General features: G+C 35.8%; 2 protein-coding genes and 1 pseudogene across 8 annotated transcripts; 2 read left to right on the top strand and 1 right to left on the bottom strand.

Moving 5' to 3' along the window:
• The first annotated feature begins 3,940 nt into the window (after nucleotides 1–3,940).
• On the top strand, nucleotides 3,941–27,339 carry Rbm12b (RNA binding motif protein 12B). Of its 6 annotated transcripts, none has more exons than XR_013088949.1 (4): nucleotides 3,941–4,105; nucleotides 4,285–4,352; nucleotides 19,291–19,399; nucleotides 23,288–27,339. XR_013088949.1 is itself a non-coding variant. In XM_076836290.1 (4 exons), the coding sequence occupies exon 4, from the start codon at nucleotides 8,006–8,008 to the stop codon at nucleotides 10,850–10,852; it is 2,847 nt and encodes a 948-aa protein (XP_076692405.1). In that variant the 5' UTR covers nucleotides 3,954–4,105; nucleotides 4,285–4,352; nucleotides 7,356–7,405; nucleotides 7,978–8,005; the 3' UTR covers nucleotides 10,853–12,327. The 6 variants fall into 6 exon arrangements, 3 of the variants coding, with proteins under 3 accessions (XP_076692405.1, XP_076692406.1, XP_076692407.1); XM_076836290.1 differs by lacking the exons at nucleotides 19,291–19,399; nucleotides 23,288–27,339 and adding exons at nucleotides 7,356–7,405; nucleotides 7,978–12,327 and having other exon boundaries at nucleotides 3,954–4,105; XM_076836291.1 differs by lacking the exons at nucleotides 19,291–19,399; nucleotides 23,288–27,339 and adding exons at nucleotides 7,356–7,405; nucleotides 7,978–12,327 and having other exon boundaries at nucleotides 3,954–4,123.
• On the bottom strand, nucleotides 13,916–35,332 carry Cibar1 (CBY1 interacting BAR domain containing 1). 2 transcript variants are annotated; one of them, XM_076836294.1, is made up of 9 exons: nucleotides 35,195–35,235; nucleotides 34,403–34,637; nucleotides 32,175–32,243; nucleotides 31,387–31,488; nucleotides 28,789–28,794; nucleotides 27,018–27,122; nucleotides 21,693–21,806; nucleotides 16,602–16,721; nucleotides 13,916–15,195 (listed from the first exon to the last, which is right to left on the bottom strand). In XM_076836294.1, exons 1-9 carry the CDS (start codon nucleotides 35,218–35,220, stop codon nucleotides 15,100–15,102), a joined length of 873 nt encoding a protein of 290 aa, XP_076692409.1. In that variant the 5' UTR covers nucleotides 35,221–35,235; the 3' UTR covers nucleotides 13,916–15,099. The 2 variants fall into 2 exon arrangements, with proteins under 2 accessions (XP_076692409.1, XP_076692408.1); XM_076836293.1 differs by lacking the exon at nucleotides 28,789–28,794 and having other exon boundaries at nucleotides 35,195–35,332.
• Nucleotides 35,333–43,717: 8,385 nt separating this feature from the next.
• On the top strand, nucleotides 43,718–44,732 carry LOC143381948 (glyceraldehyde-3-phosphate dehydrogenase pseudogene; annotated as a pseudogene).
• The last annotated feature ends 16,216 nt before the right edge of the window (nucleotides 44,733–60,948 follow it).

Raw genomic sequence — 60,948 nt, 5'->3', positions numbered from 1 at the left:
AGTATACAGTATACTGTTCTAACAGTATAAATGTGCTGCACAAAGGTGAAGAATGAGGAAAATAGAGAAAGGATCTTTGGATTTGGCAATACCATGATTATTAATTATCTTTTGGGGTTCAGTTTAATTATAGCAGTTGAAGTAGAAGAAAACCATAGAGCAGTAGTGAGAAAGAGCAGAAACCAGATAAAAATTGTCTTGAGAGATTTGGCATTGAAATGAAAACACAAGAAGGCAGTGAGCAAAATAGTTTCAAAACAATTTTTAAGGACAAAGGCAATATGTAAGTGGGGAGGAAATAATTGGAAAAAGAGAGTTTTAAAGTAATTTGAGAAATAAGTGATTTTCTCTGGAGAAAAAAGGGTTCAAGAACTAGGATAGAAGAATGGGAGGAGGGGGAATCATTCTTAGAGTCAGAAAGAAAAGAGGATGAATGAAACACCAGGGTAAATAGCAGAGAAGTCAAGTAAGATCTGTTTTCTGTGTAATGAACATGGGTAAAATAGGAAATATTCTGAAGATATAGTGGGTAATTGGGAGGCAACTCACTTGGAGATGGAAAATCCCAAATGGATCCTTAACTGAACTAAATTAAACTGAACTAGGAGATGCAAGAGCAGCAGCATATGCAAGCTTGATTCTTCTTGAAGGAGTTCTAGATTGCTGCTATGATCATCTGAAGATATCAGATTCTGCCATTGATAATCCAGGGAGTTTCTTGAAGCCTTTGGTTTAGGACTAGGAAAGAGAGTCTATGTGAGAACTTAGTGGTTTATCTTTGGTGGGGAGTTCAATAAGTTTTGAGACATTATTGAGCTCTTCTGTGAGATAGACAATTGTCAGAAAGAAGGGCACTTTCCATCTGGGCCCTCAAAGTATAAAAGAGAAGTAGATATGGATAACTGCCCTTATTGAGATTGTAGATGTGAACATCAGTGTAAAGAGAAAATATTATGGGCAAGACAGGCAGAAGGATCAGCAGGAAAGACTCAGAGGTGTAAGAGGGCGGGCACACTGGGGAGTGACAGTATTCTTGAGGTTTAAGTTTGTAATGGTTAATTTGAATTATCAACTTGATTGGATTAAGAGATGCAGGTGATTAAGAAGCTTCTGGGTGTGTCAGTGAGGGTGTGTCTAGGAATGATTGGCATGTGGCATAGCCAACTGAAATGGAGACCCTCTGTAAGTATGGGCCACACAGTCCAATAGAATAATGGCTTGGATGGAATAAAAGTTGGAAGAATGAGGAAGCAGCAGCAAATGCAAGCTTGGTTTTCTTGAACGGGTTCTTGATTGCTGCTATTATCATCTGAAGATATCTGACTCTGCCATTGATTCTCCAGGGAGTTTTCTGAAGGCTGTGAGTTCTGACTAGGGTAGCACGCTGATCCCACTTGTTTTGGGGCTTCAGCCTCTTCAACTGTGCAGCTACTGATTCTCCAGCTCTCTACCCTGCAGACAGCCATCGTAGACTATCCAGCTAATAAATCCCCTTTTTATAATTATACTTCCTGTGATTCTATTCCTCTAGAGAACCCTGACTAATACAATGTAATGTATGGTCAGTGATAGAAGACGAGGTTGGAAATGTAGAAAGGAATAAAAATGAAGGCTTATGAATGCCACATTTGTTCACCATGGTTTCAAGCTTAGGATTTCAAGCTAAGTAATACAAGACCAGATTTATACTTTAGAATGCATCCTAGAGAAAAAGTGTAGAGAAATTTCTAAGTAACTCTGAGACCAAGTGAAGCAAGGCTGTTTGTGTGGCTGTTGAAGAGCCATGAAAGGTAGCTGAAAACTATGATACCAGAATCATTCAGAGGAGGGCAGGTGATGCTGCAATGGTGGCAAAATATCTGGGGAGGCTGAAAAGCTGTTTAGGCAGAACCACAGAATTGTCATAGCTCAGTGTGATCACTGTTTCAGGGTCTACCATTGTGCAGTTCCAGAAACTTTCTCTCTCCTCCCCCAAATGATTAAGATTTTGACATTGATACATTAAAGTTATAAAATACCCTGTCAAAAAAAAATCAGCTGAAGGTAATTTGGATATATACCCTGCTTATACCCAAATTACCTTCAGCTGATTTTTTTTTTTTTTTTTACAATAGTGAAATCATCTGAGAAAGGCAGGAGGCACACTAGAAAAGACAGGGATTCACTAGTAACCTCTTTGGAGAAAATGTTTGTGAATAGAAAGGATGGTCATTCCAGAACAATGCCTTTATAAGCCTATTCAGAGGAGAGTCTGGTCTGAATATACTTTTCCAGGTAAGTCCTATAGTAGGTCTCATTAAATGATAGCTATTACTTTTGTTTTAATGGGCAAGAATACATATGAATATATGTATTTAATTTTTAAGATTAGGTAGCTACTGATGTTCTATTTTTATGCTTAGCAAACAATTCTCTAATAATTTGACTTCATATAGAAAGCATATTCAGACAAAGGTGCTGGTCAGTCTGAGTTGATGTCAAGTGTTGTTCTTGTAAATGGATATTGATAATATTGCTCATGTTTGTTTTAAGGGACTCTCCTTCAGGATTCAGAATCCTCTCCTAATATAGAGTAATGGTTCCTGAAAACAAACCACCAAGGATTAATTCCTGGATTTACCTTGTACTATCTTTGTGACCTTGAGCAAGCTATGTAATCCTCTATGCCTCAGTTTCCTTTATCTGTAAAATAAAAAATAATAGATACTATCTCTGAAAGTAATTTTAAAATTAAAAGAAGACAATTCACATGGCCTGGCATTAATAAATATTATATTAAATATTATAAATATTATAACCCTCAATAAATATTAGCTTTTAAGGTCAGGCTCCTGAGTCTAAAAGGCCAGAACCAAATCCTGAATTAACAAGGTATAAGATATCTAGTCAATGAGCCTACCTTCCCAAGGTGACATCTTGTGCTTCTCTATGGAGATGCACAAGATCACTTTGGCATTTGACACAAGACACTGGTAATTGTAATAGTTTCAGGTGTCATTGACACTTCTCACAATCTTAAGAGGTAGGTACTATTATCATTACCATTTTAAATGAAGAAACTGAGGCAGAGAGGCTGATTTGCTCAAGTGAGTAAAAGATGGCTCTCACTTAAACCATATTTCATTCACTTAAATTGCTTCTTCTTTCCAAGTCATTATTAAGTTTAAGAATGGGTTATCTGCAGCAAGAGAGATTCAAAACTATTTGTTGTTCTCTATCTGTAACAATGTCTTTAAAATGTAGTTTCTGCTTTCATGGCGAATTTTGATCCACCCATACATGCATTTTGTAGTTATACAACAAGGTGGATTGCTTTATTTACAAACAATAAAATAAAAACAAACCCAAGGTTGTTCACTAGCTATTAAGTGCCAGCCATCAATAGAACATGTCTATAACTGAATTTTTCATTTCTCAATTTTCAGGACTGGTTCATCTATTTTTATTTCAAAAATCCAGATGATGGGATCAACAAATTTATAAAGGTACTTCACTAGGTTATTAATACCTATAATATTGAGTAAGCATGCATTTTTTTTAAACCTCTAGGTGTGAATTATACCTGGCAAACGTTGAAGGCAGTGAAATAAGTTATTCTGTGGCTTTTTAGAAGAGCATTTCAAAAGGCTTTCAAAAGTTAACACAGCAACTACAGCACTGGAAGACAAATAAATCAGGAACTTCTCTCCCTTGCGTCTTTTTTCGTAGCTCCTGGAAAATTCAAACGTTTGATCTCCATTTCCACAGTAACCTACTGCAGTTTACTCCTAATTTTGTCTCAATTTTGCTTTCTCCAGGTCTAGGGTCTCTGGTTGGCTAGAAGCTGGGCAAGCGCAGAAGCTCCACAAGCCCAGGGCACCTCCTCCCTGCCCCTAACAACGGGAAGCCGGTGAGCAAGGCGCAGGCGCCGGCGCAGCCCAGGCGCCGGGGTAGGGGGTTACGCCTGGCGAGCGCATGGGCAGACAAACTGTACGTCCGTTTGTCCGGACGGGAGGGGAGAGTGGGCGCCATCTTGTTCGGGCTCACTGAGGGTTCTGCCTGTTCAGTGGAGGCTGCTGCGAAGAGTGCCCCAGCCCCTGGCCTGTGTGTCCGAGTCGGAGCAGTGGTGTGTGTTTACTGCCAAGTGCGAAGCAGTCACCCGTGGGGCGTCGGGGTGGGCAGGGTTGGCGACCGAGCGGGAGGAACAGGGAAAGGCGGGGCCGGCGGCCGCGCCAGGATCTAGCGTAGCCTGTGCCGTTAGGACACCCTCTTCTAGCTAAACACCGACTCTCCCTCTCCCGTCAGCCTCCATGTGGCGGTGTGTGTGCGCTTCCCAGTGATCTTGACACTGAAGATCGCGAAGGATCTCATAGGTATTTTTTTCTTTGCTATGTCATCGTAGTCAGTGGTGGCAGGGAAGCTCTGAAGGCCCTGCTCATTAGGCTTGAGGGGCCAAAGCGTTTTAGTTAGATTTGAGGGCAGTTCACCCAGTGGTGAGTTAGGGTGGAATGTTCGCCCTTGGGACGGCGTAAAGGAAAGGCACGGAGGTTGGGCGGTCCTGGTTAATTGGAAGGCTGATTTTGGCTGAAGGTCTTGGCGACAGCATCGGATCCCACGTAGCAACTTTGGCCTGGCGTAAAAGAAGGAAGCTCTGACCCCTGGGAGTGTGGACAAAGGCTTTGGGCTATAGAATCGATGCCTTCGGATGATTGCCGTTTGACGATGATGGATATTATGGGAATTCCTGTGCCATGTGGATTCAACTTCATTTACAGTTCCTCCTGGGGACCATGGCCTTTGGTTTTTATTTTAACTATCTGCATTACAAAAGGCAGGTCATCAGAAAAAATAATTATGGAATGGGTAGATTATTTTTTCCTGAAGTTCATATTTAGAATTTGAATATGCTTCATCATGACTTTGGGTTTTAAGAAGTAGTAACAGGCAAAGTAAAAGAATTTTCTTTCCCTCACCATGTCTGGAAGATGACTTTTTATTTGCCAGTTAAAATCAAACGGATCTGACATAATACCTCTTAAATTCAGTCGCCCCTCCTGTTTTCCTTTCAGTCTTGATTAAAAGATGCACATTTTATATTATTTAGCTAAAATGGTGATTAAGTGGGATGTAGCACTGGATCAAATAAGCAATTATTTAAATGCGCTTGCCCTCAAATGAGCTTTTAGGGGTTCATTTCCTTTTCATAGAAGTTCTAAAAAAATCACTGTGTCCTTAACACAAAAATACTTTTGCATTCATAATTAGGAAAATTTTAGGAGCAGGATAATTTGTGTGTTTTGCTTTTTGTGTATTGTGTTGATAGAATTTTCTGGAGAATTTGCTTAAGAAAACAGCATATTGGAACTACATGAAAACAACTGATTTTGAAAGCTGGTCTTTTATAGGTTGTCTTCTAGATTTGTTACTGTAGAGGGATTACCTAGTATCTCATTACCCTAGTATCTCAGGGACAAGGAAGTTTAATTATTAGTTTTATTTAACAGTGGCAAATTAGAATAAACTTTTTAAATAGTTTGCTTGAATTGGAATTCTTGGGATTGGTGCTCATGAAACTACTTAGCTAAGATTGTTTTAGTTAAGATATTTAGGTAAGATAGCAAATTAGGATATATTATTAGAGATTTCTTGAATTTGACTCTGTTCCTTGTAGTGTCTCTAATTTGTTTGCTTGCAAATGAATTTATGTTCTCAGGGTAAATCCCTTGTAAATTAAAAAGAAGAAAGCTGGGCACAGAGAAAATGATGCTTATTTAATGATTCTTTGTAAAATTAAAAAAATAAAAAGTAGCTAAGCCAGTTAATATAAGGAGTCTTGAAATATTAACATGGACAAGTTTTCCAGAAGCCATTTATAGATTTTGTTGAAGTGTTGCTGTGGATATTAGTTTGTTGAAGAAACTAGGCTTATACTGGAAAAAAAAAAAAAAAGTTGTATTATGCAGATAATTTATAGTAAACCTCACCAATATTTTTCAGACATAGCTTGTGCCAGGTAGTTTGTTGATATCTTTGCTCAGTTTATAGTTTAAAAAGTTTAATCTGTGGATCCTTTTTAAAGGAAAACCATCTTTCAGTTCTCAAGGAATGTCTTTAGATTCCACTTTGTGGACAATGGTGCTTAAGTAATGGTATTCAAGTGGTACTTAAGTAATGTGTGAAGCCAACATGTATTTACATATTAAAGACATGTTGGTTACAGTGATTAATTTGGCAGGTCTTAAATATTTTTTGTAAGACTTCATCAAATATTGTTAGCTTGGATATGCATTAAATAATTAGATGCAAGTTTTCTACAAAAATGCTAAATTGGATTTTTCACTTGTTAATATTGGTAATCCCAATATTCTAAATATTTATACATTGTTGTCAGGGTTTCCTTAATAGAGTACAGGATAATGATTCAGGGTTTCCTTAATAGAGTACAGGATAATGATTCAAAGTGGACTGATATTGCTGTGATAAGATTTTATATTAATCAACATTCAGATGAGTTTTAATAGTTATTGTTCTAGGATTATTGTATAAGGAGTTTTTTTTTTTTAATTTTAGGGGTATTTTCTTCGATTATGGGATCATGAAATTTGGTTCTATGTTTGGAACATGAAGAACTTAAAATTGTATCCAGATAGTTACTTTCATTGGTTTTGATTTATTGCTTTAAAAATTGGGTTTTTGAATTTCAGGCTTTGTGTTGTATTATTTGGTATTCATTGTATCATTTTGAATGGTCCATTAATTTGATTTGGTTTTAACCTTTTGAGGTAGAAGAGAATGGCAAGAGAGTTGGACATAAATATGAACTAGAAGCTTGGATTTTCATTGGGGGAAGTTATAGAAGGTCTTTTGTTGGAATGTGTGTTGTTTTTAAATTGATATTTGGATAACAGGGTTTTGTTGGTTGTTGTTTTAAGTGGATGTAAGTAAGCCACAAGAAAGGAGTGGGGGTGTAGCTTGGTGGTAGCGTGACCCTGGGTTTGATCCCCAGTATGGGGGAAGAGTGAATGTAAACCTTCTATACATCAAAATGCATAGACCTTAATTCATCAAGCTTTGATAAATGAACATACCCATGTAACCATCACTGAACTTAAAATATTTAACATTCCCTCATTCTGCTTCCAATCAAGGAGTAGTATAACTTTCAGCACATTTTTATGTTTAATAATTTGTAGATGTCTGTCTACACTTGGGTTTTGCACTTTTTGCAGAGGGATAATTAATTTTGCCTTAGAATGCCCATAATTGCAGTTCCTTGTTTCACTTTTGATAGGTAATTCTGAAATGGATATCCTAATCGGGCACTGAGATCAATTACAGGGTTCAAAGATTAATTGTATTTCATTTTCTTTCCACAGTTAAGTTGCTTTTACAGAATTAACAGGTCTCCAAGAAATAAAAAGAACAGGTAAGACACCCAGAGTTTAAGGCTTTCACACAGGCTTGACAGAAATCATATAAAATAGAATAGTACATCTTGGTACCAGTGGCTTCTGTTTTATGTCTAACCAGCAAAGCACAGTGTTAGGCAACATAATATCATGAGAAGACATTTATATACTGACCATGGATGGCTTTTCTAAATATATAAAACGAATTTTGGTTGGTAAAATACTTTTAATCTCTCTTACATTTAGGAAACATGTTTCAGAATGAGTCTGAAAATAGTTTGGTCTTGTTGTGAAGTAGAATTTGGTAGACTTACAAAGGAAGATTTGATATTTTCGATGTTCCTATTGTATAGGATGGGTGATATGTTTCTTCAGGATAGTTGGTTTATTTGTATGTTTAGATGGATGGGAGAAAATTTATTCTTTGTTTTCTTTAAGAATTAGCTAAGATCAATATTTTTGTGAACTTGTATCTTGCTTTCATTTATAAATGCTGAAGGAAATGGGAACCAGGTAATTATTAAGTTTAGTTTAGGCTAAGGTACTTAAAAAATAAGACTTGCTATTATGTGTACCTTTTTGTCTGCAGGTCATTATTGCTGTGGTTTGAGCTCAGCATGGCTGTAGTCATCCGTTTACTGGGGCTTCCTTTTATTGCGGGGCCTGTGGATATTCGTCACTTCTTCACGGGATTGACTATTCCTGATGGAGGAGTGCATATAATTGGAGGGGAAGTTGGGGAGGCTTTTATTATTTTTGCAACAGATGAAGATGCAAGACGTGCCATAAGTCGATCAGGAGGGTTTATCAAGGACTCATCTGTAGAGCTCTTTCTTAGTAGCAAGGCAGAAATGCAGAAGACTATAGAAATGAAAAGAACTGATCGTGTAGGAAGAGGGCGACCAGGATCTGGGGCATCAGGGGTTGGCAGCCTATCAAATTTTATTGAGGCTATGAAGGAAGAAGAAAGTAATTCTGGATATGGCTCTTCAATGAATCAAGATGCTGGGTTTCATACTAATGGTACAGGACTTGATGATTTAAGGCCAAGAAAGACAAGGCCATTGAAGGCCGAGAATCCTTATTTATTTCTGCGAGGTTTGCCTTACTTAGTAAATGAAGATGATGTACGTGTCTTTTTCTCTGGTTTGTGTGTGGATGGAGTAATTTTCTTAAAACATCATGATGGCCGAAATAATGGTGATGCCATAGTAAAATTTGCTTCGTGTATCGATGCTTCAGGAGGTCTTAAGTGCCATAGAAGTTTTATGGGTTCAAGATTTATAGAAGTAATGCAAGGCTCAGAACAACAATGGATTGAGTTTGGTGGTAATGCAATTAAGGAGGATGAAGTCGCTATAAGATCTGAAGAACATTCTCCGAGAGGAATTAATGATAGACATTTTCGAAAACGATCTCATTCAAAATCTCCCAGAAGAACACGTTCTCGCTCCCCTCTTGGATTTTATGTTCACTTAAAAAATCTGTCACTAAGTATTAACAAAAGAGATTTAAGAAATTTCTTTAGAGACACTGATCTGACTAATGAACAGATTAAATTTTTATATAAAGATGAAAGAAGAACACGATATGCCTTTGTGATGTTCAAGACTCTGAAAGACTATAATACTGCTCTTGGTTTACATAAGACTGTTTTACAGTATCGTCCAGTTCTTATTGATCCAGTTTCTAGAAAACAAATGCTGAAGTTCATTGAATGTTATGAAAAGAAGAGACCAGAGAAAGAGAGGCCAGGACATGTTTCACAAAAATATTCTCAAGAAAGCTATTCTGGCCAGAAACTGTGTATATATATAAGGAATTTCCCATTTGATGTTACAAAAGTTGAAGTGCAAAAGTTCTTTGCAGACTTTTCTCTTTCAGAGGATGATATTTACTTGCTTTTTGATGACAAAGGAGTTGGTTTGGGAGAAGCACTAGTAAAATTTAAATCAGAAGAACAGGCTATTAAAGCTGAACGTTTAAACCGAAGAAGATTCTTAGGGACAGAGGTATTGTTAAGACTTATATCTGAGGCACAAATGCAGGAGTTTGGTGTAAATTTTTCCTTGATGTCCAGTGAGAGAATACAAGGCCGTTCAGAGTCACGTGATAGAGATGACCATTCCCATTTATTTGATCCAAAAGACCCACCGATTTACTCAGTGGGCCCTTCTGAAAACTTTAGGTATCAGCTAGAGGACTTGAGGCAACTAGATAACTTCAAGCATCCCCAGGGATATTTCCGACAGCCTGATAGGCGCCCTCCAGAAGACTTCAGGCACTCTCCGGAAGACTTCAGATTCCCTCCGGAGGACTTCAGACACTCCCCAGAGGGCTTTAGGCACCCTCGGGAGGAGCACTTCAGGCGGCCTCGGGAGGACGAGTGGAGACGACCTCTTGAGGAAGACTGGAGGTGGCCACCGGAGGAGGACTTCAGACAGCCCCACGAGGAGGACTTCAGGCGGCCACCAGAGGAGGATTTCAGGCGCCCTTGGGAAGAGGATTTCAGGTGCCCCCCAGAGGAGGACTTCAGGCACCCTAGGGAGGAGGACTTCAGGCAGCCCCCTGAGGAGGACTTTAGGAGACCCCCTGAGGAGGATTTCAGGCATTCCCCTGAGGAGGACTTCAGGCGGTCACCCCTGGAGCACTTCAGGCGACCACCCCAGGAGCACTTCAGGCGCCCACTCCAGGAGCACTTCAGGCGCCCACCCCAGGAGCACTTCAGGCGACCACCCCAGGAGCACTTCAGGCGCCCACCCCAGGAGCACTTCAGGCGCCCACCCCCGGAGCACTTCAGGCGGCCACCCCCAGAGCACTTCAGGCGACCACCCCCAGAGCATTTCAGGCGCTCCCGAGAGGAAGATTTCAGACATATGCCAGATGAAGACTTTAGGGGCCCTCCAAATGAGGACTTCAGACACCCTCCTGATGAGGACTTCAGGAGTCCCCAGGAAGATTTTAGATCCCCTTCTGATGAGGATTTCAGGCAGCTCCCGGAGGAAGACCTCAGGGAAGTTCCAGAGGAGGATCCTAGACTTCCTGACAATTTCAGACCTCCTGGTGAGGATTTTAGGAGCCCACCTGATGATTTTAGAAGTCATCGCCCTTTTGTGAATTTTGGTCGCCCAGAAGGTGGCAAATTTGATTTTGGAAAGCGTAATATGGGAGGTTTTCCTGAAGGGAGATTTATGCCTGATCAGAAGTTAAACTGTGGTTCAGGTAGAGTAACTCCTGTTAAGATAATGAATCTTCCATTTAAAGCTAATGTTAATGAAATTTTAGACTTTTTCCACGGTTATAGAATCATACCTGATTCAGTTTCAATACAGTATAATGAGCAAGGATTGCCTACAGGGGAAGCCATTGTAGCTATGATAAACTATAATGAAGCCATGGCTGCTATTAAAGATCTAAATGATAGGCCAGTTGGCCCCCGCAAAGTTAAGCTAATTTTGCTTTAGAGAGCATTTCTAATCCCACAGTATTGATGCAGTAAAATGCATATTTTTAAAAATGTTTATTTTTAGTTATATGGTGAAACAGTTTAATTTTGACCTGTGCATAGAAAAACTGTAAATAGTTGAATGTGAATCTGCTTCTTTTGCTTGCAAATTGCCATTTATTTTTTTTCTAACTTAAAATTATATATGCTTTTTTTTTTCTTTGCTAGAGCAGTGTTTAATTTTTGTTGATGTTATGGGTAAACCTCAGACTTATATGGAGTTGTAGTTGGGAGAAATAAATTTTATATTCACTTTTATTTCATTCTGTAGTCAGCATATATTACTGAAACTGTAATAAGGAAATGGTCAGTGACTAATTTTTCAGGTTTGGCATTTTCATCACTACCTGCCTGCAGAATTCATGCCCTCTGGTCTGAGATATTGCTGTGTTAAGGTTTCCTGTTAATTATAAATAGTTAAAAATGAACAGACTGTGAAATTGAAATTTATTTGTGTAAAAAGCTTAGGGGATTCTTAAAAGTTTCCATGTTCATAACTTTGCAAAGTTTTTTAAAAATAAAAGAAATTACAACTGAAGAGACTTAACTAATTAACTTATTTGTATAAAAGTATTGCAGTGGGTATTATGGTTTTTCAACAGCTCTATTAAACTACATTTTTGATGGGAGGGACCAAACATTTTGAAATATGTATAGTTCAGTGGTTTCTGCAACTTCTTATTAATCAGATTGATAAAATTAACATGAAATAGTCAAAAGACAATAAAAATAAGGTACCAGGGGCACTCTCGGGTCTTTGCTGGGAAGAATTTGATAAATGGATATAATTTTTCTAGAAGTTACTGATGATTTACATAACTTGTTTATTTTTAGGTTCTCATATTTTAGCTTCAAACCTTGTATCTAAAGACTGACTTCATGTGAGTTGTAAGATTGAATTTTTACTTTGATATTTAACATTTAGTGCAGACATTTTTGCAAATACTGGATTTCATTTTCTTTACCCATAGCAATTCCCATGGCTGACATTTATGGATCACTTTCTATGTGTTAGGCATGATAAGTGTTTTATATGCATGATCTCAGTATTCCCTAAAAGGTACAGGATTTATTATTTACCTCTGTGATAATATTATTTTTTATCCCAAATAAGATAATGAAGTTTTGAGAGTTAAGCAACTTGCCTGAAGTCACAGTAAGCCATGGAGCCAATTACCCCAAACAGACCACTTACTCAAGAGTATGTTCTTTAGTATTTTCACTGCCTCACTTTGTTAAGTGGTATTTTTAATTTCAGGAAGACCATGCTGGAAATATTTTCAAGAGTAAATGCTATTTTCTTACCTTCTTTGTCAGTTTAAAGAATGATAAAACTAGTGTGCTCAGACATTGTTAAACAAGGAGAAAGTAGCTTTAAGAGTTTTTTTTTTTTTTTTATATTTGTAGGGTTTCTCTTGGGATACTCACATTATATATAGGCTTCTAATTCAAAATTTTTCATTTCATCCAACATGATTTGACTGCTTGGTCTTTCATAGTTTGTATAAAATTTAAAGTTAATTTTCTTCAATTCTTTGATGCAGGGATTTTTCCACATTGAGTAAAGAAAAGAATAAAATTGAAAATTTTATGGTAGTTTAATTATTAATTATAGGATACTGCAGAAGTAGACTACTTTTTCAGTTACTAATAATACATATCTTGGGTTAATTTTCATTGATATAAAGAAATTCAACAGAAGCCTACTTAAATTTCTATGGTTAATAGTGAAACTACTCAGTTTGGTTTTCAAAAAGCACCTCTGTGTGGCTCTTTAAACTAGTAAGTAAGCTTATAGATAGAATCATAAAACTGGAATATCTAAACCAAGCACAATTAACAAAATAGAAATAATATTTTAAATTGCTTAATGATTATAGATGGTTTATTTTTATTAAACCTTCTTGAGTAATGAATGGAAGACTTGAATCCACTCTCAGCATTAAGCTAAGTAAGATAAAGCTTAAAGTGAAAAATCACCTAATATGTGATTGTTTTTCAAACTGGGCTGGGATGGGATGGTAGAGGTAGATGAGAGGCTAGCTATGGTAAATAACAAGTTTGTATTTTAATTTTGAAATTAAATGATGTGAATATTTTATTCTGTAACATTTTAGGGCTTAATATTTTTCAACATTATTAAAAGTTAATTATAGATAGCTGGCTTCTACTGGTTGGGAGCCATTTTTGCCTGTCTCTTTCCCACTCAGCTTTCAGTGATATGTTGATGACTGAAATTGGCCTTGGAAGCAGTTATTTATACCAGATTGGTAAATGTAGCAAATCAGGGCATTCTCCTCCCTTTGTCGTGCAGCACATCAGAATTTCAGACAGTGTGTTACATCCTTTGTAACTGTCATTTCAAAACCAGTTTTCCTTTCTGTCCTGCCCAGAGATGTATTAAGTACATTGGAAATAGCATATTAATTCTCTGTCATGGCACCCAGTGTCTGAAAGTTTAATATTTTGTCTAGAAGGTATCTGAAAAATATTAAACTATGTTTAGAAAGTAAACTTAATCCCATAATCAAGAGATAGGTAGAAATATATTCCCAAATATGATTTTTATCATTGTTAAGAGCACTAGAGTTTTGAAGACTTGTTGCCTCTATCTATGCCTCTGTCTATGCATTAAATAGTGGACTGCGTTAGATACTGCATTTATATTTATGATCTGTAATTGTATATGATTGATCAGGATGATCATCACTGAAGTGATGAAGACCTTGATCAGGATGATCATCACTGAAGTGATGAAGACCTACAGGCTAAATAACTTGGGTTGGTTGCTTGCAGCAGGGAAGCTAAGAAAGGTTTTTACACTCTTAAATGTGGCTATATCTTAACTGGTTATATAAGTAACTGTATAAAACCTTAGTTTGTGTTTCTTGGACCACAAAATGTGAAATATTTATCATCTGGCCCTTTAAGAGTAAGTATGCCAAACTAAGTTTAAACAATGAAACTTAATTTTACACTGATGAAGGTATTTTCATTGACAGTATATGTTTTATTCCAGAAGTATTTGTTGATTGATTCATTAATTAGGTACAAAAACATTTTAGCTATACAGATGAGGCGCCTGTTGCTTAAGAGAAGTTACTTCTTAGTAAGCAGCAAGTAAAATACTGTAACCCTGGTTTTTTCCTTTGAATCACAACACCAAATTTAGTAACAATATCAACTTAGTGTTTTGAGAATTTTCTAAAAAACATTGAAATAATTTTATTACTAGTCTTAAGAAGTCGTACTTTGTTAAAAACAGAACCATGAATAACAAGTCAAAAAGCTTTCTAGAAACTCTTATTTTTCTGTTGTGAATAACTGCTTTTTTCCAGTTACACTGAATGATTTTATAAATTTCATAATTTTTATAATATCTGATGTGGATCCAGAAAATAATTCCTTCCTAAAATAAATAAAAGCAGTACATATACTAAAAGGTTCTGATTAAATTTTTTATATTTTTAGGAATAAGAATGACTTTATGACCTTTCATTAACTAGATGATAGCGACAAAATTTTAGAGTTTTTTAGTGATTCATGGTGTTCCAAGATAAGGCAACATTCCAAAAAGTTACTTTTTTTTTCCAAATTATAGTACCACATATAATTGTTTGATATGATAGCACTTTTGTTTAAGACTAAAATATAAGCTTTATGGACACTTGTAAAACCTATTGTCATAATGCCTCAGTACCTTTATTGTATTTGATCACACTCTTGTTGAAAACTGTAAATTTACATATCAAATGACACATAGGTTTTAATAAAGGTAAAAGAGAAAAAAAAGCTTTTTATTTAAGGCTTTATGAAGTAGAATTTGTAATCATACCTTTTCTGGTGTTGAAAACGGAGTCTTAAAAAGAAGCCATGAAGAACTGTTAAAATCTTTTTTTTCTTTTTATCGTTGCAACTTCAACTAGGTATAGTGAATTAATCTGAAATGTTTTGAAATACATAATCTTTTTTTTTTACTGGAACTTGTATTAAATCACATAACACTAGGGTAGAATGTTGAAATGACTAGGGTATATCATTTTTTAAAACCTTCATTTTTGGTGAGCATAAATTTCTTTAATTATTTTTCCATTTTAGTAGGATTTCATTTTGAGGTGAAACCCATCAACTGAATATAAAGTTTTACAGTTTAGTAATCCAGAACTTTTTCAAGTCATTTAAGATGAAAATGGAAATAAGGTTTACTTAAAATTGATTTTCTTCTTCTGTAACATCTAAGTCGTCATCATCTTCATCATCATCATCTGCTTGTTGATCCTTTCTTAGCCGACAGGTAGCTATCTGTTAAAAATTAACATTTGTTAAAAATTAACATTTTAAAAATAAAGATACTTATTAAAATATTTTTACAAGGGTACATAGAAATTTATCATATATATGAAATTAACCATTTAATTCTGGTTAGATAGCTACCAGTAAGTAGTAACAAAATATGGGTTGCAAAAACAGCATTAGTAAATCATCAAAAGGATGGCAAAAATGAAAATTTCAACTAGGCATGTCACAGAAATACTGATATAAAAACAGTGGGACTTAAATGGAATGAATTGAAAAATGAAAATTTCAACTAGGCATGTCACAGAAATACTGATATAAAAACAGTGGGACTTAAATGGAATGAATTGAGAATCTGAATTCACCAGCTAATTCGCATGTGCTTAACCCTTTCTAAGGGTGATTATAACTCCTAGTGGACACTTCTGGTTGTTTCAACTGTTAATATTTTTTGTGCATCTTGTGGGTAGAGGCTAGGGATGCTGTTTAATATCTTTACAATGACAGGATAGTATAACCTTTCTCCTAAGTTACGTGGTCCCAAGTCAATAGAGCTAATGTTGAAAATCCTAGGATAATGTACTATACAAACATAAGTTAACTTAGGTAATATTTAACTAATTTCAAATAGTCAAAACTTTATATGTAATATAATGACTAAGTTTATGGAATATATGTGCAAAGCACACAATGCTGAGATAGTAAAATATAATTTGGTTGAGGGAAGAAATACGTAACTATAAAGCAGAAGAGAATTGAATGAAAATAGAAGGTATTTAGTCAGATTTCTATTTTCATCTACAAGTTGTACTTGGAAAATATTTTGTTCAGTTTTAAATTGTGAAGGCTAGATACAGAAAGGTCAGAGACTATAGTTTGGCATGCTATCCTCAGTACAGTTACTCTTGGCTTTCTGGATGTTAGAAGAAAAAAAGAAAACTGGCTCTTTTTTTTCTCTAAAGAGCTGTATTGCTGGAGTCATGAAAATGTTCAGTGTAATTCATTTTGTAATTCATTTTTTGGGTAAATCTAAATGACAGCGAGATTTAAACTGAATTTACAATCTATGCTCTTCATATACCAGACAACAAATCTAGATTAGCATTCTTCTGTCTTTTCATCTCTGCTCTCAGAGTTCTGTTTCAGAGAATAATGTGTGACTATAGAAGATAAGAAATAATAGAGTGTAGTTTTCTGTCCTTTACAAAACAGAAAATAGCTCCTGATGGAGTAAAGTATATGACTGAATGGAAAACATTTTCTTTTTTTTTTCTTGTTATTACATAGTTCTTGATATATCATATTTCACACTTTGATTCAAGTGGGTTATGAACTCTTTACTTACGGAAAACATTTTAAATACAGAAAAGCTCCAAAGGCAGAAACTTGGATTTAAATGGTTTTTAGCTTACCTGTCCTGTTCCAGATACACACTTAGTAGACAGTGATCTCTGCAGAGGTGATTTTGAATTTGCTCTTACAATATCTAAACGAGATGAATAATCTTGTGGATACAGAGAATTTCGGAAAACCTATTGCAAAGATAAAACAGTATTTTTATAAAGGAGATAATAAATGAAAATCTAGACAGTCAAGTTAATCAAGATTTTTTAAAGCATACCCTTCATGGAGAAAATTTGAATTCTTACGAGTTTAAGACGATAGTCTTATCCACTGGATCTGATATAGGCAATAATTAATTATGAAACAAAAACTTGAGTGCTTTTACCAGGAAATTGCAAAAGTTCTGGTCTTCAAAGAGTATGCAAGCTAGTAAGGCAGTTGTAGCTCATACCTTTGATTCTTTTTGCTCTGCCTTTTCTTGACTCACCACTTTAACTTCATTGCAGCATTGCTATGGAAAATCACATAAGAGTAAACTGGAGCCACTATTAATTCATGGATTCTAGTCTCATTAGGATCTGGAATGCCATGACCTGTCAGTTTTTATTCCCTTAAGAGTATTTTCAAATCTCAACACTATACTAAACTTAAGATCCTATCTCTGTTTTTTTCTTTCCCCATAGCTCTAACATACAGACTAACAAGTGTGAATTTCTTCAACTTCCCTTTTTCTTCAAACTCTTCAATGTATCCTTATTTTAAAAAGCAAGCATCCTGATCCTTTCCAATGTGTATTTTTTCTTTAGAACTTTAAATGTACAAACAAAAATTTTGTTCATTTTTCAAAGGTTTCCTCTAGAAAATGAGCTCCAGATATATATTTTTTTAAACTTCAAGGTACAGTGTTACTTCTTAAATTTTTCTAAAATATTCTACTTCATCTCCATTTTTTAGCAAACTACAATTGGGCTTTCACTTTCCACAAAAATCCCTTACCAAAATCACCAAAATCTTTGTCTTTGTCTTCCCTGTTCAATCCTGAAACTTTTCTTTTCCATGGCATTAGAAACCTCTTTTATTGTGCTAGCTGGCTAGATTTTTGAAAGCTAGATTTATTCATATCTCCTTTCTATTGCTTATGCCCTTTCCCTTAGGCTACTCTTGTTTCTCTGAAAGAACTTATCTCACCTTCAATTAGTTCTCTGTGTACTCCACATACTCTCTTTTGATGACCACATTTCATTCTCCCAAATTTGTTTTAGACTAGCACTGTCAAATAGAATTTTCTGATTTGATGGAAATATTTGATGTTCTGTGCTGTCCTAAAAGATGGCTACTGGTCATATGTGGCTACTAAGCACCTGATAGGTTTATGTGGCTGAGGAGCTGAATTTACACTTTAACTTATATAACCTTAAATAAGCTATATATACCTAGTAGCTTATTATATTGGGCAGTGCAGCTCTAGACTTAATTTTATTGTGAAAGGCATTAGCCTTTCTATATATCTATATTACCTAGTAGACCAAGCTATAAGCCTTTCTCCCTAAATTTGTTACCTGAGGTACTTTTAATTTTACAGACTATAGAATTTTCTTTATAGCTTACTTAGATTTGCCTGAAGACCAAAAGTATATTATTTCTCTATTTTTTTAATATTTATTTTTTTAGTTGATGTTGGACACAATATCTTTATGTATATGTGGTGTTGATGATCGAACCCAGAGCCTCGCACGTGCTAGACAAACATTCTACGCTGAGCCACAACCCCAGCCCCATATTATTTCTCTATTAAAAAACATTTTGTGGTGGTTGACTCTGGTAGTACTAGAGACCAAATACTTTAGGTGACATCCAAGGCTTAATAAACTTACCTACCATTCATCACTTGTAGTCTACATACTTATATGGAGAACATATATAATGTTATACTGTGCCTTTGCAATTCCTCAGCTTGGGATCCCGGCAAACTCATTAATCTTTCAAGAGCCAAGTCAAATGCTCTTTTGCTTTCCCCTGTTTTCTGGTCAGTAGCTCCTACTGTTCTTATTCTCAAGAATATGTCCGTTTTTAATGGATTAAGTATCTGTTGCCACAACTACTGCAGGAAACGATGTTTTCTTTTTGCAAGTCCTCCCAATAGATAATTTATGAACTTAAACCCCCATTTTGTGGGGAAAAGGATACCCAAATCAAGTGATTTCTGTACACATTCCTTTAAACCTTTGCCACAACTACTGTAGGAAACGCTGTTTTCTTTTTGCAAGTCCTCCCAATAGATAGTTTAATTCACTTTTGCCTAAAGAATGATTTAATATGAACTTAAACCCCATTTTGTGGGGAGACAAAAAGGAAACCCAAATCAAGTGATTTCTGTACACATTCCTTTAAACCTTTAAGAACTGCAAGACACAAAAGGAAACTTAGAAGACAAAACTTGTATTTTAGGGCAATTCTGGGATACTAATTAGGTTAGCAGGTTTCTAAGGACTAAATTCTATTTTGATGCCAGACAGAACACTGGTGTCCAGGTATGATGTAAAAACTGGATGACTTATTAATATTTTATTTGAACATTTTTAACATCTCTAGCAAAGATTGAAATAAGCAGAAAATGGAAAACATGGAACTTTTAGGATAAGCTTAAAACAGTTAAATACTACAATTAATCTCTTGCAAAACAACAAATCTGCTGTTGAACAGATCAACAGAAAGATTAATTTACTGGCAATAATGCATTTTCCAACATGATCCAAGATCTCTTCTAGGTGTGGATCTCAAGATCTGAAATGATTACATAGAAGTGATTTTTGAAGGGGAAAACATTTGAAGGGGCCCAACATTACTTATGTGAAGAACAAATAAGGTAAGATAGTTTGAATGTAATCAGAGTGCCTAACTGCAAAAAGTTGACTGATGCTGAAATATCATCTCAGTGGTTTTCAGAGAACATGGACTACATGGAAGAACAGTGAATTATTTCTCTGTCCCTCCCTGTGCATTTTCTGTATTTCCAAGAATCCTTGTATTTATAGGATCCTTATCCTCTTGGGACCTACTTACTGCTTTTGGTTTATTGAAGAAGTGCTTTCCCCTGTACTGTGAACTATTTAAAATACACTGCTCTATATTCACAGCAGCTTGCCCCAGGACTTTTTTGTCAGTCATCCTCCTTATCTCTCAAGTCTTTGATTCTGGAGACTATTTGGAATGCTATTATCATCTACAGCATTTTTTTTTAAATGGAATTTTAAAACTTAAACAAAACAGCTACACAGTATTTTTTTGTTTTGTTTTAATGTTTGAACTTCCTGGTATATTTTAAATTCCTGCTTTGATCAGTTAGACCATTTTTCACAATGTTAAATCCTCAGCACTTAGAATGATGCTCAATAAACACAGGTGCTCAATAAACTGGGAGAGGGATCTTGGAAGCTTAGCCCTGGTTACCTCCAGGTTTTGCCTCTTTCACCTTCTCCCCATATTGATTTTACTTTATTTATGTGCTTTTTGATGTAATAAATCATATCTGTGAGTACCACTAAAAACACATCTACCACATACCCTGGGACCTTTAGTTTTCATGGATCTGTCTCCCATAGACTGATTGAGAGGGAAAAGTCTTAGGGAACAAAGGACTTGAAGGAACTTTAGAATCAGTTCACAAGTGGAATATGAAAGGTATTAGAAAAAGACTGAAAGTGTAGGGGATCATTTTTAACCTGCCCCTTAGTACAGTGTTGTTTCTTGCAGGAAATGATTCATGTGATTTACCCAAAATCATACTTCTGGTAGTATGGTGTAGAGGATTAAAACAGCTTTGTAATCAGACCTCTGAATTTGACCCCCAGCTCTGCTACTTAACAAGCTATGGGATCTCTGGGAAGTTTAACTTCATTGTGATTTGGTTTTCTCATCCATAGAAATGAAGATAGGAAGATTAAAATAATTAGCATAGCCAAAATGTATAAATCAGCCCAAAGTAATCACTATAGAAACATTTGATATTTTATAAATGACAGATAAAAACTTAATAATGTTTTTGAAAACAACATGAAAAGGAGTGAAAAAACATTTAGTATTTAAAGCAGGTTACACTTATGAGGTCATCTGTTAACAAATGATATATATATAACTATGATCACATATGTATAACTGACATAAAATCAGAAACATACTAAACATGCATCTTTCTTCATTTTAGTTATGCTGCACCCTGATTTTATTAGTTTCCTGGAAACAGTTGAGTAACCAGACAAGAAGGCTTAGAGGATATTTTTATGGATAGTTAAGAATATTTTAAAAAGATGGGGAGGGAGGGTAGTCTACAAAATCTGTAAATGGGAGACACTCCCAAATCAGCCATTTATTAATACAGAATTCTGGTTATATCTTTTTTTTTTTTTCACTTCTACATTAGAAAAGAGATATGTACAAGTGTAACTTGAATATTTTCTCTCATTTAGCAAAAACACTTTCAAGCCATTTTTTTCTCCTTTGGAAAGATAAGGTAGGGCATTTTCTCTTTGGGTGTGCTTACTGAAGTCCAGGTTTTGACACTTACTGATTGGCCTATGTTAATTATTAATTGGACAGTCAGAATTATTTGTATTTAAGTAAAACTTCTGTCCGCAAGCCTGCATAAAACCTAAATTTATTTCATGGCTTAGTAATTTACACAAAGCCAATTGGAATTCAGATCTTGGTATTTATTAGCGAAGTGGTCACAGATAATGAACTTAAAGCCTCTAAGCCTGCTTCTGTAGTTGTAAAATAAGACTAAACAGCAACTATCTCATAGGTTTGTGAGAGGATTGAATAAGAAAATAAATGAAAAGCTTTGGGTATCATGTATGGCATAAACATTCAAAATGTTGCTCAAATCAATGTTAAGTATTTATATCACCAGAAAAAATTCACAATTTTTATTTCATGTAATAGTTTGATGTAGATTATGTTTTCCTATAAATTGTCTTGGAACCTTACTATGGTTAATTTGAAAAGTTAAAAAATAAATAAATGAAAAAGTCATGTGTTTGGGACTGCACATAATAATCACCTTGTAGTGTTCTAATTTTTAAGATATCTTTACTTATACAAACTAATATTCTCTCTGAAACATTTTCATATTAACAGAACCATATTAGACATAGTCCTACCTCTAGATCTTCATCCTCATCAATCTTTTGTATATTCTGGTAGGCAGCAGTATAGACCTCTAAAGCTTTGCCATGAAATAACATTTCAATTGTGATAAATTCTGAAAATATATTCTAGAAAAACAAAGATTTGTATTTAGTCATTTAAATTGTTTTATGAATGTAGTTAAAAGTACTTATTCCCCACTACAGTCTTTACATTTTATGAAAGACAAAGGTATCTTGTTTTTCTACAAGACAAAGTACAAAAGATACACCAAAATAGAAATATTTGTAAACACCTTTTATGGCAGAACCTTAAAATTATACAAAATGTTTACTGGTCATACTCTTTATCAGTTATCTTTATGCCTGGTAATTGACAGCTGTGAAAATAAAGATCTGACTAAAATGTATGCCAGCAAGTTCTCTGGTACATGCCTTTAAGTATGCCAGTTAAGTTTTGAAGCTGGTATTTTAGTAACTCCAACCGATGTTTAAAAAAAAAAAAAAAAACTGTATTCTGGGATAAGAGATTGTCAATTATGACCAACAATGACTCTTATTTCACTTATTATATAGGTCACAGAGGTGCTTTGGTATATTGACCTAGCAACTGACTTTTATAAACGGCATGATGCTAAGTTATAGTTTTGGATTTGATGCTTAGACTCGCCAGATACCTAAAGATGCCTTAGAGGTGGAATAGCTTCTGACCAGGACTGAGACTTTCTTAATTGCTTATCTCCCTAAGATAATTGTTAACCAGTTAGGAATCAAGTGCCTTTAAGAGTGTGGAAACTCCTACAGGGAAAACCGGAGAGTGAAAGTGACAAGCCATATCACCGTTCAAGAAGTAAATCGGCTAAATTAGAAAGTATTATTTACCAACTAATACTAGAGCTTCCAGCAAGGAGTAAGATATTTCACTACATATTTTTGTTTAATAAAATTGATTTTTGAACACTATAAATGTATGATCTGCAGAAAAAAATTAAAATAAAAACTAGCATTTTCTTTTAAAAAAAAGATTAACAGGCAAGCAAGGGGAAATGAAAACTTAGAGTAGATGCTCTTCAAGAAAGGATGACAACAGATCTTTCTATCAAAAGGAAAAAGTTATATATCTACCTCATAATTATAAGAAAAATATTTAACAATATCCTAAAAACGCAAAAGTAGAAAACATAAGCAAATATTTATGTAATGTTGGGGACAGCAACAGTTCTAGTATGACACCAAGGCAGAAACCAAAACCACCAATAGACTTAGCAACAAAAACAAAGGTTTAAGATGGCAGAAATGCTATAAGCAGTAAAAGTGAAATATATTTGCAACACATCTCTTTAGAGTTAATTTTCTCAATGTCAAGAGTTGTTTCAAATTAGAAAAAAGGGCAGCATCCCCTAAAGAAATATTTTATCATTAGACACATGAAAAAGTACTTAATGCTTTAACAGTACTAATGAAATTGTAATACTGATTTTTTTTAATTTACCCATCAACTGCTTGTATGCTTATGCAAAGTCTAATAGGAAAAGAAACTGTTCAATCTTTGCAGACATAAGGTTTAAAAATTGGTATTACAATTAGTGTTTGTGTGTTCTTTGAACCAGGAACTCCACTTCTGGCAACTTATCCCAAGAGAATAACTGGACCAGAACAAAGGTTGAAAAAAGCCATCTGCAATTTCAAAATAACCTAGATGTTCATTAAGCCTGGTTAAATTAATATCCATATAACAAAATACTGAGTAAATCAAAAAGGAATGACACGGATCTCTACTTTTTAACCATGAATGTGTCCACAATAAATTTTATATTTATTATAATAGTGCCTTCCTCATAAGTATGTTGTGAGGAATAAATGAGTTTATTTACATAAAATGGTGCCTGCTATATAGTCAGTGCCCAAGAGATGTGTGTTATTAAATTTTATTTACTATCTCCGGTATATTGCATAGGATCAAGTGTGGAAAGATCTAGACCAAAATGCTAGCATTATTTTTTGAATGCTGAGATTCTTGTTTGTCTCTATAATTTTATGGAAAAATCATGATATTATGTTTATAATAAAAGGAAGCTATTAAAATTTGTTTCTTGCTCATATCACCTACTTCATATACAGAAAACTACAAATAGAGTTTAAAGACATAAAGGAAAATTTAACAGTCTAACTATTCCATATTCATAAGAATCAGTCTTAAGATGTTATTCCCAAAATGATGTATAGATTTGATGCAATATTTATTAAAATTTCAGCTGACTTTTTGGGAAAACTGACCGACTGATTCTACAATTAATACAGCTCCAGAGTAGATAAATCAATCTAAAAAGAAAATAGGAAGACTCGCACAACCTGATCTTAGAACTTACCACAAAGCAATGTTAAGACAGTGTGGTACTGCATGGGATAATTTCAGATCAATGAGAGAAAGAGTCCAGAAGTAAAAACATCTAATTTTCAACAAGGATATGACCATTCAATGGGGAAAGTTTGATCTCTTCAACAAATGATAGTGTGACAATTGGATAATCTAATGCAAAAGAATGAAATTCAATCTTTAGTGCACACCATGTACAAGAATTAAATGGATAAAAGACTAAATACTCTTGTATTAAGAACTAAAACTGTAAGAAGAAAACAAGGATCACAGATTTAGTAACGATGTCTTAGCAACAAATCAAAGTAAGCTGGACTTCATCACAAGTTAAAAATTTGTGTTTCACAGGACACCATTAAGATAGTGAATAAGCTACTGAATGGGAGAAAATTTCAAATTTTTATAAGGAACTTTTATCCAGAATACACTAAAAAGCCTTTACAACTCAAAAATGTAACCCAATTATAAAAAAAATTAAAATATGGGCAAAATATCGAAATAGCCATTTATTTTTTTACACCCAGTAGTAGTATAGCTGCGATCAAGAAGCCTGATGAATAGGAAGTACTGAAATTAGAAACCACATATGCTGCTAGTGGGGATGTACAATGGTGCAGGTGCTTTGGAAAAGTCTGGCTACTCAGTTACCATATGATTCCATAGTTCCACCCCTAAGTATGTATGCAAGAAAAAATGTCCACAAAAACCTGGGCATGAATTTTTATTTACATCAGCATTAATAATCTTAATAGCCAAAGGGTAGAAACAATCCAAACATTTACTAACTGATGAATGGATAAACAAAACAATATCCATATAATAAATGGAATGTTATTTGGCCATAAAAGAAGTACTGATGCATGCTACAACATGGATAAGCCTTGAAAGCATGATAAGTGAAATAGTCACAAAATACTATGCATGATTCCAATCCATAGACACATAAGATATGGACTACTTAGGTGTGGGAGGTAGGCAGGGATTTAGAAGCTGACAGTCCAAGGTTGAGGTGATGAAAATATTTTCAAATTGGTGATGGCCCCAAACACAAAATAAGTAAATTTATACTTGGAATTTGGAACTGGGATTGAATGCAAGGCGCTGTGCCACTGAGCTGAGTCCCCAGGTCACACTCGCTTGTTCGCTCTTGCTCTTGCTCTTTTTTTTTTTTTTTTTTTTTTTTTTTTGAGACAACTAAGTTTTGAGGCTGATCTCAAACTTTTGATCCTGTCTGAGACACTGGGAATACTGGCATGTGCCACTGTGTCTGGCTTATCTCAACTTTTTAAAGGTGAAGGTTTCTTTCTGTACCCCATCCCAGAATCATCAGAGGACTTTCTGTTTTTAGGGGCATGATACTGCAGGCAAGGAGAAGGTGTTGGAAGCTCTTTGTACAGCCCCCTCCATTTCCCATTTCAGGAAATCCCAGTAGCAGGCATTTTCTCTGGAAATTCTGCACTCATCCTCTGTGCCTCAATAGTTAACTTGGTGATGCTCAAAGAATTAACACTTGTAGAGTTGGCAAGCATGCAGGTGGAACACAAAGTGAGCTCAAAAATCAGAGATGAATTTCCATGTGTAAAAATGTTTTGCAGGCACAAGGAAGAGTCAGTGGTGGAGGGAGAAACTCAATTCGCATTACTAACTAAGGAAGCCCTTAGGCAGCAGTGGAATCAGGCATACCTCTGAAGTGTCCATTCTCATTTTTCATGTTAAAGATAACTATCTAAAAAAGCCTTGTTCCTCTAGTTCTCATGAGAGGATATTAATTGTAGAACTTCATGCCTCCCCCCGCCCGTTTATTCTCTCAGCTTGGTAAAAGCATTTTTCTCAGGGCAGCCTCCTTAGATTCTTACACAGCAGAGTGCAAAGCCTGTGACTGAATTGAGAAAGTAAAGTTCTGAAATCCTTTTGAAATTATGATAGGAAATTAAAGATGCAAATGAGTATTTCTCGGATTTCAGAGAGGCATTATATAATTAACTGGCAAATAATGTTTATTTTATTGATAAGATTATACCTTATAAAAGCAGGAAAGCTTCTTTCTAGTAATAAGTGGGAAGAAAAATTTTAAAACTTGCTACTGGAAAATTTTCAGTGAGCCAAAAAGACATTCTTAGGTGAATTTTTAAAAGTATATAAAGTAGTTATAATCAGTCCTTCTTTCCAAGATTCATAAACAAAAAGCCACCAAAGACCTGTTGAATTTCATGATCCTGTAAAAAGGTTTCTGTCTAATGATGTGTTACAAGAAATAAGGCAATGATTGTGATTTTGTTGACTAAAACACCTTATTGTGGTGGTGGATGAAAATTTATATGGTTGGCTATTACCCTATTATTTGATAATAGCTATTAGAAAGTCTTGTGTAATAGATATTAATGATAGTGTTTTACAGTGGAAACCATAGATTTTTTTAAAAACCTGGTTTATAGCTCGTTTCTGTCTATGGTACTCTGGTGAAGTTGTACCTCTGCTTAATTTTTTTTTTTTAATTTTTGTATTGTGGATTGAACCCTGGGGCTACATTCCTAGCCCTTTTTAAATTTTTTTATTTTGAGATTAGGGTCTCACTAAGTTGTTAAATTTGCTAAGGCTGGCCTCAAAACTCGGGATCCTCCTGCCTCAGCCTCCTGAGATACTGCGATTACAGGCTCTCTGCTTAATTTCTTAATAACACCACCCATTCTTGTGGGGCTATTGTGAAGATTGAAAGATAATTTACATATTAAATGCCATTTGATACATAAAAACATACTGTTAGTTTCCCTTGAAAAAACAGTCTTTGGGATAAAAAGTTGACTGTCTAATCTCTGGTTGAAATGCAGCTCCTTTGCCTACCATTATTTTCTCATTATATGTTTTGATCTATAACATCTTTTTTCATAAACAGTATGATAATTTTTCATAAGTTTGAAAAAATAAGGTTAGAAAACTTTTTTTGAAACTTAATTCTTAATTACCTTTATATCCTTAATTTTCTGTTTTTCAAAATTGTCAATAGTTTCCTCCAGATGACGAGTTGTTCGGGTAGCATCCATTGTTGCTCTCTGTAATTCAGATTCTGCCTGTAAAAGTATTCCCCAACCAAAGATATAAAAAATCAAATCAATATCCATTCTGTTGAGTCTATTCGTGTTACTAATGTAGTATTGGCTTTTGACATAATAGTATAAATTGTTAAATATTATGTTTTACCACATACAATAAAATGATTTATATAATAAGACATGTAGAATAAAGAATTTTGAATCTATTAAGTGACATGATTCATGATTTCAAACAAAAATCCTTCCCTTCTATAAAAATCATCTTTTTCCTAATGATTTATATAATAAGACATGTAGAATAAAGAATTTTGAATCTATTAAGTGACATGATTCATGATTTCAAACAAAAATCCTTCCCTTCTATAAAAATCATCTTTTTCCTATCACTCTTGAAAGATTTACTGTGAGACTATTTTCTGTTTTCTAATACTTGTATTTCACTACTTACAACATTTATCATTCTTATCCTTTATTTTCTCTCTCTTCCCCTTACCACTTTATTAAGAAAGGACTTGGGATTTATTAGTAAGTATTTTCAATTCTCTCAAGTGTTATCTCAATCTATAAAATATAATAAAGTTTATCATAGGACTATTTATTGTATGGATCTGATGGAATCATCTTTCTATAGGACTAAGAGAAACACACAGTAGAAGGACCTGTTGCTATGTCCGTTTCCACAACTGAGTCTAATTTTTTTCTTTTCTTTCTTTCCTTCCTTCCTTCCACAACTGAGAGTCTAATTTTCTTTTCCTGTCTTTCTTTCCTTTTCTTTCCCTCCCTCCCTCCCTATCAATCATCTATCATAACTGAAATATTTAAGGTTAGCAAGTATATATCTAAAGTCTCTTACTACACCACCTTGGTTAGGTTTAATAGTTCTTCAAATGTTCTAATTTTATAATATTCTTAATCCAGTGGAATAGTATATACCCTACAAATATCTCAGATACTAACATTACACTATTTCTATGTAGCATATACATATTAAAAATTTGTACACTAATAACTAATTTAATGCTTTGCTTTATGTATGCTGAAATGTACTACAACTATGTTGATCTGTGCTGTGTAGTTGTAGTCAATATGGTGACCATTAGCTGCATATAGCTATTTACATTTAAATTAATTAAACTTAAATACAAATGTGGAAACTGGTTCCTAGGGTATTCTAGTTGCACTTCAAGAACTCAACAGTCATATGCAGTGACAAAGTACTGTTGAATGCTGAACATTTCCAATTTAATCATGAACTTTTTAAAATTGGTGCGTTAAAATTATACATAACAGTGAGATTTGTTGTTACATATTAGTATGTGTACATAACGTAGTTTGTTCAGTTTTCATATCTATTTCTTTAAACATCTCTTTCTTTAGACAATAGTTGCCCAAACACATTTAAGTTGTTTTCTTCAACAATAACAGAGATTTTTAAAGTCATAGCCCAATTTTCTGATTAAATTCTAATCAAGTTGTTTCTTAAGCTAGAATTATATTTGCTAAAAAGTCTCATATATAATCATTTAATAACTGGGGAAATTTTTCATTTGTCATTAAAGCTCTATAATATGTAATATTGTGACATTTAGCCATTGGTTTCTTTTTTAAGGAAATGTATAAATTGAAATAAGTAAAAGGGTTTACTATAAGGATCCATTTCTTGATACACCACTTTATTACCCACCTGTGACTGGAATTTTTCATAAAGGAAAAAATACATTTCAAAGAGAACAATTTTTTCAGTAAACTAAACTCATGTATTCTTACAGAACTATATACTTAGCTACACAATTTCAAGATACCAAACACTAAAAAATGAATTCATTTATATCTGTGTATACATTTATCATATGGAATGTAAAGTCTAACCACAGAAACTCTCAGCTTAATCATAACTGGTATTAAATATTATACACACACGCGCGCACACACACACACACACACACACATATATTTTTTTTTGCTTAGGAGTTTGTCGTCACAGAAATGTAATATAGAACTGCTTTGGAGATTTATAATGAAAAAAAATCAGTATTTGATGTCAATGTTTTGCTGAGAATATTCAAGCAAATTAATTCCTAATACTATTAAATATAACTGATTCAGTTCTTGTGACTATTTCCTTTTGATTCATGTCTTTTTCTTTCCCAATTATTGATATTGTCACCTTAAAACATATAAGCATATGTAGAGTTCACTAAACTAGGAAAGCATTGGGGACAGTAGCCATAGCTGGGACCTCTAAACTTACCATCCTTCAGCAACTTGTATTCATTTTTGAAAGTCTGAAATACATTTGTCTGAGCACAATAACTCATCCAGAGTCTCACAGCTAGTTTTAGGAAAGCGAATATAGATTTTTTAATATTTCTTCCTTTCACTGAAAATTCTTCAAAATTCTCCAGTATACCAATTTGAGTAGAATATGCTATTAAAATATTAAGATACAGCTATCATTATATTAAAGGAATCAGTCAAGAGTTTCAGATAATTATAAAAGGGGGAGCCAGATTGGTGTTTTTCAAACTTTGTTACAGGAAGCTTGTTCAGAAGTCACCTGGGGCTGGCCTTAGTAGTAAGCTGGCAAACATCTAGGATTCATTATCTATTTTTTTTTTTTTGTGTGTGTGTGTGTGGTACTAGAGATTGAACCCAGGACCTTGTGCCTACAAGGCAAGCACTCTACTGATTGAGCTATATATATCTGTAGCCCGGATTCATTATCTTTACTAGAAGGACTTCATTTTATTTTACATATTGAACTTTAGAATACTTCTGAACAAAGAGTCAGTTGAATTTTAAGGATGTATCCTGGTAAAAATACTATGATGCTATGATTGAATATTTTTATATTTTTATTGAATACATTTATCTGTAGATTGCATTTATTTTCTAGTCTCAGGTTGTCAAAATACATAAGTTGTAGATCTTACCAGTGAGCAAATCAATTCACCTATAACAATAATCTTTTCTATTGTTGCTTTTAATCCTTCCCAAACAGAACACTTAAGTCAGAAAAAATCTTCATCTAGAAATGCTTTCATTTCTGTATTGAGTATCAATACTAATATTCCTGTTTTAATTGCCAGTTGCTTGGGATTCCAGATGTTATATTTTACCTGTCTTCATATAGACCTCCCCTCCAAGAACAAAACAAAGAAAATATTGATATCTAGCTTAATTCTTAAACAATGGTGCTCTTGCCTGGCTTCTGACTTGATTTCTAGGTGTCAGTAATGAATTTTCCAGCATTCTCTGGTTTGACTTGCTTAAAATAGATTCTATAATCTCTACTTTGAGATCTTAAGTCTGAACAATTGTCTAGATGTTCCTATCAGAGCCTCCAAAGGGTACTCCCAGCCCTTAGGCTGCCCATTTTTCTTAAGTATAAGGTTGGGCTTATGTACCTTTGGTCCATGGGAAGAAGGACCAGGCAACTGGCGCAGCCCCAGATCACTGTTCGAGGGACTCCCCTCAGGAATGGAGGTGTTCTGGAACCTCAAATGCCCCCAAAGAGCCACTCCTCATGTGGTTCCTGGCTGAGCTGAGTAGTAACAACCTTAAGGAAGTAGGAAGGAGACACATAAGGAATGGGAAAGAGAGGCAGCAGGGATAAGTTAGTGTTTTCTACACAGTCCTACCTATCCTCATTACTCGCACTTAGCAACTATTTTATGTTTTTATTAGTCATGAACAAGGTACATTCAAGGTTAGGAAATAGTAATGTTTACCATAAGGACCTTGTTTCAGCAGATACTCCTATTTAGATTCTTTTGTGTCCATCTGTGGACCTCAGTATACTCTCTGAAACTCCTGAGGGTATGGCTGAAAGTCATAATTATGGTTTCATGTGAGTTACTTTTTAAAGAATGAAGGGAATTATTATAGGATTTTTTCTTTCCTCTTTTCAAAAGTGGGACAGAAAGGCATTGATATATTAGCAGTAATGATAGGTCTTTAATTTTATAATTAATGTTTAGTAATCACCATGGAAAAACAACTCAAAAATTTGAATTTACTCTGAAAACATCTGCATTTATGAGTGGGTTGGTTGTTTGTTTGTGGAAACAATATAAGGGAATTGAGTTAGGTGGTATAATCTCTTTACAATGAGCTAATTTCTATAGTGAGAACTTCTAAATACAGTTTTTTTTTTTCATTTTCAGCATTATATTAAAAGTCTCCACAATTTAAAACTATAAATGAATAATTTCCATACACATTTACTTTTGTACTGCATACCTTACAAAACACTTTTTTAAGACCAAAATTCAAAGGATACAATTATATGTCGATCAGATGGGTTTCGTTGCCTTGTTCTTTCTAATTGACTTAACTGCTTAGCTTCTCGATTCTTTGCTGTTAGTGTTGCTTTGAGGTCATCCTGCAAATAAGCATTTTTTGTTAATTTCTGATTTAAGAAATAAGACACATTGTTTTATGAAAGGAAGAATGCTTTTATTTTCATTTAGGCACCATTATCATAGGAATTATCATTATTGCAGGGGGTGTGTCAGAAAAAGGGAGAGAGAGAGCATGCATGTTTCTTTAAAAATCTCTCAAAATAATGACACTCAATGCAAAGCTACAACCATACAATATATTTACATATATACTTTTGATTGTGGTGGTGGTACACAGGCATTCACATTTAAACACTTACAAAGGAAGGAATTTTATTACATGTAAATTGTATATTGATTTTAAAAATAGAACTTTGTCACATTCATTTTAAAAGTACAAGTGTCATCTGTTTTGAAAAAATATATAAAAACAAAAATAAACATATTCATCTAATAAAACAATTTCTGTCCATACAGTCTTCATGACTATAAATATTAAATATGTTTAAACTTCCATAGTAATATCTTATGCTGCTACAGTAGTATACTTAGTAAGTAAGCTCACTAAAAATATTTCATTATTTTTAAATATCCAAGAAATTATCTTTCAGAGTATGGAAACAGAATGATTCCATATAATTTGTATTTTATATTAAAAGGAGAGTTGGAAACCTCATGCCCTTTTCCAGAATACCTAATAATAGGATAAGAAAATAGATGTACTTACCCGTTTCATTTTTACAATGGTTCCATAAGCTTTCAAAGGTTCAACTACTTTGGCTTCAAGTCTTTCAACCTATTGAAAATTATCATAAAATATAACTGAAAAGAAACATATAAAGATATCAAATTTTAAATGCTGAAATAAAATGTTGTTTATTTTGAAATAATCACTGTACAGATTAATTTTTAAATTTTAAATTAAAAGTCACTTTTTAACCCATCTTTTGAGTAAAAGGATACTCACCAGAAATTGTTAAGACAGAATATAAACTCAGACACGTTAAAAACTGGTAAGCTCTACAGTAACAGTAAAAGCAGAAAGACAAAAAAAAAAAAAGTCTGAGATTTCCAAAGAGCTTAGTGTTTAGTAGTAGTTTTCAGGTACCTTTCAAGACATCTCAAATTTTAATACAGCCACCATTTTCAGGTGTTTAGCATAATGTTAGACTAAATATTCAGATATTAGATCTTTCCAGAAAATTGAAGCTGAAAGATCTAGCATACTGAAAACAAGCCTCAAAAGCAAAAATGCTTAGGGATTACAATATTAGCTGCAATTTTTTTCTGACGACCATTTGTGAATTATCAAACCCTAGATCACAAGTGGTCTGTATTGCTGATCAAAGTATATTGCTATACTTTTTTTACCCAGAATTAATCAGTTTTCCTTAAACATAGTTTTAATAACAGAGTAATTTAAATGATTTTTTTACTAATAAAATCAGTAGAAGGAACTGAAGAAACTTTTTCAAAATAGGCAAGTGCATATATAAATATAGCATAAGAAAAATAACTCTTGGACATTAAAATTTTCTCTGTCAGAACAGGTAATGCAAATAACATTTATTTAATTGCTAAAAATGAACACGTATTTTTATGGCAGGGAAAGCTTTTTTTGATACATATTTATATAATGTAAGATCATTTCATTTCATATTGATTTTCCTTTAGTTTTTGAAAAGCAAATGTTATAAAATGTTTCATTTAATATTTTAGGAAATATTAATATTTTAGGAAAATGAAGAAAAACAATAATCAAGTTCTCACCTAACCTAAATATTTGGAATCCCAAACCATGAATAATCAGGAGAGTTTAGTCTATATCATTTCTTATAATTCATACACTGACTCTATAGTATAAGGATTACCATATTTTTTTTTTTTTTTTTTTTTTTCTGTTCTCCTTTCTGTTGCCTACCTTTTGTCATTAGCACCTCCACCATTTGGTAAGCAAGGAAAATAAAAGGAGAACAAATGTAAATCAATTCACTTTGCTATTTGATAATAGCATTGATCTAGAAAAGGGGGGAATTATTGGCTACAATAAGATTTTATAATTACCTGTGATTGTAAATTAGTTTTGAAACAAATGCCCAGTTGTGTATTCATGTATAACTGAGAAATGTCTATGACAAGAACTCAACATTTTCCTAAAAGGTACCGGAGAGTTTTTTACTCAAATTTTTGTATGTATAATAATGATGGGTTCAAATATTAGTGTTCGTTTTACTTTTTGGTAACTGAAATTTTTTTTAGGCTTTAAAAAAAGAACCAAAAGCACTGATGGAAAGAAGAAAAAAAGCAATGGAGTTCTAATTTGGGCAACTTCTGACAAGGCAACTTGAGTCTTGAAACAAAATAAATACAAGTGAAAGCACTTAGGAAATATTAAAGGGATAAAAGGGGGGTTTTAGAAAGAAAACAATCACAAGTTCGTGGCCACTCAAAGCAAAGCAAAACGAACCAACCAACCTCACCTCACAGTGTTTCACTATGTTATAAATCATAGCCTTGCCATTGGTCGGCTATAGATCATGAAAACATCAGTAATAGCTTGCCCATTTAGTAACCGTTCAGTCATTCACATTGCCATTCTCAACATTTTCCATCTTCATCATACTTTTAAATGTACTTAAGTGCACACAAAACACAAGTCGTGCTTTTCCCCCCATAAGCACTAGGTTTAAAACCGTCTGTACAAGGGCTCCCCTTCGCCAAAGCTGGCAAATGGGAAAGACTTCAAATACATCCTGAATTTTAGTTCGAAACGGTAAATCACAAAAAAGCTTCCCTTTAGTAGACTATAACACAATGTTAAAGACAAGAAAATATGCATTTATCATCAAGTGTGCGTTTGCCACTGCAGTAAGGTAGATTATAAAGTCTTCAGGGGTTCCTTCATCCTCTACTTCCTGGCTCATTCATCAATGACGCTCTGACCTCATTCCATACCTCTGCTTGCCGATAATCCTGAAGTTTAGCAAACTCGTCAGCAAAGTTTTTCAGGCCCTGCTTTAAATTTGGGGTCTCTGTAGAGGCATACACGTTGACTTCATTCACCAGGAGGTCTGCTTTGTCTCTCAGTCTGGCAGTTTTCCGTACATAAGCAGCAAAGATTTGGCACAGCTCTCCAAAATGCTTCTCCACATTTGTGACAGCATCTTGCAGTTGTCTGGTTTGAGCGTCCCTAGAGAAAAAGGTGACACAAAAAGCAAAACATTCTCGTTAAGATGAGATGGCTTCGCGTTAATTTGATATGAAAACATTATCGGGGCATTCTGCAGCCGTGAAGGCGCAAACCCCCTCAACGATCCCACGGTCTTCCGATGCGCGGGGCGAATTGCGCTCCTCCAGGACCCCTTCGGAACCCGGCCTCCCGATCCAAGACCCTGCAGGCCCGTAATGAGGCCCGGACCACGCGGGCCTCACTGCAGCGGGGTTGCGACTGCTTCGCACCGCGCGGCCTGGGCGTCCGGCAGCTTCTCGGGCTTCTGCACCGCCAGCGGCAGTGAGGGACTGAAGCCGGGAAGAGCGGTGGGTGGCAGCCAGCCCTGCCCCGGGCCCTCCGGGGTCGCCGGCACTCGCTGCAGCCCCCGGAGGTAGGCCCCTGGGCGCGGAGAGGGCTGTGCAGCCTCCGGCCCAGGGTCGGAATTCGGCGAGGTGGGCCCCTTGGAGAGGCTCCACTTTCCCTACCCCAGCCTTAGCGTAAGGGCGGCCCTGGGCAGCTAGGCCCCGGGCTGTTACCGGTTTTCCAGGCTGCGCCTCAACATCTTGCCTCACGAACCGCCAGAGACCCTTGGCTAGAGCCCAACGACGGGGGCTCGGAGACTCCCGAACGCTAGCCGCTGCCTCCGGGAGCCCGAGAGCCCGCCCCGCGCGCCGCCGCGCCGGCCGGGGCGTTTCTATGGAAACGCGGCGCGCGCCCCCACGGTCAATGCCCGAGGCGGCCAGTGCCCAGCTAGAGCGGGAGCAGAGCAACGCATGGAGGGACGGCGACCACGTGCACACTCGTGCAGGCCAGCGGGGGACGGCAGCGGACGGGAAGCCTGGACCTTTCATCCCGCCTATGCACTGGTCTTACCAAACCCCCGGTGTCCAGTTCTTGAGCAAAGGAGAGACGCCAATCAACTAGAAACCAGGAGGGGGACCTAAAACTAAAGGCAAATGGGGTACAGGCTCTGCTTATGCGAAATTAAGTCTCCTAACATTCTTGTCTGTCTGCATTGCTCTGTGTTGAATGTGAAATTGTGGACTCTTGGAAGGTGCCTTTGGAAGAAGTGCTTACCACGTAATTTTTAACCTTTTATTTACTCAGCAAGTAATTATTGAGTTCTTACTGTGTGGAAAAGATTGTGTTAGATGCTGGGAGCAATACAAAGATAAGAACCAGGGGTCCCTGGCCTGAAGAGCCTGAGAGTTTGATGAGGAGACAGACATTTCAGCTGTTAAAAATACACTGAGATAATAAACAGATTTTTTTTTTTTTTTCCTTTTGAGCACCCATGTCCTTTCTATCCTCTTGACATTTGCTTAAGCTGCTCTTCCAAATAAACCTGAGGTCTAAATTCAAGCTTTATTTGCCTCAAGAAACCCCTCTGGACTTCTCCCACACTTGGCTCGTCCAGGCAGTCTGGGGGTCCTTTGCAGCAGTACACTTTGCTGATTTTTTACTGTTCCTTGACTTTAAGCTCTTTGAGGAAGTGGAAATGTGGTTTTGCTCTTGTATTTCTCAGGGCCTCATGTGACAGGATGAAAATGTATTTTGCACAAATGGATGTCCCTAAGACCTTTATTACCTCACCTTTAGAACTTCTCTTACTCTCTTGTTACAAAGTGTCATCTCTCTTTTCCCCTTATATTCAGTCAGCAAGTTAGCTGTTGAATGCCTGCTGTGTTTCAGGTACTAAGCTCTGAGAATGGTGTGATTATCTGAAGTCAGAAGAGTATTTGCTTTTATAAAGCTCATAGTCTTGGGGAAGGGATAGATGCTAATCAAACAAACAAATATATGTAATTCAGGTATATATTTTTGTATCAGCTTTTGCTGTGTAATAAGTCACCACAAAACTTAGTGTCCTACAAAAATCCTTTGGCTAACTCCGAATTCTGATTGGGCTGGGTACTACTTCGGTTCTGTTCCAGTTGGCTTTTTCCTACCTTTTTGGTAAGCCAGTGATGGGTCAGCTGATCTTGGCGTGTCAGCTGATTTGGTTTAGTATGGTTTGTATGTGTTCTCTAAGGGTTCATGTGTTGGAGGCTTGGACCTCAGTGTGGCAGTGGGAGGTGCCTTTAAGAGGTGGAGCTTAGGGTTAGGACCTTGGTCTTTGGGGCCCTGCCCTTGGAAGGGACTAAAGAATTTCTGGTGGGATTCTGGTTAGTTCTCTCAGGAGGATTGTTTTAATGCCAGAGTCAGGCCACACTCTGATATGATCTTTTCCTCCCACATGTGCTCTTATCCTTGTGACTCATTCCGCCATGAGGTCATCCCTAGATGACCTAGGTTGAGCAATTGGGTTCTATACCCTTAAACCTCCTGACATGCATGTTTTAGTCAGTTTTTTGTTCCTGCGACAAGAACAACTTTTGCAAGGAGAAGCTTATTTGGCTCAAGGTTTCAGAGATTCAGTCTCTCTTATTTTGGCTCAACATATCAGAGGTTCTCAGAGATTCAGAGCCGACTCCATTGGCTCTGGGCAAGTGAGGCATCCAGGCTGCAAAGACAGGTGAAAGGTTCTACAGGGAAGATGAACCCTTTCTGGGTTTGCCCCCAGAGACCATCTTCCTCCAGCCATGTCCTGCCTGCCTCCAGTTACCACTCAACCCATTTAAGCTAGGATGGGTTAATTATGTTCCAGCTCTGACAATCCAATTATTTCACCTCCTAACATTCCTGCATTAACATAAGAACTTTTGGAGGACCTTATATCCAAACCACAACATACTGTGTTGTGAACTAAATAAACTTTTATTATTCAAATAATATTAGGCTGCCAGAGTTATTTTATTATAGTAATGCAAACCAGACTAATACAGATGGCCTCACGTGTCTTGGGGTAGGCAGCCTGTTGGCAGGAGCTAGCCAGGCCTATTTATGTGGTTTCCGGGTTTCAAATCATCAAGACAGTACAAGTCCCACTGCACGAGTGCCTTTCAAGCCTCTACCTGTGTCATATCTGCTGCTATCCTTTTGGTTGATGCAAGGCACATGGCCCAGACCAGATTCAGAGTGAGTAGGCACTACTGTTGTTAAGGGTCAGGGTAGTTGGTAAAGCGAAGGAAAGAATTAGTGCCACTTTTGCAATCTAACATGGGCACTCAGGGAACTACATGACACCAAGAGAATACATTCTAAAAAGCTTTGGTTTGAATTAGTTGAAGAAGGACTTCATTGAGAAAGTGACATTTGAGCTGAGATCTGGGAATGGGAAGGGGGGTTAACTAGGTGATAAGGGAGTGTCCAGTGAGAGGGACAGCCTAGGCAGATTGTCTCCTTCTTCCTCAAACCCATTCTCATTTCTACCTAGAATTTCCATATCTCAGAAAATGGTACTACCTTCCAGCTGTTTGTTCGGCTCACAAACCTAGAATCATCCCTTCTTTTCCCCATCCACACTGGCGATTCCCATCGGTTCCACCTTCAAAACATCATGAATCTTTCCTTCTTCATTTCTCATACACCCCTATAATCTAAGCTACTATCATCATTCCCCTACTGTAACACCTCCCTCCCCCTTTATCAATCTCCCTACATCCACAATTACACACAGCAGTAGATAATAAACATGTAAATCAAATCATGTCAACCCTTCAAAGCTCCCAGTATGCTTTAAATAAAAATTTAAATCCTAATTCTGGCCATTAAATGAGTTGTATCTCATTCCCACCTACCTTCTTACTGCCCCACAGTGCCTCTCTGCTCCTTGCATGGATCAAGCTTATTTCAGAGTCAGTTTGTCATTTTCTCTGCCTGCAATACTTCTTCTTCAGGTCCTCACACAGATGATCCCTTTTTATCATGGGATCGTCCTACAGAAGCACCTATAGAGTGAGGTTTTCTCCGATTATCAAATTGTTGTGTTATTACTCAGTTTTGTTTCTCTTGAAGCACATATCACTTTCTGAAATTAACCTGTTTGTTTGCATGCTAATATGCTATTTCTGTTCCCATGACTAGGATACATTTCCCCTTGAAATTAGGTACTTTCCTATTTTGTTCACATTATTTTTCTGGTAATACCCACAGTAGAAACTAAACAATTACTTGATGTTTTCGTCAGCTTTTTCACTGCTGTGACTAAAGGATCTGACCAGAAAACTATAGAGGAAGAAAAGTTTATTTGAGGGCTCATGGTTTCAAAGGTCTTAGTCCATAGAAGGCTGGCTCCATTCCTCAGGCCTCAAGGTAAGGCGGGAGAGGGTTGCCAAGAGAAGCAGCTCACATCATGGTCATCAGGAGGCAGAGATTCTAATGTCCGTATACAAAGATGTTCACCAAAGCCACACCGTAATTCCCACCTCCTCCAGCCACACACCCTACCACTTCAGTTACCACTCAGTTATTCCTATCAGGGGATTAAATCACTGATTCGGATAAGACTCTTACAACCCAATCATTTGTTCTCTGAACCTTCTTGCATTGTCTCACATGTGAACTTTTGGGGGATACCGCACATTCAAACCATAACATTTGACTTTATCAGTGAATAAATGAGTGAATGGGTGAAAAATCTCATTGCAGAGGGAGTCTCTCTTGTGTGGGAAAACGAGAGGAAGCCAGTGAAGCTGGAATGAGAGGGCAGCCATGGGATGTAGTTGGAGAGGGGTAGGTAGGGTTCAGAACATAAAGGCCATTTTGGCCATGCTAAGGAGTTTGGAATTTGGTTCTTGTATGAGTCAGGGTTCTCCAGAGAAACAGAACCAAAAGGGTGTACACATATGTGTCTAATATAACATAGTTTTATTATAAGGAGTTGGTTCAAGTGATTAAAGAAAGGTTGAGAAATCCCAAGATCTGCAGTCCTAACACAGAAGACTCCAATGTGGAATCTCAGAGTCCAAAGGCCTGAGAACTAGGAGAGCTGATAATGTAAGTTCTAGTCTGAAATCTGGAGGCACTTAGACCCCCAAAAGCCTATGCCTCAGTCCTAGTCAGAAGCTTGGAAAAGGCTGGTGTCCCATGTCATGCAGCCAGGAAGAGCGGTTGCTCTTTACTCAGTCTTTTTTGTTCTATTCAGATCTCCAATTAATTGCATGAGAGCTATTCACATTAGGGAGGGCAATTTGCTTTGCTCATTCCACAGATTAAAATGATTGTTTCATTCAGAAACATCCTCAAAGTCAAACTCAAAATAATTGTGGCAAAACATTTGGGCACCTGTGGCCCAGTCATGCAATGTATAAAATTATCACAATTCTTATTTTAGTATCAGTATGAAGGTATTGACATATTGGAGCAAGGGCTATTTGATTCACCATGTAACATAAAGCTTCTAACAAATGCCTCATGTGTAGTATAGAAATTGTTGAACAAACAGGCACTATTAGTCTCCACTCAATATATGTAAAGAATAGACTTCAGGAACTCAGTTCTAAGATCTGGGCTCCTTGATCTTATTTTCCTATCAACAGATATTTCAAAACATGGATTAAGGTCCTAGGAATTAGACCAGAGACCCTATACCTACCAGAAGAAAAAGTAGGCCCAACTCTCCATCTTGTCAGCTTAGGAACCAAGTTCTTCAACAAGACTCCTAAAGCTCAAGAAGTAAAATCAAGGATCAATAAATGACATGCTATTAAACTCAAAAGCTTATTTACAACAAGAAAACAACCAAGAATGTGAAGAGAGAGCCTACAGAATGGGAGAAAATCTTTGCTATCTGCACCTCAGATAGAGCATTAATCTCCAGAATATATAAAGAACTCAAAAAAACTCTAGTCAGAATAGCAATTATCAAGAATACTAGTAACAATAAATGTTGGCTAAGATGTGTGTTGAGGGGGAAAGGTTCATAATACATTGTTGGTAGGATTGTAAATTGGTGCAACCTCTCTGGAAAGCAGTATGACGCTTCATCAAAAAAGTTGGAATGGAACCACTCTTTGACATAGTTTCCCACTCCTTGGTTTATACCCAAAGGACTTAAAATCAGCATACTATAGTGCTGCAGCCACATCAATATTTATAGCAGCTCAATTCAAAATGGCTAATCCATGGAACCAACCTAGATGTCCTTCAAAGATGAATGCATAAAGAAAATGTGGTATATACACAATGGAATATTACTCAGCCATAAAGAAAAAGGAAATTATGGAATTTGCTTGTAAATGGATGAAACTGGAGACTATCATGTAAGTGAAATAAGCCAATCCCCCAAAACCAAAGGCTGAATGTTCTTTCTGATATGAAAGAGGTGCAGGGAAGAATAGTTCTTTGAATTAGACAAAGGGGAATAAAGGGAAGGGAGGGGAGATGGGAATAAGAAAGACAGTAGTATGAATTGGACATATCTTTCCTATGTTTATATATGAATACATGTCAGTGTAGCTCCACATCATGCACAACCTCAAGAATGGAAAGTTATACTCCTTGCATGTATGTATAATATGTAAAATACACTCTACTGTCATTTATATCTAAAAAGAACAAATAAATTTTTTTTTTTAAAAGGGAAGAGAGGCTGGAGATAGGGCTCAGTGATAGATCTGGTCTCTGAATGGGGAAAAAATGTCAGATTCCACTCATTTTTGGATATAGAATTCCAAAATCCATGGAATTATTATTTCAGTTTTCAAACATTACAGTCTTTGAATTTTTTACACTACTATATGATATTTGCATATTATGAAAACAGCATGGTATTATTTTATATAACATTATGAATTCCAATTTATTTGGAATGACTTGAGAGGGAACTGGTAACTTCAGCATGTGGTACATACGTTACACTGATTCATTTATTCAGCATTTGTTAATGAGCAGTTGTCACATACATACTATGTGCTGAAGTTACCATTCCTGAACTCAAGTTCTCTGAGCAAGGTTGAAGAGAACACATACAACTGGATCCTTTTTGGAATTCTTTTCCAGTCTGTCTTCTTTGGGACTTTAGAGGTGATGATGCATTTCAAATTAGATTATTTTGTTTAAATATTATTTCGATACTCTGAGCTTTCTCTTTTCCCCTGGTCCCATTTTAGAAATGAACAATTGGAAGCTGGAAGTGGAGCTCAGTGGTATAGCACTTGCCTTGCATGTCCATGGCCCTGTCTTCAATCCCAGCACCATACACAAACACATAAAGTAGATGTGAACAAAGATGTTAAGTGACCAATCATACGCTATATTGTATTTATGTTAACAGTGAGTTCATGCCTAACAATATAACAATAGTGAGTTCATGCCTAACACCTTTCAGTGATAAATAGATGGAACAAATTGTTTAATATCAATACACAGAGCTAAAACTTTTCTTCAACAAGTTTTAATTTTTTTGTTTGGTTTTGTTCACGTTTTTTGCCTTTTAATGACTGTCATTATGAGGGGCTGGATGTAGGAACTCCCTCTAGTGGTGAATTTCATACATAAACTTATTTGGTCAAATATTAGAAGCCAAGGGAAAGCATTAAACTGCCTAGAGGTCTCTTTTATGGTAAGTTTTTAGGTAGAAATCACCTGTAATTGGTTCTCTTTAATAGAGAGGGAATATGACTAAGTAATTAAGCACATGGGATTTGATTGGCTTTGATGTCTAATACCAGGATTCAAGGTCTGATGCTGTCACTCTCTGAAGCATTAGAGTGCATCTAGAGCATCTGGACTGAATGTTAAAACACAGCTTTCTTGGCCCAAGCCCTGGATTTTCTGATTCAGTGGGTCTGGAGTAAGTTCCAAGAAATGCTTTTGAACGTGGACATATAGCACTTTCTCAGGTGATATTGATTCTGATGATTCAGGGACCAAACTAAGTCTTAACGTTTTACAAGGTTTAGGAGGATTAAATGGAATATTAGATATTGAGTGCCTAGTGTGATACCTGACATAGTAAATACTCCATAAGGTTTTTTTTCTATTAATATCATAGAGATTAATATCAGTGTTTTGTAATTTGAAAAATTCAAAATATAAGGTGGAACTTCTAAATAATGTTGTCGAGCTAATATTGTTAGCTAAGTTTTATTAGCGATTTTATTTATCATTAAGGTATTTGTGCTTGGCACAGTATAAACACTATTAACATACCCATTTCTCTAATTATTTATACATCAATCTTTTTGCACATTGATTTGAAAAATTGATACAGAATAGGATAAAAACACACAGCGGGGTATTGTGTCAAAGAGACACAGAAGTCAGTTGAAAGAGCTATGGCCAAAGCTGAAACAATTGAGCCACAAAATAAAGTAGTAGAGGAATATAACCTAGAGCAAAAGGTTAATATCCCTGAATCCTTGCTGAGATAAATCAATGATTGAATGAATAAATAAATAAGGAAATAGATGGAAAGGAGACAAATCTCATATGCAGAAGAATTCCAAATGATTTATATAGACACATCTCAAGGAGATGGAATAAAACTGCCCATTCCTTAAGTGTGGACAAAATACAAACAAATAAATAAATAAAAATAAAAACATACAGCATAGAAATGGGAAAAAAGAGTAGCTTTGTGGCTATGATGATAGCTCCATGGTACAGTGCTTGCTTATCAAGTGGACACCCTGGGTTTGATTCCCAGCACTGACCAAAAGAAAAAAATAGCTTAATAGTGGAGAAACATGACAAAGACTACTAAGCAGATGGTCAAGGTCAATACTGAAAGTGGTAATTGTCGTTTCCAGTGTGTAACCGTTTTATGACATGATAAAAATGGTATCTTACACCTGTGGTCTTCCTCACCCAAGCCCATAATTTCAGAGTAATCATGAGAAAAACATCAAATAAATCACAGATATTTTACAAAAACCTCACTAGTATTCCTCAAAACGGTCAAGATTATGAAAAACCAAGGAAAGTTTGAAAAACTATCATGCCCAAGAGGAGCTTAAGGAGAAATGAGAAGCAAGTGCAATGTGGTGTCCCAGATGAGGTCCTGGAAAACAAAATGGACATTAGGTAAAAACTAAGGTAATGTGAATAAAGTATGAAAAAATAAAGCAAATGTTTTTAACTTTTAGAAAAAAATCGATACATGTTTATTAGAAGTTGAGACTCTGTGCTTCTCCAGATAGTTACATCTTCTCATGCAGTGCCAACCATGTCTCACCATGGTGAAGATTAGAATAAACAGAAATGGCCATATTGGGCTCTTGGTCATCAGGACTGCTTTCAACTCTAGCAAAGTGGATACTGTCACTATCAATGATACCATCATTGACCCCATCATTGACCGCAGTTACATGGTTTGCATGTTCCAGTATGATTCCACTCATGGTAAATTCAGTGGCACAGTCAAGGCTGAGAACAGAAAGGTTGTCATCAATGGAAAACCCATCTCCATCTTCTAGGAGTGAGATCCCACCAACAGCAAATGGGGTGATGCTGGATGTTGAATATGTAGTACAGTCCTCTGGCATCTTCACTGCCATGAAGAAGGCTGCTGGAGCTCACCTGAAGGCAGCCCCTTCTGCTGATGACCCCATGTTAGTGATGGGTGTGAACCGTGAGAAGTATGACAACTCCCTCAAGATAATCTGCACCACCAACTGCCTAGCCCCCTTATCCAAGGTCATTAGGACAACTTTGGAGGGACTTTTGGAGCATTATGGAGGGACTCATGACCAAAGTCAATACCATCACTGACACCCAGAAGACCATGAATTGCTCTTCTGGGAAACTGGGATGTGATGGCCATGGATGCCCAGAATATCATGTCTGCATCCACAGGTGCTGTCAAAGCTGTGGGCAGGGTCATTCCTGAACTGATTGGGAAGCTCATTAGCATGGCCTTCTGTGGGCCCACCCACAAAATGTTGGTCAAGGATCTGACGTGCCACTTGGAGAAATCTACCAAATATGATGACATCAAGAAGATGGCAACGCAAGCATCAGAGGGCCGGCCCCCCCAAAGGGCATCCTGGGCTACGTCTAAAACTAGGTTGTCTCCTGTGACCTTAACAGTGGCACCCAGTCTTCTACTTTTGATGCTGGGGCTGGCATTACTCTCAACAAGCACGTTGTCAAGCTCATTTCCTCGTATGAAAATGTTGCTATGGCAACAGGGTGGTAGACTTTAGCATGGCCTCCAATGAAAATCCCTGGATCACCCACCTCAAGACATGAAAGGAATAGAGGGACTTTTAGCAGCTGGAGAGTCCCTGCCCCAACTCACAGAATCCTCCCTCCTTCCAGTTTCCATCCCAGACCCCCTGGAGGAGAGAAGGCGAGGGGCTTAGGGAGCTCTCCTTTATCACATACCATCAATAATCTACTGTACTTAGCTGAGATAGATAGATAGATAGATAGATCTCATTAATACTGAAAAGGAAAAAAAATGCCAATGCTATCATAATAAAATGGTATGCTAATATTAGGTAAAGATTGCCGTAGGCTGATCTGTCTATTTGCATCTGTATTATCTACCTACCTGAAGTTAGAGGTAGAAAATATATATAATATATAAAAACACAAAGGCAGTCTTATAAAAGTAGGATTTTATGTGTATTTCGCCTCTGGCATTACAGGATTTATTTACATTATGAAGAATGTCAAATATATAGAAAATAGTTAACAGACATATACAAACTAGGTATATTTTTCTGTATTTGTTTCAAATTTTTAATTATCAAATTCCAGATTAAGTTAAAGCTTCACCCCTTTTTTCTCCTCAGGATAAAAAGTACTCCTCTGACCAGTACTTTTTCTCATGATAGTTTCTTTCTTCAAGTTGGTGTATATTCTTCTCATGCCTATTTTTGTATTTTTGCTTTATATGCATTAATGATATAGAGTTTTTTTGTTGTTGTTTTTAAACTTTTTGCAACTGGAACAATATTTTACATGTCTTTTTGAAATTTTTTTTTAACTATAACATGATATTTTAGAGGTTTATCTGTATTTTTACATTTAGTACAGTATAGATTTCTATTGTAGGAATGAATGATGTTGGTTGCTTTCAGGTTTTGTTACAAAGTATGCTACAGTGTGTATATTCTTGATTTTTCTCTAGAGTATCTATACGGATTGTCTTTTCATGTTGTTTGTAATAACTTTTGCAAGATAGGAGTTATTTAATTTTAATCAAGTTAGATCATGTTACAATTTATTTTTTGTATAGGCCATGAGGTAAGGATCTAACTTTATCTTTTTCCATACGGATAACCATTTGTGCCAAATGAATTTATTGAATTATTCATCCCCAGTTGGTTTTTATTACTACTTTGATCATATAACTTAGTTTCTCTGCATAGGTTTGTAGGTTTGGGGACATTCTATTCCACTGTCCTGTTTGTCTATTTCTGTGCCAATACTAAATCATTTTAACTAGAGATAAAATATTCTAAAGGATTAAATGACTCAAGACCAAGAGAAACTTGGTAGATTTATAAGATGAACCAAGTTGGTGTTACAGGAATACCTGTATTCCACCTGAGTTGTCAGGCTCACTTTGTACCTTCCCTGCTGAACACTTGGAACAGTGAGCACCATTTTAAACTGAAAATTCCAAGTTCCTCATTGAAGCAATCTCTCTGAGATTGTTTTGAGAATAGTTAGCCAGCTGAATAAAGAATCGAAGCACCATCAATGGTCAATGAAACAGTATGTTTATATTTTTAACAACAGAATATCACAATAAAAATCCGGGTTAAATTATAGCTCTTTGTGCTTTTATACTTTTTACCAAAAGCCTAAAATTCTAGACTAGTCTATTTGAAATAATACATTTTACTTGTATTGGAGACATTTATGATGTATAATATTTACAGGGTTAGTCTAAAGGGAAGAAAAAGTAATATTTCTTCAGATTACCAGTTTATAGATATACTTCTCATTGTGATAGCAGAAACTAATAAACACAGTGTTTATATGACAAATGCCATGCAGTGAAAAATGCAGAGGTTTATTATAGTCTAGATCTATATTCTGGAAGTAAATGAAATATCTGAACATTTTTAAAACTTGCTTTTTTATCCAGATGATGTTATAATATTATAGAAAAAAGAAATATATTTTTTCATGCCATATATATATATTTTCTTCATGCACAAATATATTTTTTCATGCTGGGCATGGTAGTGCATGCCTATAGTTCCATCTATTTGCAAGGCTGAGGCAGATGGATTGCAAGTTCAAGGCCATCTTGGGCAACTTAGCAAGAGCATGTCTCAATATAAAAATAGGCTGGGGATGAAGCTCAGTGGTAGAGTGTCCCTGGGTTCAATCCTCAGTACTGCAAGAGAGAGGGGAGGGGAGAGGGAAAGAAGGGGTGGGGGAGGGAGGCTAAAATTCTTACTTTCTTAAAAAATTCCATATATATTTTTTGCTTTAAAAAAATAAACTGGAACATGTAGATCCACTGTTGGATGCTATCTGACATCTTCTCCTTTTCCATAGTGATGATTACAATTGTAAGTAAATATCTGGTTGGGTCCTACTGATTTGTGGATTGAGTCTGTGCAGATATCATGACTGTATGTGAATATACCAGAGGGTGAGCAGAGCAAATGTAATAGGTGGTCAATCTATTTTTCTTGAATACATAATATTTGCTGAATACATATATATGTTTTTCCAATTTGTGATTTGCCTCTTAGCTTTATGTTTTCAAAAAAGCAGACGATCATATTTATGTGGTCCATTTTAGTGGTATCTACCACTGTAATTTGCTTTTATATTTTTGAAAGCCTTTTCCCCAAGTTGAGATCAATTAAGCATTTACCTTTTCTCCCCTATAACTTTATAAGGTCTCATTTGATGCAAATCATTTTTAACTCATTTAAAACTTACTCGTTCTACATTGTGTTGAAACAGTGTTATATACTTTCTCTAAGTACTTACCATTCCCAGTACTCTTGGTTTAATAATGTATAGCTTCCTTTATAATTTGGGACCCCATGTATTTCCTTTCCTTTTATTAGTCTCATAGAGACTTCTCTAAACTGTTTGTCAAAAATGGGAGCAGAATCTTAAGTTACATTTTAAAAAATGGTATTTTAACTTTTAATTTAATTTTTAACTATAGACTTTTATTTATTTATTTTAGTTTTGTTTCTGATGGATACATAGTTGTACATACTTATGTGGTACAGGGTAATGTTTTGATACATGTATACATTGTATATAATCAAATCAAGTTATTTAACATATCCATCTTATCAAACTTGATAATTTCTTTCTAGTCATTTTCTTCTCTTCTAGTTATTTTGAAATATATAATCCAATATGGTTTACTGTAGTCAGCTTACCATGCAATAGAACACCAGAACTTAAAATTGCTTCTTGACCCTATCCTTTTGTAGTGCAGAACACTGTTTATCTGGATAAAATGTGGTTTAGCAGAGAACCTTGCATGTGTGGAAACATTGGGATTCTATTAATAAAGAGGGGGCAATGAATCTGGACAAAACAACAGTGTTTTCTGCCTATCCTACTAATTTTCAGATTCTTTGTATGACTTTCTGCTTCATGGACTTTTCTGTTATTTGGGGAGTTTGTATTTACTTGGAAAAGCATCAGGAGTTCTTAAAGATCATTTAAAGTGGTTCCCATGACGTAGGTTTTACCTTCCATTCCAGGTAAGATATGATTGTGAGAACATTACTGGCCAGGTCCAGGCCACTGGGCTGTTAGCATTATTCCAGAATGAAGCTGCTGTTTTTACTCCAAGTACAGACATCTACATCACTTGGGATAGTCTCACATAGCAATGGCTGGTTGACTCTTAAACTAATATCCTCCTTGATTCAGTATCTATTATTCTTCATTATGAGATTAGAAGACTTCTAGTTTCTTCCCCAGTTCTTTAGCTGAGCAAACCCCACTTGGGGAAGACTTCTCTGTCCTGAGTTTGAGCTATGATTTAATTCATACTCTTACCTTGGAGTTTTAGAAGTAAGGTCTGGTTTTTCTTGTCCATGTTTCTGGGCATTTCTGCATGTATCCCCTAGGGCATTGGCCTATACTCAACTGGTCTCTTGTTTCTAGACCTGCATTAATTTGTCTACAGTCTCTATACTCATATTTTCCTGCTGTGATTTTTTTTGGAGTCTTTTATGAAGCAAGACTGTTAATGCACCACTCGTTAACTATATCAGTTCTAACTGTCATAGTCAGCCCATTATAGCTTTGGGGTTGCTATTTCAACCTCTTTTGGAGATGAACTCTCACCCTTCTCCTTCAAAGGGTTGCATGACTCTTGGCAATATGAATATTGAAATTCTTATGGGTGGCTAGTTATCAAGGATATGAGTAAATTGCACCTCTCTGCAGAAATGCCTGGTCATTTGGGTCTTAAGTATCCCTAGAACTGAATGGTTATAATTGTTACTCTCAAGGTTCATTCATTTATTCAGCAAATATTTATAAGGATCTAATGTCCTATGCATTGAGCTAGGCAATGGAGACACATGATAATAATGAACTTATCTTAGAGTTTGTATACTAGTGGGGCTACAAATAGATCGACAGATAATTAGACTGAAGTGAGATAAGTGCCAGGAGAGAGGGCATAGAAAGATGGCATGTAACTAAGAGTAGTTAAACTGACAGCTATGGTAAATCAGCAAGTCAACTGTCAACTAGTAGGTTGTTGAATTCTTTATATCCTTCATTGTGTGCAAATTATCCAAGAATCTTCCTTATATAGGCTTGGACTCAGCCACTCTGGAATGGAGTCTCTCACACTATCATTGCTATTATTTGATAATGGAAAATATCTAGGGAATTAGTACACCTTCCTGTTTGTATGGTAGACTTCAGTGGATTCTGAATTTACGTTTCTATGACTTTTCTTAAAATGGCCACAAAATCCATTAGTGAACAATAAGCTAGGTAAGAGTTCTTGGGGACTTATTTTTTTAAAAAATATGTTTTTTAGTTGTAGATGGACACAATGTCTTTATTTTTATGTGGTGCTGAGGATTGAACCCAGTGCCTCACACGTGCGAGGCAAGTGCTCTACCACTGAGCTATAGCCCCAGTCCTGGGGACTTATTTTTTCAAAAAACTATTGAACAAAATTTTTGAGATCCTTTTTAGAAAGTATGTACATAAAATGAGATTGGGTACAATAGACCAAAGGCTACCTAGAGACCACATGTTGAAGATTAACAGGTGATGATTTCTACCATCATCTCTCCCTCTCACAATGTTGGAAGCTCTATTTGGCTTCCCCAAAGTTGCCTGGCTGTCCAGGTTCCACCCTGATATTCTGGACTTCATGGTCCTAGTGACATCTTTATGAGTATTTCTGTATGCCACTGTCATGTGGCTTCCTAAAGCTTGTTTCTTAGTATGCCTTGTTAAGTTCTCTTCTGCATAAAAGTCCTCTGAGAACTGAGTGCCAAATTATACAACTTGGCTACTCTACCATTGTTATGGTTTGGATATTAGGTTTCCCCCAAGAGATTCTGTGTTGGATGCAGGAATATTGAGAGGTGAAATGAATAGACTATTGGAGCTGAACCTCATTAGTCCATCCTAGTTTGAATGGAGTAACTGGGTGGTAACTGAAGGCAAATAGGGATATGACTAGAGGAGGTGGGCTACTGGGGGCATGTCTTAAAGGGGTTCATCTTCACTACTGCCTCTTCCCATTTCTATCTTCTTCCTGGTCGTTATGAGCAGAGCAGTGCTCCTTTGCCACTGCCCTTCCACCATAATGTTCTGCTTCACCTTGGGCTCAGAACAATAGACTGGGCCCTCCATGGACTGAAACCTCTGAAACCATGAGCCAAAAGAAACTTCTACTCCTCTACATTGTTCCTGTCAGATATTTTGGTCACAAGGTAAAAATCTGACTGACACAAACAGCCGCTGTGTTATGTTGGTCATTTTTCTTATTTGGTCTCAAAATTTTCTTTTGGTAAATATTTCTTTTCTGCTAGAATTTTGGATGGAAAAATTACCACAGACGCATAATTATATATACATACATGTGATATGTATATCTGTGGAAAAGATTTCTCTCTCTCTCTCTCTCTCTCTCTCTCTCTTTCTCTCTCCACACACATTTGCACACACACATACACACACACAGAGATTCTTTTCTATGAACATAAAAACATACGATGACACAATTTATTTTTTAATGGGATTGCTCTACACCGAGTGTCTTATAAATTTTTTAAAAATGGATAGTGTCATTGTGTCAAAATGCATTCTACTGTCATATATAACTAATTAGAACAAATTTTAAAAATAAAAATTGATAATGTATCTTGGAAATTCTTCTATGATGGAAACACCTACATCTATCTTACTCTGTCTAATGACTATATAGTATGCAGTGGTATGATCTTTCCACTATGTATTTAGTCATTAACTTATCATTGGATATTTAGGCTGTTTACCAATTTTTTTTTTTGCTATTAAAATAATGCTGAAGTATCATAACTTATCAATGTATACAAATGTGTGCATTTCTATAAGACAAATTCCAAGACATTATAATTGTTAGGTTTAAAGTATAGATTGGTAATGCCAAACTATCCTTCAAAAAAGATGTGCATTCCCCTCAGCACTTGTTTGAGAGAGATTATTAGTTTATCTTTTTACCATTAATGAATATTAACTATCTTTTAAGTTGTTGCCAATAGTGAATAATTCTCTCACTATTTAAATTAAATTTTTAAAAATATTAGTGAAATTGAGCATCTTTTTAAGGGCCCCAAGTTTTGGGGATATTTTAAAATACTTTATTTGGAAAAAAATTTCAAGCTTGCCCAAAGCTACAGATATAAAAAGAATACCCAGGTTCTCTATTGCTAACATTTTATCCATTTACATTATCATTTGTTCCCATCATATATATATATCATGTCTGTGTGTGTGTACACAATATTTTTTTTACCAAATATTTGAGGATTACATCTATTATAGCCTTTTACTCTTAAATATTTCTGTGTATATTTGATAAGAATATAATGCTCTTAAATAATCTCAATTCCACAAGTTTACATTGATATAATACTTGTATGTACCACTAGTATTCCAGTTTTGTCTGTTGACCTAATAATGTCTTTGGTGGCATTTATTCCCCTCCAGTAAAAACTCCAATGTAGGATAAGTTATTGCACTCAATTATCTTTCCTCTCCAGTCCATTTCAGAATGGAATAATTCCTCAGCTACCTTCTTTAAGAATATCTAGTTCCCACTCTTCCTGTCCCACTTTTTTCATAAGAGTATTCATCATTTTGTACTTGTCCATTGTTTTCTTGAAAGAGATGGAACAATGAAGTACATAGCTGATGGTTTTTCATTTTCAAAATATCATGTCTGGAGGTTCATGTTGGCCATCACTCTCTTTTTAAAAATTTTTTAGTTGTAGATGGACACAATACCTTTATTTCTTTATTTTTATGTGGTGCTGAGGATTGAACCCAGTGCCTCACATGTGCTGGGCAAATGCTCCACCACCAAGTCACAACTCTAGGCCCATCTCTCTCTTATTAATGATAGTAATAGTCCTATACCAAGTCTTCAATGAGTCTCTCCCCCCCCCCCCTCTGGTACAAGGGATTGAATCCAGGGTTGCTTTACTACTGAGCCAGTCCTTTTTATTTTTTATTTTGAGACAGAATCTCAATAAGTTGCTATGGCTTTGCTAAATTGCTGATGCTGGCTTTGAATTTGTGATCTTCCTGCCTCAGTCTCCCACATTGCTGGGATTACAGGCATACTCCACCAGCTCCAAATTGTAAATAATATAAAAATTATTGAGATATTTTACATTTTATTATGTCTTAGAAATCTGCTGTGTATTTAATAGTCTATTTTAATTTCAACTATCCAAATTTCAGATGCCCTAGAGCTACATGGGGCTAATGGCTATCATATGGTCTAGTACTCAAAATAATGTGTGTATTTTGGACAGTGAAGATCTAGAATGATAATGTAGATAATCTATCTTTATGCTTTGCATTACTCAATGTCAGTTGCCATAGAGCAAATACCCCAGAAAAGGGTTTCTTCTCTCCATAAGACTTGACTTTGACATAACCTCAGATCTTTATATACTTTTTACATAGAATTGCAGAATTTTAAGATGGATGAGAAAATACAGTAACCCTTTAGTAGAAAACATAAACATGTAACTATTTGCTTCTCATGCTTACTGTATCAAGAGTTAGTTGTGTTATTTTCAATATAAGACCATAGATGATGGGTATATCAATATTGACCTCTGTACTTCTTTTATAGATTGATTAAAAAAAGTAAAATTGCTTCTTCTTAGATTTGAATAGGAAAGGAAAAGAGGCAGCTTTGATAAAAACATCATTCAAGTTTAACTTCTTAATTTGGTAAGTCAATAGGGAACATTTTTCTTGGCTGCTATTAAAGGCAGAAGGTTTTAATCAGATAGCATTTCAAATTAGTGGGTAAAGATAATGTAATAAATGATCTTAGGACAACTGAACACCCATCTGTAGAACTATAAAATAATAAGGGTGGATCATAATTTACTACTATACCCATATAATGCCATGTGGAGCTAGAACATTTTGTCTCATACATTGTTGGTGGGGGGCAAAATTAGAGGGCATTTTGGCAATATCAATTTAAACTGCATATTTTCACTTTTAGACATTTATCTAACATACATATTCATGCATGTGCATGAAGAAATATGTAAAATATAATTCACCGTAGCTATTTATAATTCACTGTTGCTTTTTATAATAGCAAAATTATAATATATCTATATAGTAGATTAATATATATATTTCTTTAAAAATTAGACTGATATATAATGTGCTAATATATTTTAAAATTCACTCTAAGATAAGTCAAGAGAGAAAATCACCCTCTAGATTAGGGGATGGCAAAAAATGCAACTTGCTTCCTGTTTTTTTTTTTTTGTAAAGCATCTTTTATTGGAACACAGCTTCTCCCAGGAGAATTTATCATTTATCCTATATGGGTTTTTATATATGCTTTCTTCTGGCCCACAACTGAGCCCTTTTCTTTTGTCATCTATTTCTGGTACTGGTTTTTCTGACACACGGATGCATAACAGCTTTTCTTTTTAATTTAACAGAAGACTTTATGCTACTTTGAAGTCTCACTCAGGAGAGAGCCATGGTTATCTCCTTGACATCTTGCTCATGATTTTCTCTGACTGTGTTTTGTATTTACTGACTCCTTGTTTGCCTGATCTTGGTGTCTGTTGGTTATATCTTGGCCTCCCTTGCTTGGTTCCAGTCCCTCTGGATATCCTAACTTCTCAGTGTTCCGCCACGCCTGCTTAAAGCCAAGCAAAACTGAATAACAACCATATTAAAAAATAGGGACTGTATCTATCTGAGGGTGTCTCTTCCAGTAATTACAGCAATAAATCTTCCCTGTGAGAAGCCCCTAGGTTCCTCTATGTCCTCCAGACAGTTTGTTCTTTTGTGGCTCTGTTTCAAGCTGTTCCTGAACTTGAACATACCCTGCCCTTCTGCCCAGAAAGTTCTATAGTATGTTAGAAGGCAATATGTGCCTCTCTTCTTACCTCTTTTGTCTCTCTCTCCCTGAAGAGATGCACACTGTCTTGTTTTCAATTCCTAACATTTTATTGAAATCTTTTACTGTTTCTTGTATTGAAATGATGTTTTTTTTGTCCTCCCACTTACTCCTTGATCACAAATTGCGCATTAATCATTTTGCGTACCATGTGCCTTGGACATGAGCCACAGAGTGAGTCTACAAGGTTTAAAAGGCTTAAAAAATTTGAAAAAAAAATTGGTTCATACTAATTATATAGAGATAGGTTTTATTGTGTCATATTTACATATGCATAAAAATGTAATTTGATCAAGGTCACTTCCCAGTATCTTCCCCACCCTTTCCTCCTCTCTCCCCTGGCTCCCTTCCTCCACCTTTATGGTCTTGCTTCTACTTTCATGGCATCCTTTTTTTCCACACTCTAGCTTCTACATATCAGAGAAAACATGCACTACTTTTATTTCTGAGTCTGACTTATTATGCTCAAAATGATGGTCTCCAATTCCATCCATTTTCCTGCAAATAATTTCATAATTTCCTGCCATAATTTCATTCCTCTTTATGGTTGAATAATACTCCATTGTGTATATTATACCACATTTTCTTTATCCACCCATCTATTGATGAACACCTAGGCTAATTCCATAACTTGGCTATTGTGAACTGTGCTGTGATAAACATGGGTATTCATATATCTCTAAAGTGTGCCTATTTTATTGTTTTGCATAAATACCAAGAATGGTATAGCTGGATCATATGGTAGTTTTATATTTAGCTTTTTAAGGACCCTCCATACTGATTTTCACAGTGGCTAAATTAATTTACATACCCACCAACAGTGTATGAGAGTTCTTTTTCCATATCCTTGTTATTTATATTCTCAATGATTGCCATTCTAACTGGAGTGAAATAGAACCTCAATGTAGTTTTGATTTACATTTCTCTAGTGGCTTAAAAAATGTTGATTTTTTTTCCCATAAAGTTCTTGGCCATTGAGAAGTGTGTATTCAGTTGATTTACCCATTTATTGATTGGGTTATTTTTTTTAAAATGTCGAGTTGAGTTCTTTATATATTTTGAATATTAATCCTCTATCAGAAGAATACCTGGCAAAAATTATCTCCCACTCATTAGGTTTTCTCTTCATTCTGTTGTTTCCATTGCTGGGCAGAAGTTTTTAAACTTTTTACCATTTCCATTTACTGATTCCTGTTCTTATTCGGGAAGTCTTCGCCTGTGCCTATATAATGTTGAAGCGTCTTCCTTATTTTTTTTCTTCTCACAGTTGCAAACACAAAAAGGGTTTGTGCTGTTCTTTAAAATTCCTGGCAGCCTTATGACTTTAAGGTTTTATGAATGTTAAGGAAATTATGGGCAGAGAATTCATTCACTAGCAAATATTTATTGTCTTCTATGTTGGAGATTTGACAGGGTGCTGGGCATGTATCAGTGAGCAAAGCAAAGATCTCTAGACTCTTTTTAGTGATAAGAAACAAGCAAAGGAAAACAGACACAATAAAGCCACAGTTCTATAGTATGTTAGAAGGCAATAAGTGCTCAACAAAAGAGAGAAACAAAGCAAGTTCAGAGACCAAGAGTGCTTATGTCACGTTAGACAATTCCAGTCCCCTTGTTGTCGCTTTTAAGCATAGGATTTTTAAATATATGACATCTGAGTCAAACTGTCTAGGCACTTTTGAGCTCATTTAATTCTTATACCAACCACACGAAATAGGTATTATTCTCATTATTCTCATACATATTAGGAAATGAAGATGATAGGGGTTCAGTTAAGCTGACTATGAACTAGTCTGTTGTAGGGCTGGGATTTGAATCCAGGCATTCTGATTTAAAAGTTCAGGATCTTAATCAATATTAATAAGTATCCTGATATCTATGGGAGGAAATAAATCCTCCAATTTCACCACTGTATGAATGCTCAGAATTTAGACATTGTTACTGATAAGGAATCTCCTTACAGCCAGGGGGCAGCAAATGATTGCTTTTCAACTATGCATCTAGCAACTGGAAAAAAAACAAAAAAAAAAAAGTGATAGCTTTTCTGTTTAATTGTAGTTAACAGGAACCAAAATAAGACAAATAGAAGTCTTCTCAGATATTTTCTTTATTATTTTCGAATAAAATTAATTACTTTTGTGCTAATGTTATTTAAAAATATCACTTTAAGGGGCTGGGATTGTGGCTCAATGGTAGAGCACTCGCCTAGCACATGTGAGGCCCTAGGTTCGATCCTCAGCACCACATATAAATAAATAAAATAAAAGTATTAAAAAATCACTTTAAAATAATAAATTTATAGACGAATATCATCTTGATCTGAATGTTGATCTAAATATCAATCACTGATATCTTTCCACTTTGATTTTACAATATTTTAAGATGCTGGAATATGTGTGTTCTTTAGAAATATTTTAAATTCTCTTTTTGAAACTAGAAAATGTAATAAAATGGGTATTGATGCTAATATATTTTTAATTAATAATAGAACTTAAAATTCAAGTATATACAATACTTTTACAAATATTAAAAAAGGAAGAAAGTGGTATGAAAACAATGGCCACCAACTTACATTTTATTTTATGTTTTCTAAGCTGTAAAAAAGGGTATATGGATTACATACTTTAAATAAAGATTTGGGGGATAGCATTAGAGCATTTGAAAGGGGTAATACATAGGATAGCAGAGTGGGGCATTTGGTCTTTAAGGAATGTTAATAAATAGCAACTCATTAATTCTTAAATAATTTAGTGGGAAAGGCTTAGATCTAATTTCTCTAAGTCAAATAGAAAGAACTGGAATTGTGACAGCATCCCTAGCATCCTGGCAACTATGAGTTTAAAGGTGAGGAGATTCATAATTCTTTTATTTGCTGTCTTGCAGATACTAATCCAAAGCACCGAGGATAAGCATTCCCCTTGGAGAGGACTGAGGGTGACTATGCCAGGACAGCTGGTGCCCTGGGGAGGTGGGGGCAGAACCCAGGGTAAACTGCACACCCTGGGCTACTGGGCAATTGGAGAAGCCCCAGCTCCTGTTCAGCCCTTCTTCAGGTTGGGTTATGTGCTGCAGGGACTCACCCCTTCCAGGGGGTCTTATGGTGATCCCTAAAATCACCCTGCTCCAAAGCATCCCCTCTCATGTGACTACCACCTGGGATCATTTTCTTTTATTTAGAATAATTCTCTTGCAAGCCATTTTTCGTGATTTTAAAAGAGGAGCCACATGCTATAAAACCGGGAAGTACACAAAAGAGTAGGAAGGAAGTCGAGAGGACCTCACTCTGCCACAGAAGCCATGCATGCTCTCCTAACACCTGGTTACCATTTGCTTTGCACCAAGTGGAAAAGAACTCTAAGCAGCCACAAGGGAAGAAAGACACAGAAAAGGAAATATGCTTGAAGGAATTATACCAGCAAACATTATTTATGCTTTGGGATAACTTCTTTTCTTGGTGAAGTTTCTTGAGAAAAGGGAAGATTCAGCCTTTCTCCTAGGGCTCATCCTCCAGGTCTTATAAACCCCTTCCTTTGGGCCCTTCCCTTCTCTGTCTGCAGCCCCAGGGGTGTCATTGAATAGCTGTCCTCCTATGTCTAGTAATTGCCTGATTACTTGTCTTAGCCCCCATGTTGAGGCAAGGACCGTGTCCTGTTCATAATTGAATCTCCCAGACCCTAGCACATGCCTGGCATAGATTTCCTGAAAGAAAGGGAGTCCTTGAGGGCAAGGAGGATGAGAGATGTTTGCTTCTGGGGAGGGGGAGGCAGCATGGATTCTGGAAGAGAGGGTGACTGTGGTAAAATCAGAGGCCTGGAGCTGGCAAGGAGGGACCCACAAAGAGAGGGATACATCTCATGATATTGCTCAATGGTTGTCTTTTGCCAAAGTGAAAGAAAATAATAACCTGACTCTTGTGGATTCTCTTCTGATGCCATTTCCCTTACTTCTTCCCGCACCTATTAGTAGGGCATTAATATTTGACCAAAAAAAAATTTTTTTTCTTTTTTTTTCAACTAACAAATACGTGAAGAAGTTCATATTACATACACCAAGGAAATCCCTCTGCACAGTGAAGTATATATTCAGCATTTGTCCAAGCATTTTTTATGCTGTAAATAGTTCTATAATTTATATATCCATCTTTCATATATTTATATGTATCTATAAAAGTTTTAATATTTGCACATTTCCCCCTTTTTTGGTCCTAACCTAAGTTGGTCCCCTGGGTACTGCTGCATTGGTGCACATTCTTTGTACAGATGACTCTCAAATTTGAGGTCGTTCTGCCTCACTCTGCTTGCTGAGGCTGCCCAATTATACTTTCATTTCCTTTTCTGAATTGCTGTGGGATGATGCTTCTGCCTCTCTTCCAACTTTTAAAACAGTCTATTTGGTATTTGTTTTAGAAAAATCTGTATTCAAAGCCTCTTTACCAGATTTTAAACTCTTTGAGCTTCTTCAGCTTTACATTCTTTGCGTGCTTAGCTTTGCACGTGGCAGGATTCCTACCGCTTGGCCTTTGCACTTGCTGTTTGATTTGCAGGGAGTGTTTTCTTCCCACACTTCTGCATGGCTGGCTCCCTCATTCTCTTGAGATCTTCACTCAGAAATCACGTTTTCATTGTCTGAAACACTCCTGTCCCACAGACATTTCAGATCTCCTTTTCCTGCTTTATGTTTTTCTCCTTAGCACAAAATTCATCTAGCATTCTGTAGTTTTTACTCATTTATCTGGTTTATTTTCTGCCTAGACTGTAAGTTCCATGAGGACAGAGATTTTTGTCATGATTGTCCCTAGTGCTTAGCACACAGTAGGAGACCAATAAATATTAATGACTAAAGAAACAAATAGATAATAGCATTCAAAAAAAAAAAAAAAAAAAAAAACACAGCGGAAACGAATCAAAATATATAGGCACTGGATCTGAGCCTAGAACTAATGTCAAGGGAAATGAGTGTTTTTCCCCAACATGTGTGGAAAGGCACTTGCTAAATTAATTCACATTTACCTGGATCTGCTATGTTTATGAAAAGCCAACTAATCGTTTAATTGGTGTTTACATGTATATATTTTTAAAAAATAAAACAAGGGTCTATAAAGATTTCCAACCTGTTTCCACATAGCCAAGGGTCTTTGTCTCCTGGATTGCCAGAGAAATGATTATGCTTCAAAGACATCTGTTCAGCTCATCTTTTTTGTTTCCTCCTGTGGCTTATACAGTTGAGCCCATTGGTACATATTTGTTTACATAATGTGGCATATGGTATTGGTCAGTTCTGGTCATAGAAATGTCCTTAAGATTTGCAGTAGCATTGGCCCTCACATTGTGGTTTTTGTCATTAAAAAATCAGATTCCTTTTCTGGAAAACAACTGAGTACTGAGCATGTTAGCAAGAATGTTTTTAAAAAAGATTTATTTTTTAGTTATAGGTGGACACAATGTCTTTATTTTACTTTATGTGGTGCTGAGGATCAAACCCAGTGCCTCACGCATGCTAGGTGAGAGCTCTACCTCTGAGCCACAACCCCAGCCCTGACAAGAATTTTGAATAAAGATATTTAGATTTCTTACCCTGCTGCAAAATATTGAGTTGCAAGGAGACTTAGTGAATATGAAAGCAGTAGTTCTTTTACTCATTGAAAGATTGGATCTGGACAAAATTTGGAGAACTTGGAAACCAGACAAAATGTGGAAAACACTGGGATTTTTGGAAAAAAATTGTAAAAATATGAAATAGAACAATTTCACCTTTCATTCCTTTGAATGGTTCTGCTTTTGTAAAGGGTTTGCATTTTTATTTTGGAGTAAATAAAAAAATAAGAAAAATATGCATATTCTTTACCTAATTTTGCTTCTAGAGCAAGAATATTTTATCTTTTAATTCTGATCTCTTTTATGTAGCCTATTTTCCTCCGCTTTAATTAGAATTCTTGATTTTGTTAAATAAAAAACAAATAGTAAGGAGAGACTTTATTCAAAAAATTATTGCAAGAGGGAAAGAGACTATTGCAGTAGAGAGAATGCTGTGACCATAAGAGCTTGGAGCATCTCAGGTGTAAGGGGAAAGGGTGTTTCCTTTATAAGAGGAGAGAATGAGGCTAGAAAGAACTGGGGTAGAGAAGTAAGATAAAGGAGAGGCACATAAGATAGAGGAGGAGAGAAGCTCCACCAAGGTTTGATTAACAATTATTTTCATTGATCAAGAGAACAAGGGATTCAACTAATTATTTATGAGCCAAAGAATGGTAATTTGAAGGGTCTGCATTTGACCTTGTCATAGGTAAACACGGGGCTTACATAAGTCTTATCCAAGTCCTCCAGAAAGGGTGGTTCTTTGTAGTGAGCCATTTTGCGCAAACTTGGTAGAAGGATCATTTTAACCCTTGTGTCTTCCAGCAGACAGCTCAGGTAAAATCTCACATTATTAGCTTCTAAACCTTAAAAGGATTTGGAAAACACTTTTTTTATAGAAGGATTAACATGAAACATTCAGATGGCTGTTAATTTTGACATTTGAAATATCCTTTTCCAGGGTATTTCTGGAAAAAAGGGAGACTATGTAAAGTATTTAATTCAAACTAAAAAGTGAAACTAAAAAGGTGTTTTAGAACTTTTATATGCAGATAAAGTACATTCTGGGGGATACAGTTTGCTGGTTTGTATGGTAGCTGACTTGCAGAGGCCTTGCATAGTTACAAAAAAATATGAAGTGTAGAAGAAGATCTTTAGAACATTGATTATGAAAATTAATTTTTAGAAAGTTTACCATAAAGGTAAGCATTCAACACATCCTAAGTAACTTGCATTATAGGAAAATTAAAGACTGCTTATT

This window comes from Callospermophilus lateralis, chromosome 16 (genome assembly GCF_048772815.1).
Source record: "Callospermophilus lateralis isolate mCalLat2 chromosome 16, mCalLat2.hap1, whole genome shotgun sequence".
In the NCBI taxonomy this organism is placed as follows: domain Eukaryota; kingdom Metazoa; phylum Chordata; class Mammalia; order Rodentia; family Sciuridae; genus Callospermophilus; species Callospermophilus lateralis.
Note: the sequence above shows the minus strand (reverse complement) of the source record. Positions and strands in the feature narration are given on the sequence as shown.

Excerpts from the sequence above, each read along its gene's own strand:
- Rbm12b (XM_076836292.1), top strand. The coding sequence starts at position 8,006 with ATGGCTGTAGTCATCCGTTTACTGGGGCTTCCTTTTATTGCGGGGCCT.
- Cibar1 (XM_076836294.1), bottom strand. The coding sequence starts at position 35,220 with ATGTTGAGGCGCAGCCTGGAAAACCG. Across the intron at positions 31,489-32,174 it reads CCATTGTAAAAATGAAACGG|GATGACCTCAAAGCAACACT; the intron begins GTAAGTACATCT and ends GCTTATTTGCAG. Across the intron at positions 16,722-21,692 it reads ATGAGGATGAAGATCTAGAG|GTTTTCCGAAATTCTCTGTA; the intron begins GTAGGACTATGT and ends TCTTTGCAATAG.